The following is a 72089-nucleotide window of genomic DNA, read 5'->3' on the forward strand; positions in this document are numbered from 1 at the left end:
TTTGGAATATATCTTTGGAAAGACCAAATCAGAAAGAACCTGTCTTGGGAGCAGAAAGAAAGGAGATGAAAGGAGAATTGCTGAAGTCTAAACAGAATTGCATTTTCTTAAGGGTATGAAGATGAATAGCACAAAAGAAAAGGAAAATAGAAACATAATTAGAGTCCTGATGGTAAAGGTAGAATGAGGTCATAAAATCCTTTAGGTTGGAAAAGACCTTTAAGATCATCGAGTCCAACTGTAAACCTAACACTGCCAAGTCCACCACTAAACCGTGTCCCTAAATGCCACATCTACACATCTTTTAAATACCTCCAGGGATGGTGACTCAACCACTTCCCTGGGCAGCCTGTTCCAATGCCTGATAACCCTTTCAGTGAAGAAATTTTTCCTAATATCCAATCTAAACCTCCCCTGGCGCAACTTATTTATGGATTATCAATGTTAGATCATCATATCAAACTCATCCATAGATAACTTGATAAAACTGATTATCTAGTAAGATAACTAATAGAACTAGGAGTGTTGAACTAGTCTTTCTGGGATCAGTAAAGCTTTGAAACATAGGACAGCTGGAGGTAGCTCCAAGGAGAGTGCCTTTCAGCTCTTTCTTATTGAGTATTTGCTTTTGTGACACAATATTGTGCTGATGAAATACCAACACAAAAATTGGAAGCTATTATCGAAGCAGAAGATCGCAGACTTCATAAAATAAAGGAAAAAACCTAACCAAACCAAACAAAAACCCAAATAAATTTAAAAACCTGAAGTAATAAAAAAAAGAAGTTAAAAAGCACAAAATGCCAGGTCAGGAGCTTGATGATCCATAGTAAGAAGTTTTGTTTCAACCTCAGTGACCATTACCTCCATATGGCAAATGGGCTGTATTCAGGTGTTCTACCTGATCCACAGACTGAGTTAGAGCTGCCAAGGGGATTCAGTTCTAAAAATGCAAAATTTGATTCTGAATTGAATCAGAATGGCTAGCAAAAATGGGAAGTGGTAATGCTGCTGTATAAGACACTGGTAAGGCCCCTCCTGTGCAAAATCCTGATCAGACATATTCCAGAAAGATAAACTGAGACTGGAACAGGCCAGAAGGGCTGCTAAAGTGATTAGGAGAGCCTAACTTTTAATAGAAGAGCTTAGCTTGATTAGCCAAGCAAAGTTGAGAAGGGGTATGAGTATGTTTACAAATATCCAAAGAAAGAAGAAATGCTGTTTAAACTAAAGAATCATTTTGGCACAAGAACAGATTGGTATAAACTAGCTATGAATAAATCCAGGCTGAAAATTAGATTAATGTTGCTGACCAGTGGAGCACTCAGATTTTGGATCTGTTCTCTGAGAACACTAGAATGAAAAAAAATTAGCTGTTTTTAAACTGGAGATTATAAAATGTGGTATCCATGATAGCAGGGCTTGATGCCTGCTATCAACTAAGGCTTTTCGAGTTCTCTTTTCCTCAGTTTTTAGGAATTTAATACATACACCTCATATTCAACATGCAAAGAATCACCAACAACTTTAAACAGAGCAAATTTTCCTTCTGGAGCCCTTTTTTTAGTTTTAGTGTTACTAATTATACTTTATTTTAGAATGTCAGTAGTCATTAAGGTTCAGATCTGCAAAAAGACTTAAGTATAACAAAGGATAATTTTAAAGTATCCTGCTCTGAGTTTGTAACTTACAAACCTGATGTAATTATCTAACTAATTATACTTAAATACCAAGTCATCTCCTACACTGTAGTGCTTAAAGCACTACAGTTCCACTGGAGAGAGAACTGCAGCTGATTCCTGGGTGCACCTCTTAGAGCATTATCAGCTGACTTGCCTGTTCTTTTTAAAACCAGATACTAGAAATTGTGAAAGAAATTCATGAAAGAAGGATGCCCTGAGTTTTCTCTTTAATTTACACATAAAATTCTTTCTCTCTTCTCAGTGTGGCTGGAGGTCATCTCCTCCAACAACCCACTCAAATCAAGGTCAGCTTCCAGGTTGCAGCATGGCCTTGTCCTTGGCTCAGAGCTTTGTCCATTTGAGCTCTGAAACATCTCTAAAAGATGGGAATTCAAGAGCCTCTCTGGTGGCTCTGCATAACAGGGAACCTGCCATGATGTTTAACTACCTTCTTGAAGAATTTTTTCTTGTATCTAATTGCCAGGGTGCCTCAAGGGCCAGAATTTCCCTGTGGCAGGGGCAGCAGGGCCTCCCTAAGCAAAGGATAGTGGAGCCCTTGCTGAGGCTTTTAAGCAGAGCTGTTTCTGGAGATCCTGCACTTGGACTTGCTCTAGCTTTCTTCACAACAGCTCTTATCAGAGAGCTGGCTTTGAACAACCCTGAACTTTTGCATTCTGAAATACAAACCCATGCCTTCAAAACTTCTCCATTCTACACCAGAGTTAAAAACCCCTCTGTATTGAGTTAAAAACCTGTCGTGGTTTAAGCCCAGCTGGCAACAAAGCACCACGCAGCCGCTCGCTCACTCCTCCCCCTCCCGGCGGGACGGGGAGGAGAAAATACAACAAAAAAAACTCCTGGGTCGAGACAAGGACAGGGAGGGATCACTCACCAGTTATGGTCACAGGCAAAACAGACTCCATTTTGGGGAAAAAGAAATCGATTTAATTTGTTAACAACCAAATCAGAGCAGAACGATGAGAAATAGAACCATATCTTAAAAACACACCTTCCCCCCACCACCTCCCTTCTTCCCGGGCTCAGCTTTGCTCCCGATTCCTCTGCCTCCTCCCCCCCAGCGGCGCAGGGGGGCGGGCATGGGGGTTGGACTCTGCCGTTAACCCTCCATGGGCTGCAGGGGGACAGCCTGCCGCCTCAGCGCGGGCTGCAGGGGAATCTCTGCTCCGGCGCACCTCCTCCCTCTCCTCTGACCTCGGTGTGTGCATGGTTGTTTCTCTCACATCCCACTCCTCTCCTCACTGGAGAGCCTCTTCTTCTTCCTCTCCTGCTCTCTTTACTGTAGCTGCTGCTCTTCTTCTTCCTCGTCTTCTTCCTCCATCTTACTCTCACGCCCCCTTCAGGAGATGTGTGGGTTTTTTTCTTCCCCTTCTTAAACACGCTATCACAGAGGCGCAACCACCGTCGCTGATTGGCTCGGCCTTGGCCAGAGGCGGGCCCGGGTTGGAGCCAGAGAAGCTTCTAGCAGCTTCTCACAGGAGCCACCCCTGTAGCCCCTCCCTCACTACACAAACCCAGCACAAAACCCCTCTGTATTGAGTTAAAAACAAACAAACTTCGAAACAAGTAACATTGAGAACTTGTATGAACTGCTTACCATGACTATTTGTAAGGTTCTTAATTTTTATTAAACTCGATCACCTGTGGGTTTTTTATTAAAAAGGCATAATTACACTTCTCTCAATGAAAGAGAAAAATCAATACTTGCTTGACTTACATGATCAGTAATATTTGTCCAAGAAAATACATTGATTTCATAGAGAGGTTTGGATCTTGTGCATGTTATTCTATAAAAAAATAGGGACACATTTTTCTAGGGAAATTTCATTCAATTCTTTAGAGCAAAATAGAATTTTAATTTGACTGAATTTTGATAGCTGACTTCATTGGGTGATATGCAGTGGGAAAGAAAAAACAGATCACAATTATTGGGTTATAAGATGTTACTGTGATAAAGAGACTAGTAAATTTAAGAGAGTGTGAGACCCATGAGTACAACTCAAGAGACTGGTGATAGACATTTGTTTAGAAATTTGTTTATAAATGTATTACAGTTCATTAATTCCTGTACATCTTTTGACTTCTTTTTTCTCTGTCATTGAGTTTCTTTGGTTGGTTATGTTCTGTCAACCTGCCACTTTGTACCTTGTCATTTGTTTGTATGTCACTTAAAACATTGCCTTAGTGGTTAAACATTTTTTTCTGCTGTATATTTACCTTGTTTTCATTTCCACACTTCAGTATGTGGACCATCAACAACCGTTTGTGCCACCGCTAAACCGAGTCACTTGTGTTGTTATTTATGTTTGTTATAAACTGTTATTTACACAGCAAGCTGTAACTATGATTTACAGTGATCATTTTAATTGACTACATTTCACTGTGCACCTCAGCTGCCAGTAATTTGGCCATAAATTTTACAGAATTTATTCTTGTTTTACAATGTGGGAAGCCTGTTGGCCTTTTGTGAAACTACATGATCAATGGTGTTCCACTAATTGGCTGGCAGCAATGCTAAAATGGCATAGCCATCACTCTCTACTGTAAGGATAAAAAATGTGATTCCATCAATGTGCAAACTTTATATCAGGCACAGAAATCAAAGTTTCATCTGGTGAAGCTGTGACCCACGTATCCTTCAAGGAAGCATATGAGGCTGCAGCCTTCTACACCACCAGTCTCTGGTAAATACATTAAATAAAGTAAAGATTCAACACACAAGCATTAAGTAAGTCCACTGAGTTGTGCATTATTCTGAAAGTTGCTGAACAGCAGAAGGTAAAGTAATCACTCAGTAGACTCAAGATGAATAAAATAAAAGGCTATCTCATGTTACAATTGATTTCAATCTGCTGAAATATGCACTGCGCATTTTGATTAGCTGAGTAACGCAGTGTATGATTCTGCTAGGAAGGAGAAACCCAACACTTTATTGTACTTCTTTTGGCTGCCTATCCATTCATCAAAGCTTTCCTAATTTACATTCTATTTCCTTTGATGCAATCAATGTGAACAATAGAGGGTGTTACCTTGCATTTCTATACTTTGATCTGATTTGGCATTTGTGATCAACATAGTCTACCAACGTTGCAGGTTAGGAAACATTTTGCTACTGCCATCAATTACATTGTTCAGTGACCTTCCCTCTCCCTGCTGTACTTTGAAAATACACGTATATATTTCAAGATGTCTTTTTTGCCTACACTATTTGTTTTACAAAGCAACACTCTGTGTGAAAATGAGAGATGGTAAACAACATCCTTAATGCTTAAGATGAAGAAGCCAATGGCTACTTATCCACCATTATATTGATGCACAGTTATTATTACAGTGAATATAAATAATAATACCATTAATCCTCCATGACATAGAGAACTACATACATAGCCTGCAGCACTGTGGTATGCATTACCAGTTCCTGAACTTGAGCTTTTTACTCCCCCAGAAAGATGTGGTTTGTTGATGTGATCTCAGTTCTTGAAAATATAGATGAAGTGTAATAAACCTGATAGTGCATTATGAAATAACAGTAGTGCTTTTTTTTTTTTTTAGTTTTAGCAGGTGACAATGAGGAATTAATAGACCTGTATTATTGTTTTTATAATTATATCTAAGTACATTTATGCCTCAATGTTCTACTTTTCTACTGCATATCTTTGGATGCATCACTTCCATGCTGTATACCTGAGTTCTTTCACTGGTAGAATGGGATAATAAAAATTAATTTTTCATTACCTTAAGATTCCCCACTATAAAAGAAGTGTTGTGTGTATTATGTTAGCTCATAGGGCAAAACAAATACGGATGATAATTGAAGTCATAGGTGACTTCTGCTCCATAAAGAAGTGAGAGGGAAAAAAAAGTTAGTTCAATTAAGTCACTATTCTCTCTACAGCTGTTAGAACAATCTAAATCTAAATATGGTACTACTGTCTTTATCATTAAACAGCCCAAAATACCTGTTACAAATCTGGGATCAGAAGTAAGAGCGATGCTCCAGGCTTCCCAGTCAAATTCCATCTGTAAGGCATTTCATCTTGCAAATTGTGAGTTTGCATGTGTATTCTTGCCTGCTGACATAAAACAGCTCTATGATATTGTTCCCACTACCTTCATATTCCTATATGATTTTCTATCCAAGAAACACCTACCTCTGAGGAGCTGGGAAGATCAACCCGTTCTAAAAAACATCTTCTAAGCCTGGAACATCTGTTAATCCTGTTTCAGGTTGCCAACACAAAGAACCAAGGAGTGGATAACTGTCAGAGAGAAAGTCTTGTTCAAACAAAGGGTAGCAAGCAGAGCAGAAAGAAATGCAGGACTAGGAAAGAAGAATAAACAACAAAAAAAAAGAACTGTTGAAAATGTTTATGGAGAGTGGGAGTATCATGCCCGGAAGACGTTGTAATACAGTTTTCTATATAGTTTACACATTAGTTACCCGGAGAACACCCCCTAGAGATGCATTTGTCTTATTTGTAAGGAATACCTAGGTGGTTCATGAGCACATGGGCATACTAACATGAATGATACTAGCAAAGTACATTTACTTTCATCTTTAAAAGGGAATAAACAGGTGAAATTTAATAAAGTGCCTGGTTTTATGTGTAGGCTAAAAAGACTTGAAAATCTAAAGGGAACAGCTATCAACTGTGATGGAGAGCAGCAGGGAAAACATACATTTCTGTAATGGAGGTTATTTATTCTACTTATTATAGCAAGCACTTACTCATAGTTGCTCTATTTAAGAATGCAGACCAGTTTTCTTTGCCACCTCCTGCTTTCTCTAACATTCACATGTGGGGACGAAGTTTTCCATTGTCTTTTCTGAAAGGAGGTGGATGTGTCATTCTCCTTCCTTTACTGATTCACATTTTGGTCCAAATCCTGTCTACTCAGACCTTCACAAGCTCTCCATTAAATTATCTTTCTTCTTTTTACTTCTTTTACTTTCTTTTCTCCCTTGCCCTCTTTCTTTGACTCCTCTTCCTGCTTCCAGCCTGTATTTAATCTTCTGTTTAAAATCCAGCCCCCCCGCCCCCAAATCTCTAGACACTAATATTTCACTCATTGTCATTATGCTGTTCATATTTTTAGCCTGCCTCTGGTTCTTAGTGTATTGAATGTCTGTGCCAAGGTGCTGGCAGCGGGGCTCTGCAGGGGCAGCCTCTGTGAGGAGGGGCCGGGGCTGCCCTGTACCGGACACAGCCGGTTCCAGCCGGCTCCAATGGACCCACTGCAGGGCACAGCTGAGCCCAGCAGCCAAGATGGTGGCGCCTCTGGGAAAGTGTGTTTAAGAAAGGGCAAAACACTGCATGGCAGTGAGTAGTGTGGAAAAAAAGTGTGAGAAACAACCCTGTGAGCACCAAGGTGAGAGCAGAAGGAGGGGGAGGAGGTGCTTCAGGTGCCGGAGCAGAGATTCCCCTGCATCCCATGGAGGACCCCATGCCGAGCAGGTGGAGATGTCCTGAAGGAACTGCAGCCCATGGAGAGGACCTGTGCAGGATCAGGGGGAAAGTGTGAGGAGGAAGGAGCAGCAGAGAGGTGCTGTTACGGGCTGGCCTCTACCCCCCTTCCCCATCCTCCTGCTTCTCTTGGGGTGGGGAAAGGTAGAAGAGTCAGGAATGAAGGAGGGAAGTTGAACCTGGGAAAAAAAGGGGTTGGTGGAAGGAGTTGTTTTAATTTTTGTCTTTGTTTCTCTCCGTCCAAATCTATTTCACTTGGTAATCAATTAAATCAGTTTTCCCCAAGCTGAGTCTGTTTTGCCCATGACGGTAATACATAAGCATTCTCCCTGTCTTTATCTTGACCCGTGCTCTTTTTAATCTTATTTTCTCCCCTCATCCTGTTGAGGAGGGGGAGTGAGAGAGTGGCTGGATGGGCTTCTGGCAGCCCTCCAGGGTCAACCCACCACACTTAGCTTGACTCTTAACTCTTTTAGCCTATCTTATGTGTAGATTGCAGGTAACTGAGGTGGAAATTATTGACTACTTTGTACCACGTTTTCCATAATGGGCCTGGTTTTGGGGTGATACTTATGACATGCATGTGATATTTTGTGGGGTTAAGGGACAGTATGGAGTCACAGTACTTATACAAAAATAAGGAGAAATAAACATTATGAAAACCATAGTGAAGTTAGATGAAGAATATGGCTTTCTGGAAAATTCAGTCCCTTCATATATAAAAGAATTAATCTGAATCACAATATTCTATACAAAGGATAAACTTGAAAAGGACTAATAGTAAAAGAGACCTTGGGGTGATTGTGGCCAGTAAATTGTAGATGAATTTATTCAGTGCATCTCAGGGGAGAATGGCAAGTGGGATTTTTTTGCCTGCTTGCACTAAAGCATGAAGTCATGCAGAAATGAAGTGTTAATCTCTGCATAGCTCTTACGAGGTCGTGTCAGGAATTCTGTGCTCATTTCCAGGCATCTCAACACCTGAAATATATGGACAGCTCTGAGAGGTTTTCTAGGTAGATAGTTCAGAGAGAAGTACTAAAATGATTGCAAACCAGGCGGGATTGATTTCTGAGAAGAAAAGAAAAAGCAGTATAAGAGCTAAATACACTGCATACATAAAGCAGCCACAATAGGTATGACTTGATATGATATTTAAAGGGTGTAAATTCCATGGAAGAAAAATAATTATCAAGGAAATTAAAAAAGGACATAATTCCAAATATTTAGATGACAATGATGCTAAAGATCCAGGAACAGAGAGGCAAAGGCTGAGGCAGATACCTGAAGTAAATAGCATGCTAGCAGTTGTGTATAAATGAGAAGGTTATGCATTTGCAAGCGTGAAAACTAAGCAGCATGTATATTGTGAAGAGGTATCTGAAACCTTGACACATATACTCTAAATCAGTCAAGAGCAAATTTGTTACATTTTACATTTATGTATCATTATTACTGTTTATTACATTTATGTATTTGTTACATACATACAAGGGGTCACATTCCATGTTCATTGTTTTATTTTGCTTGTAAACAGGAAAGTTTGAGTTGCCTTGGGTTATTCATTTTGCTTTTACTTAAGCAAAGTATGATACATCTATCTGTGATATAAAAAAGAGAAAAGCTAAACCTACTGTCAGGACAAATGCTGGGCAGTGACTTGACATTTGGAACAACTCCAAATACAGCAGTGTACATTATATCTTTTGGAATTTGCACTGTAAGAAGTATTGCTAATCTCTGGATGAGGGCAGAATCCCTATGGTCAGTGGAGACTTTCCACCAATATGCAAGTGCTCCTTGGAACTTTTCCTCATCTACCTCATGTGCATAAAATCAGAGAACCAGGTAGCAGAAATTAATGTCTCAGAAGGAAGATCTGTGTCCTTAATGAACAAGGCTAAAAAGGGAAATGCATAGAAAACCTTTCCAATAGAAATACTAACACTGTTTCATCTCAGCATTGGTCTATAGCTTAAATTGAACTTCTTTTGTAGTTTGATATTCATATTGTAGACCTCACTCAAAGTAAGTAGCAGAGGACTTGAGTCCAAGAGCAGTACCAACTATCAATCCAGGAGGAAAAGATGAGCTTCACTGAGAAGACGGAATAATAGCTCCTTGATTCCTCACGCAAGCATGTCCCTACTGTAATTTTTCTGTAGGAGTTCAAAAAGGTGTCTTTCGTGAAGCAGCATTGCAAAAGTTGAATGACAGGCATCTATGGTTTCATTACACAGAAAGTAGGCCACCTTCAGTATATTCATCAGTGTGCATGCTATTCCTCTTGATGGCAGGTGAAACAATAATAAATAATGCACAAAGGAAGTTAATCTGTTTCCAGAGTATTTTAATAAATAAAATGTACAAAGCCATTCAGGCCTTGGGCTTCTTGCCAGAGCCTGATGTGAGAGAAATACCAAAAGCACACAAAACATCTCTGAAAGCTGTTAAGCTGCTTGTTCCAATTTCAAATTTGTATTTATTTTTTTTTCTCACACACTGTGATTGGATTTCATACAGTAATCACACTAATAATATAAGAAGTGAGAAAGAGGAAGATCTCTACCAAGGACAATTATTGTTGCATCAATTTCTAATTATTCCTCCTATACTGCTTTTATTTTATGTGACTGGTACTGTAGAGAAAAACACAGAAAAGCAGCTATCACTTGTGTCAAGTGCTCATGTTGGAATGAACCGAACACGGAGAGGAAACTGAAGCCACATGCATGAACAGCTGTAAAACCATGTTTTGCTGGCCAAAGAGGAGGTACTGAGAAGGGATGCACAATGTTTCCCTACACTTGCGTGAAGCTCCTTTGGGCCACTTGTTTCACCAGGCCTGTGTGTTTCCTAGTCAACCGGTCTCTTATGTCACTATGGGCATCTGGAGCCACCATTATTCCCTTTACTCATTTAGTATCACCAGGGAAGGACAGATGCTTGTGCAAGGACTATATGAAATACATTTCTTTCATCTTCTTTCCTCTAGTGAAGATTCATGCTCTCAACCTCAGTAGAAGAGGTCGAATATGCCGCTGCCCGCAGCTGAGAGAGATACTCTTTGTATAGGTACACACAAATAAAAGCATATGTTGCATTGTTCAGGAGCTGATTAGTTAAAAAAAAAAAACCAGTGTATTTTTCTGCTTTTAATAAAAAGCATTTCATAGAATCAAAACAAACAGTATTGTAGTCTGTAGACTAGTAATCAGTGCAAGCAAATAGTAAACACAAGTTAACTTGCAACTATTTTTAAACACCAAAATACAATATTGTATAGCATCATTGGTTCAGCCTCAGAACATTCTTATTCCATTTTCCATTTCCAACACGTAGTTTATCCATTCTCTTAAGTGATTTTTTTTTTTAAAAAGGACTACGGATAAATGAATATGTCTGTCACAATTTTAGTGTTTCAGTTCAGGCTATTAGAAACATAGTGGTTACATTTATTTAAATTTAGTGGCTTACTAGCCCAAAATTATCTTGGTTAGCTAATGAATACTATTAAGATAAAGAAATATTTATGAACAATTGGGAAAATGCAATCATAAAAGCTAATTCCAGTGATTAAGAAAAATAATAATCTTAAAAGTATGTCAGTAGTTGGAAAAAAACCCAAAAAACCTATATGATGTCATGGAATGTTCTAGAAGTTGTACCATTTCCCCAAAAATATAAAGTGGTAATGCTGTAGTCTCAGAATCATGACTAAATACTAATGATGCTGTAAACATCATTATGGGTACGTATGCTTTTGCATACATGGAAAAAGTCATTATTAAGAATTCTGAAAGAATGCACAGCAAAGGATTTAATATATCCCCTGTACCTTGTATTTTTAACTGAAAGAGGCAGCGTAGGGCTCTTTATGAAGCTGAGAGATCCGTTGCTGCTGAATATGAATTGTAGAAATATCATGGTATGTTTAAATCAAAAGGTGGTTAAATGTGTCCAACAGCATTGCATTCTTTACTTTATAAAAATGTTATGAAATGGGCACAGTCAATTACTGTTCAGTATCTTCAACAGTTGCTCCTGGAGATGCATTTATATATGCATACTTTATATAATTTTTGTGCCACACGCTAGGGATTTTAAGAAACAGAAAAACATTGTTATTACCATGCTGTTGGGGGGGGGGGGAGAGAAAAAAACTGAAAAAGAGTAGATGAAAATATTACAAAAAGGCATGATAGGAAAACCATATTTCCAGCGTGACAGCAACTCTCTGCCTTATTAATAGCAACCTTCTCATATTTCTAAAAGAAATAAATTTCTCATCTACCCATTAACTCTCTTAAACATTGTTCAACAGCTATTGGATCTACTGTGTGAAAACTCCTGGAATCAGGAACATAACCCTCTTCTCATAGGTGAGTGTATTATCTCCCTGGCTTTTTCATACAAAAAGGGAGAGAAAAACCTGTGTGGCATGTTTTTGTTTCTTTGTTATATTAGTCATTGTCACTATATTTGGTGAATGTTTTTCTCCTATTGGCATGTTTTAGGATTGCTCTGACAACAGCTATGGATTCTATGGAGACTGAAGAGAGTTACGCATTGTTTTGGGATAGCACTTCAATTTCCATTGGAAACAGAAGTGGAGCAGCTCATAAAAAGTGCTTCTACACGAGACAGCTCATGACTGGGTCCTGAGGCCAAGCAGTGAGGGGCAACGTGAATTCAAGCACTTCCACAGTTAGGCAACAGCTGCCTGAGAGCCAGCTTAAGCCTTCTTAAAATGCTTGCAAGTTTAAAAAAAAAAAAAAAAAAAAATCTGTCCCAAAATGATAAAATCATGTGAAATATATCAAAATAAAGTTGCTAGTGAAAAATACAGAAAACATCAGGAAAGGCCTATGTAGCTGTAGTTTCAATGAACATTGGAAGGATCCGAAATCATTCTCTGGTTCAGATAATGCCACAACTGTTGTTCTTGTGATTTTCAATAAAGATGTTGATTTTATATATCTTCTCCCTTTCTTCTTCAGTCACCTCTCTCACTGTGTTTAGCCTCCTTTTTTGCTTTAATCTTTCTTTTCATGTTGTCTACTGCTTTCCCACTAATCTCTCAAACTGAATGACTTACAAATGATGCGAAGTTCTCCAGGAGTCTTCTGTGTTCAGTTGAACTGGTTGCATATATCCCACTTCAGTTTTCTTTTAATTTCTGCAAGCCAGGAAATCAAAATACATTTTGTTTTCCTAGTGAATCGTACAGGTCCCTAACTCAGCAATATTCCTACTCAATTAATTCTGACCACTCCTTGCCTTCTGAAAAAGGGGCCAGCACTTGCACTTACGCTGATACCATGATTCCAGCTGCTTTGACCTTCCTTCAAGTTCAAACTTACATATTCTACAGGTTCCCATGAAAAGGACCCTTCAGAAAATCCTGTACCTAAGAGTTTGTCCAAGAGCATTTATAGGCATCAGATTAACTACATTTTGATACATATACTGAGATTTTAAAATGTTAATATTAGCAACAGTTGAGGTCAGACCTGCATTCTTTTCTGAGAGTTAGAAACGATTAAATCTTTGTTTCAGTAGTTCAGTCAGCTCTAATGGCAGTCAAATCTTGCCCTTAGAGCTTGGAAGATGAGTGACATGGGGAAAATCAGTATTTAGAAGTAGAAAAGTCAAAATTGGTAGTGAAAGAATATTTGTCTCCTGCCTTCTGCAGGGTGTTGTAAGCAATGGAGAGGAAACAAAACAAGACATGACACAGTAGTTGACCGCAATTTTAATGAGTTCCACTTCTGTAAGAGATTTTTTAGTTTGCTTGACTAATGCAATACTTTAAAAAGTATATCTAATTGAAGGGCAGTTTTCCAACCATCTTTGTCTTAGCAACCATGACACACTAGTGATGAGTGAGGAAATAGTTCTCTCTCTAACAAGTACTTTGAAAGATTAGTTGCAAACAGTTCTCATTACAAATATCATTCTTTCTTATTAAGTATGGTTTACGAATAGATCATAATTTACTTTTAATATATTAATAAATTTTCACTATATAATTTGGACAACTAATTTTTCAGCTGTGGACTACATAACAATTTGTTTTTCTTACTCAGTGGTAGATGGCTAGTCACCTACATCATATTGTATTATCTCTGCTTTCAATGATAAACATTTAAAGTGCAGCAGAGCAAGTATCAACTAATGAATATAGTTGATGAACAATTTATACAGAACTTTTTGGAAGCATTTTCATCAACATCTAGCACTGTTTAGATAACAAAACCAAGTAGTATGATCCTGTGGATAATGCAAATTGAGCCTAATCTTTTCCTTCACAAACAACAAAATTCATTCAGTAATGAAAAGAAACATACTCTAGTTCAAATACTCATCCAACTCCCTGTAATAATATTCTTCTAAAAATAGATGTGTCTTGAACCAAGGTTTCAAGGTTTAATGTTTTATTTTGACATTTCTAATACAAAAACATTTACTTTTTGTGAATAGTTATGTTTCTATGCATGTGTATATATTGTATGGCCACTAAGATATTGAATAGCTGTAGCTTTATTTCAGGATACAAGGTGGTGCTGTTTCTTTTTAAAACTGAAAATAATGTGTTGATATGATCCTGAAGAAAGCAGTAGTAGGGACACAATATCTCATCGAGTGTATTGCTTCTAAGAAGCCAACTTCTTTATCTCCAATTCTATTTAATTGCTGTGCAGTTAAATAAGATGTACATACATATGTACGTTCATATGTGCACATATATATACAACCCAATAAGCAGTTTTAAAGCAATAACAGACTTTGGCCTTGTGCATAACGCTGAATTTGAGTATTTGCCTGCAGGGTCAGTCTCTTACATTAAAATTAACCTACATTTTATTGTAGAACTAAGGTACTGGCAACTTCTTGAAGAGTGATTCTTTTCTCTGTACCGTACATGAATGAAGGATATTGGAGCGTTTGAAACTCTTGTAGTTTTACATAGATATTAAATTTCTGTGACCTATTTACTTATGCTTTTGGCCTTTATGTCAATTAGGTCACTGTAAAATAATGACAGAGCTTTTATTTTTAATTGAAAATTAGAAATGTGACACATCAAAAAGAAAACAAGCAAACTGCCAGGACAAATAATTATGTGATTTGCACCCTTGCAGCACTATGCTCTTGCCAAATCCTTCCCTTCTCCCCACTACTCACTGTTACCAACATAAATGTTATACCGTGGATTGCAAGACTTATTTTCTGAGCTCTCTGCTGACTGACATTGTCTTCTTTTAGACCTTTTTTTGCAAGGTTCACTAGGTAGCCAGGTGCTGATAGTCTTTCTGGGTAGCAGAAGACATTTGGTACCTTGCAGGGTCAGGCCCTGGCACGAGGTACACGAAATGACCATGGCCCTTCTAAAAGCTCACATTTTGTGAAAGAATTCAAGGAACCTTAGACTGTGGATTAATGAAATATCAGGCTAAACGAACAACAAGAAACTATTAAAATATACTAATGTCATAATATTGCTTCCATTAGCATAGATCTTTCAAAATACCTGTCATGTTAAGATTCATGATCCGAGAAGATCTTACATTATAGTCAAACTGTGTATATGTACAGTTCCACTGAAATTGATGGAATTACTTACATAAGAGACATTCATGGCTAAGTCTTTGCTGAACTGCAGACCTTAATTTCTATAGATGCCAAAATAGATTGCTCATCTTGCCAACAGATTCATCTTATATAATCGGGCAAAAAATAAGTCTTTTCAAACACCTCCACAACATGCCCAAGTTATTACATCCTGAGTATCCTAGACAGTATCTTCTGGGACTAAAATACTTTGTATTGAGCAGACTGTTAAAATATACTACTAAGATGAACAGATTTTTTTGCATTTGTGCTTTCTGTTGAAATGTAGCCCAGGTAAAAGTTTTGTTGGTCTGTCTCTACAGTTATATAAAATTATTTTGTACATAGTTGTGCATAGCCACAGAGTCATGATATTTGATTGCAGTCTACCTCTTTTGTTTTGTATGGTTTGATCCTTAGCACCTACCTCCAGCACCTACTTTTTATATATACATATATACATGTACAAAAAAGTTTTATTTTCAATCCTTTTACAAAATAGCCTTAGTGATACATAGTTTATCTAAGTAGGTAACTAAATCACTTCCACAATTATCAATAAACACAAAGAAATAAATAGATTTCATGATCAGTAGCTACTATCATAAGCTGTTTAATGGATGAATATTTAAATCATTAATCATCATAACTAACTGGGGTTTTATATCTAAATACAAAGCATGAGATTCTCATCTTACAGGATAATAATGAGGGAAACAGATCTTTAAGACACTCTCAGAATATGTTCTAATAAAATCTTGTGGCATGATATACATCCTTCTCCCTTCTGATAGCATGACAGATACTTCCCAATATTTATAGTTGATAACAAAATCATTGGCCTTGTTGAGCAATTTTCTATGTTGAGGTCATTCAGGGTAAAAAAAATAAAATGGAATAGCAGTATACCTAGGTAATCCTCTGTAAAGGTTTTCACTACACAGACCTAGAATCTGTCTGAAACTATAGACCTCTAAGATAGGAATAGCTCCTTCTGGGTTTTGATGTTGCCTGTTGTACGTTAGTCTCTCAGTTTGGCTACAAATTAGCAAACTGGACTTTTGTAAGCAAGTACTAATTTGAGAAAGTTAATGCAGACATGATAGAATTTGCCTTTTGTGACATCTCTCTCTTTTCTAATCCTCTCTTTTAGACTGACTTTTTCATTCCTTTTTATGCAGGTTATCTAAATGGGAATATCTATTTAAAGAGCAGTACAGAATGTCCAAAATTATGATAAAAGGTATAATTATCTAGCAAGTAAAGGTCAATAAATCTAAGTCATAAAACTAGATGACTAACTAGATGACTAAAGTCAGGTTAATTTAACAGGGACTAGTAAATCTCAATGAAAGGTGTAGAAATCTAAGGGATTTTGTCTTGATCAGGACAGAAGCACAATTGAAATCTCCACTGAGTATTGTACACATTTAGAGTGAAAAGGGGAAATAATAGATTTACCAATTCCAGAAGTCATTATTTGGAGCATGGGTATATATTTTAAGGTAAAATTAAGTATATATGGAATCACATACTAGCACATTAACTATGAAACATTGCTCCTTTCCCCGTATGAACTAAAGATCGATGAACAAAGGGGAAATTTGAGCTTTTGGACTATATACTAGAATGCATAATGCATTATATTTTCCAGTTATGCTTATCATTTAGTGGAAGGTCACCAGCAAGCATATCATTGAAATGATCTGATTGAGCATGCTGTTCAGGATTTTCCATTTGTGGGTTTTTTTTCCTACCTGCATTTTCACAGTATGCATGGTAGCTTTCACCCTGTATTGATGAGATGCAGGTTTATATTTGTTCTCTTACTGATTATTTATGATTATTCCTCATATCAGGAGGTCTGATCCAAATATCAATGAAGACAATGAAATTCATTCAGGGATTTCAATGGGCTTTGAATTAGATCTAAGTTTGCAGCTTTGTTCAATTTTATGATGATTACAGTAATCATTAGAACATCTTAGGCATTAAAAGTAACTTTCATCCAAATATGAGAGTGAAGCTAGGTATTGTTTGTTTTTTGACAGTTAGGAAAGGGTTAAAGAATTTTATTTTACTTTATGGCAATTTCCTTAATAAATTAATTTGAAAAACTGTTCGTAGTTCTATCATTAAGCATTAACTTGAAGTCATTAGAATTTATGCTGGCTACCCAGGAGAAAATTAATTGCATGATGTCAATAGATTTGGGGGATCTTCAAGTGTGTACAAAACAGGCATTCAATACTGACATAAATGACCACATGAAATAAGGTTCATTAGCCAGAAACTCCTTTCTTTGTTCCCCTGAGTCAGTAAAAAATATTAGTATAGACAGATGTCAGTTGTTTTCTGTTGAAGGTCACCAAGATCATGGAAGGGACAGTGGCCATTGTTAGCGTAATACGCAAGTAGAATATGCTTGGGAAGAGAGAGGCTTGAATTCAAGTTTACCACTAGCAGCTGAGGTTCCAAGTCTCCCGGCCCTGGAGTTCCAGGTAGGCTCCTGAGCCATGAAGAATGATGCTTAACATCAGAGAGTGGAAAGGGAAGAAAGTGGAAAGGGAAGTGCAAATAAGCACTGCTCTGTACTGCACTGACTACTGAATGCTGGGGTTTGGGTTGTTTGGTGGTTTGTTTTGTTTTTTTTTTTAAATAAAAATATAACTCTACTACATATATGAGCAGCCTTGGCTGATATAAATTCATTTTACTGACTTTTTGAAACAAAGAGGATTATTCTTGTGGCTGTAAGCTTATTTGTCTTCTTTGTTGAGTCTTATGGTTCAACTGTAAATAAGTACTGAGCCATGTAAGTACTAGCTCCACCTGCTGATCAGCTCAACTTGCCTTTCTTCATTCAATGGATTGTGATGGGCACTGTGTGATTTTTTTTTGGTAAAAGATAAAGTATTGTGCAACTAGAACTACGTACAAATTCACTTTGAGTTCTGCAAGTAATTTGCGTTCTCTTTAACTCCTGCTCTCTTCTATTCTTTTTTTCAGCATTCAAATACGCAAAATGGTGTGTTTTACAATTATAAGATATTTTGTTTAGAAGTTTAGTTGCTTTAATTTTCAGATAAGATAAAAATTTCATTCTAATGACAAAAAAATGTTTCATTTTGGGTTGAACAAGATGTTTATCTTAAGGTCATACAAAATCATTTTTGTTTACTTTGATGAGAGAAAAAGTGAAGGTTTTCCATCTTTAATATAATCAAATATTTTTTCTCATCACATCTTGCACCAATCGCCGAGTCTACACTCACTTACCTGTGTAATCCAAGTTATAAATATAGCATAAATTTCAATTCAGGGTAAAGGAAAACAAGGGGTTTTTGTAGAATAAAGATTATAGGGAAGATCTCATGCTGTAATGTGTGAACATCACACAGTAATTTAATAGAAATTAATATTTAATGTAAGTATTAGATCAAGTAAAAGACCCTGATGTCTGAAAACTGGGTCTTTGTATACTGGAATCCAAAATCTTGCCTTAAGTGCCTCAGAAAAGTGATCTGAAAACTTACGTTCTGAATAATCATAATCTGAAATGTCTCTACTTTAGAATGCTACGATTCCTGGGATAGGGTAACCTAATGCACCCTAAGCCTCAGCTATAACATAAATTCCAAAATCTTTTATTAAATGTGTCATCTTAAAAAGCCATGCTTCTTTTAAGAAGTAAAAAGTAAAGTAATCAATAAAAGGAAGAATTTATACTTTGGGAATCAGAAAAGCCAGATGCAGTATTCTCCTCAGCCTGAGGGGATTCAAATGCACATCTCCCAGGAGTGTACCCAGTAGAAGACAATCTGGGTAAATTATTCCTATACATCTCCTGCTGTGCTGTTGTTGCACAACTATGCAGGAGCATGATTTGGTGATAAATTCAAATAGAATGGAAGTGGGACACTTGAGTTCTCATACCTCCACTACTACACTTTTTCTTTCTCCTGACTTGTTTCAGTTACATTTTCTAAAAAGTATGGTTATTCTTGAGGGAGTTAGCGCTGCTCTGACGATGCTGACCACGTCACTGGGTTTACATATTGGTCTGCTTATTTTCTTAGTCTCAGTGGAGTTTGGATGTGACTTGAACACAGGTTAAAATGTTTCCAGGTACATGCATAGTGAAGAACTACAGATGTTTCAGGGACTGTTAGATGTTGCTCACTAGGTTATGCAATTAAATTTGTGGTGGTGCTAGCCTGAGGTACTCTGGACCACAGGAGATTCTTTGTTACTTAGTCTGAACAATCTTGTTTTGGTAGCTAAGATCCTTGTTTTGGCTTAGTCTCTAAATAACTTGTAGCAGCTCACCTTTTAAGTCTATGATGAAGCCAGGAATTTAACAAAAGTACCAGAAGTCTTTTGCTAATACTGTAACCTTTCTTGCCTCCTACAGAAGCTTGTGCAGATTCTTACAGGTAGCACTTATGCACACTGCAGTCATAGCCATGAACATTTAAATATGGTGGAATTAGCAGGAGATTACATATAGCCTAAGGCAGAATCCAGCCTGAAGTTTCTTCTTTATTGAAAGGGGACACTTCCCCTCCTTATTAAAAGGAATCACTTTGTTCTCCCCGTAAAACTGACTATTATAAATTATTTTTCTAGGTAGTAGATATAAATTAACTGAATCTTGAGATGCTGATAGTATGGAAGCAGCAATATAATCATTTGATGTTGAGAAGATGCTTCAAGAAACTAAACATTGAACTAATGGCTTTTGTTTATAAACAGGTGACATACATAACTTATTGTTATGCTTAATTATATCTGGCCTCTGTGTTACTCAATTATGCAGGCACTCATTTAACCAAGTAAATACTCATTAAAACAAATATCTATGCTACAAATAGGAATTTACCTTACTCTTGCTATTACAAAAAAATACAAGATGAAAAATCTCAAGGAAAAGCAGCATCAAGAGCCATCTTGTAGCTTAAGCACAATTTGAGAAAACAAACATATGTTGCAATGAGATGGTGAGAATATTTGCATGCAAATGTATAAAAACTCTCAGGGCTTATCAGTGAAGGACTGTGGAATTTGCAAAGAGAGAGGAATGATTTTAATCTAGCTAAAATAGTATCAGTCAAAGGTGAAAGGAACCGACTATCAGTTGAATAAGTAATAATAAGTAGCAAATATGTCCTCTGTGTAGCCGAAATCTAGAGCAAGTACAAGAGTTCATGCATCTAATTCAGGACTTCAAAGCCATCATCAGTTTTTTATGTTTAAACCAACAAGGCTTGCAAGAAAGCAGGCCAGGTTTCCTCTAAAATTTCAAATTCAAAGAATTCACTTTGAAATTTAATAGAGTACTATTTGCTAAAGTAAACATTTGGTTACGGTGGTGACAGATGTGCCCATACAATTGTGATTTTTTTTAAAGCGTCCCAGCACTCTCAGAGGCTAGCTGCTACAATATATCATGCTAGAATAACCACTTAGAGAGACACGTATTTCAACAGTAGATATAGATATACATTTTTATGTATACACAAAGTTCTTCAAATAAGACATCTATCTTCGGTATGTCATTACATTCTATATGATGTTGAAGTTTGTATGATGTTATACTTCTCCTTAGTTGAAAAGGGAATTGGCAGAAGTTACTGCTTCTTTCCTAGGGCTTGATCTCATGAAGAGTCAAAACCTTTACATTCATCCAGCAAAGCACTTTTAAACACATACTTCAGTTTAAACGGTAATTCACATCTAGCTGGGAGTAAGAACATATTTAGTATCACGCAGGTACATCTCTGGACATTTGGCACTTTGCAGCACCCAACCCTTATGTTCTACAAGTAGCAGACATGAATGCATTGTTTAGCCTTTATGTGAGGAATTAAAAAGATGCATGGGCCTGTTAGTGACTTTCAATGTATATTGTAAATATCTGCAGCTGCACTATTTTTAAAGCTTGGCTTATTTTTGCAGCTGAGTGAAAGGTACTGCTTGGTTTACAATGCATAGCAAATCCAATTAAGGGAATGGAGCTGCTGAAATTCTTTTCACATTGAGATCAAAACCAGCTTTGCTAAACCATGTAATTTTTTCCAGTAAGCATAGAACAGAGACACTTACATGCATTAAAAGGAGTTTCTCCATGCAATAAATGTTACACATTAGCCAGTATCTTCTTTTTGTAATATATTTGTCATTCATATGGAAGAGTTGAATAATTGTATAGTGAATGAAGCTCAAGAAGAACATCAATTACAGGTATTGAAGAAAACATAACATTGGAATTATGAATAACTTCTTGTTTATTTAATGGCGCTGTACACAGCATTTGTATTGTCTATGAATGTGTCTATAAACATTTCAGTTTATCCATACATAAATGACCTGGACTGTGAACACTGTAATGGCAACAGTTTCAATTAGTTTCTTTCACAGTAAATTTGGTACTGATATTTCCTCTCTCTTCAGTGAAAGGAAAAAAGAAAAACGTGAGGTGTACCTTGGTGCATGGAAAAGGAAGCATAGCAAATGGGACATGTTTCTTGTATGCCTGAGGATTTCGGCTTGGCATTTGGATCAGGTGACAAGGAAAGGTAGGCAGAATGAGAGATAACATATCTAAACCTGCTTGCACAATGTGAAATCCCCCCTTCGTTCCAACTGTCTCCAAGCAACAACAGCAAAATCTCTTGAGTTAATGTACCAAGTAATAAACCAAAGCAGAACTTTTCCTTTTTTTTAAAAAAATAACCTTTGCAAGAGAAATGTAGAAGACGAGGAAGGAAAGATAAAGAGATCTCCTTCTGTTAGTTTAATACATTTGTGATTCTCTTAGATATCACAGGGACAATCTTGATTTAGAAGTGTACATGATAAGAAGCAGATGCTAAACAAGGTATGCTTTCCTCAGATGAACCAAGGTGAATTTTCTGCTATGAAATCCAGCATAAATGAAAGATATTAGATTAAAAATAACTCATGCTCTGCACTCCGGGAACTCTTGGGAGAGTTAGCAAGTGTGCCAGTAGGGGCAAGAAGCTATTGGCGTCATGTTTCCTTGGGAATATTGCTGCTAGCAAAGAGGAAAGGGAGACTGATGTGTGTTTTTAATGAGCTTCAGATTATTTCTGAAACTTCTGAAAACTCTTTAAAGTGGAATGGAGATTAGGAGAGTGAAAATAGTTTTGAAATGCCTATTTAATTCTATCATTTTTCCCTAAGTCTTCTTATCTTCAAACCAAAAAAAAAATCCACTTTATTGTATGGAAACACAGCATCTGTTAGGTCCATACATACTGCTGTATTTATGGGTTAAGCTATTCGCTTAGATGAAAATCTATCAAAGTAGTTTAGGAAAAGATTAATATTGTTACCTTTCATAAAAGCAGAGAGGACTATACTAAAACATATTCACAAATCCTTCCTTCTCTAGTAGTTGTATTCTGATCCCTACATAATTTCAAGTCAGTAAATAACTTAATGTCATGTAGTACTTGTTAAGTGATAAGAAGCTCATCTGCACACACAAAGAAAGAACAGAGAAACAATGGCAGGAGGAGTAACTCAACAACCTGCCCCGGCTGCTCCCAGGCCACCAGCAACAAAAAAGCCACCATCTCGACAGGACCAGAGGAGCACAGGGGCACAATGACAGGCATGAACCCAAATCAGGGGCTCTGGAGGAATGTCCACCTTGCCCAGGCCCCTCCTGGGGCTGTCCCAGTAGAGCCCTCAGCCCCGTTGTCTGGGCGTGAGACTTGTCACAATGACCCATCGGGAGCAGCTCTCTGGATCACCTTTCAGACTAAGGGGGGCCACTGCCTAGGGGTGTGGGATACATTATATGATGCAGGGAAAGAGCATTTTTGGGATTGCATAGGGCTTATTATAGGATGTTTAGGGGAGGAACCAGAGGCAGAAAAAGGGAGGGATTTAGTTGATGTGGGTAGGAGCAAGTGTGGGAAATATAGAGGGATAAGGAAATAAATGGGTCCATTGTCATATAAATAGTTTGTTGGTCAAACAGACACTTGTCTGTCCACACCCTGTGTCTGATCACCTCAGTTTGTCCTATCTCCTTATTAAAATCCACCTTCAACTGTTTTCTGATAGGGGGGCCTTTAGTCTGTGTGTATATGGGGGCGAGTGCAGATGTGCCAGTGAGTGTGTGATCACTAGCAAAGATCAAGCTGGACTAGCCAGCGAGTAGGTGAAGTGGCCTGGGAGCCAGGAGGTGAGTGGGCCTCTAAGGGCCACCTCTGGGTGTGAAAGTACTTCTGCAACTCTAAGGGCAAGAGCACAGGCAGATCGGCTGTGGGACCAGGGGGAGAGTGTGTGTGTGTGTGTGTGTCAGCAACTGGGGAGACAGGGATCAAGCGGCAGCTACTGGGCAGACTGTGTCTGAGCCCAGCTGCTGGATGAACCCACCTTATACATATGCATATACATATTTTCGCACCATCGGAACTCCATTCTGCTCAGTCAGAGAGGGGAGGAGGATAAGACCATTGGTGCTGTTGGTGTTCATGTGAGTGCTCTGTGTGTCTGCCTGTGATCTGTGGCCAGACCTGTATATGTGTATATATACGTGTATATTGTAGATAGCGTAAAATATTTATCAGGTATACACACTCAGCCTCACTACTGGAGAGACTGGGTGACTGAGTCAGACTAGAAGGAAGCCAGACCCTGGAGACAGCTGTAGGAGGTCTGGGGAATGCTGAAGGAGGGATCCTCTAGGTTTCCAAGCTCATCTGATTGTGTAATCTCAACATCACTCAAGATAGAACACCACCTGCAATTCAGAGAATTGTATTTAATATTTTTTTATTTTCTGATCTTCTGTCACCCAGGGCACTTTTATTCATTTTAGCATTATTTGCAAAGTCAAATGTCAAGTTGGTTTGTCTTTTAATAATATTTTTATCCAGAAATTATTCTAAGTTTCCAAAGCTTAATAAAATTAAAATTCTTTTTAGCTGGCTGAAAACGTTATGATTTTTATTGGTTTGTCATTTTTCACAAAAACAGACAAAACCAATGTGCCAGGTTTGTGTAGTGAGGGAGGGGCTACAGGGGTGGCTCCTGTGAGAAGCTGCTAGAAGCTTCCCTGGCTCCAACCCGGACCCGCCTCTGGCCAAGGCCGAGCCAATCAGCAACGGTGGTTGCCCCTCTGTGATAGCATATTTGGGGGGGGCGGCTGAATCTCTTGAGGTGGTGTGAGAGTAAGATGGAGGAGGAAGAAGAGGAGCAGTGGCTGCTGCTACTGTAAAGAGAGCAGGAGAGGAAGAAGAAGATGGCAGAAGGGGAGCTCCAGTGAGGAGTGGGATGTGAGAGAAACAACCATGCACACACCGAGGTCAGTGAAGAAGGAGGAGAGGGAGGAGGTGCGCCGGAGCAGAGATTCCCCTGCAGCCCGCGGTGAGACGGCAGGCTGTCGCCCTGCAGCCCATGGAGGGTTAACGGCAGAGCAGAGATTCCCCTGCAACCCGTGGAGGACCCCACGGTGGAGCAGGTGGCTGGGCCCAGAAAAGGCCGCGACTCTGTGGTAAAGCCCACGCTGGAGCAGTTCGTGGAGGACTGCAGTGCGTGGAGAAGGACTTGAGTTGGAGAAACTCAGGGAGGGCTGACCCCCGTGAGAGGGACCCCGCGCTGGAGCAGGGGAAGAGTGTGAGGAGTCCTCCCCCTGTGGAAGGAGCGGCAGAGACAACGTGGGATGAACTGACCGCAACCCCCATTCCTGTCCCCCTGCGCCGCTGGGGGGGGAGGCAGAGGAATCGGGAGCAAAACTGAGCCCGGGAAGAAGGCAGGGGTGGGGGGAAGGTGTGTTTTTAAGATATGGTTCTATTTCTCATTGTTCTAGTCTGATTTGGTTGTTAACAAATTAAATTGGTTTGTTTTTCCCCAAAATGGAGTCTATTTTGCCTGTGACCGTAATTGGTGAGTGATCCGTCCCTGTCGTTGTCTCGACCCAGGAGCTTTTTTTGTTGTATTTTCTCCTCCCCGTCCCGCCGGGAGGGGGAGGAGTGAGCGAGCGGCTGCGTGGTGCTTTGTTGCCAGCTGGGCTTAAACCACGACAACCAATAATGATGAAAAAGATGCAGAAATATAGGATTTCTTGCTATTTTTGGTAGCCTTTCTGCTATAGGGTTTTTGCTTAAGGTATGTCTTCAAATCAAATCCTTTTGTCATGCTACTTTGCTGAAATAAGGTCATTATGCCCAACACAAATGCCCCAAAAATAAGAAAATACAATCACCTGCATTTTACAAACAGGCTAAAGTATACAAGGGAGTTCCAAAGCCTGAAATGAGGCTTTCTCCTTCGCAAGTTCTGTTTTACTTTTAATGGTTTATGACCTTTGCAGTGGGATATCGTGTGCTCCCTGCAAGCACACATACACCTCAGAATTTGCAACTTCATGCCAGGCAGCGCTAAGGTTAAGCTTAAAGGAGGCAGCACATCTGTATCAGCTTCCAAATCCTTCGATCATATCTTTGAGGCTGCTATATCTGTCTTTTTCTAGAGAGATGTTCAAAACTGAACCTACCATAGCCACCAAAGAACATGAAGGCTTGTGCTGTGTGAACAGCAGACACCTGAGCAGGCATTGGCGAGGGAGTTATCATAGAAAAATTGAATTGTATGGTGCTAAATTTAATCTTGTCTAGCTCCTCACTCAAAGTAGTATCAACTGTACCTATTCCATTCCTGACAGACCTTTACCTTCTCTGTTTGTAAAGCCCCCCGACAACAGTGATGGCCCTGCCTGCCCTGCCTTTCTGTCCTGGTGCCCATGGGTCTGACTTTCTGTTCCAAAGCACTGGTGCTTTTTCCCAAGAGTTTCCCTGCATCTTGCTGCAGTTTTCTTCTTCTCATATCCACCATGGAAAAAGGGAAAAGGTGATCTCTTAATCTGTAACAGCTTCTTTTGTACTTGAACAGTATTATCCTTCCTCCCTTTCCTTAGGCTGAACAACATTACATCTTTTATATAAATTATATATAATGGTTTCTTCTCTCCTGTATTAGTGCATCCTGCCTGTGGAGGATCTTTTACTTGTTCCAGTACTTTTTTTCCCTAGCTTGCTTACAATACTGTCATATTAATCAGTGTCAAAAGCCATCCTGAAGTCAGGATGCATATCCATACTACTTCTTTCCTACCCACAAGATCTATTAGTCAGTTGTAGAAAGAAATGTACTTTGCTTAACATGATTTGGTCTGACAAATATACATCAGCTGCTTGTTATCTTCCCCGTGTTTACAAATTGCCTATTTGATTATTTGTTTTGGACTTCTTTTGAAGGTAGAATCTATAATCCTTGAGGTATTCTCCTTTTGTTTGCTGAAGTTCAGCACTGCATTTTTCCTTTTTCTGGTCTTTTGATCCATCTGCCGTCCTCCACAAAGTCTCAAGAATAACTGCTGTCATTTCAGAGATTACTTCAGCTATCTTTTCATTACCCTAACGTGAAATTCATCAGACCCAGCCAATCTGAAAAAACTAAATATGCCCTTAGCTGCCATTTTCATTTTCTGTCCGAAGATCTTGGCATTTGTTGTTTGTATTAATTGAAGTTGTTCTTTTCAGTTGGGCAAAGGTGTCCTAAATTATACTTAGGTCACCTGCTTGTTATCAAGTGTTCCTTCTTGTTGAGTGTCCTGGTTTCGGCTGGGACAGAGTTAACTCTCTTCTTAGCAGCTGGTACAGTGCTGGGTTTTGGATTTAGTGTGAGAATGATGTTGATAACACTCTGATGTTTTAGTTGTTGCTAAGTAGTGCTTATCTTAAGCCAAGGCCTTTTCAGTTTCCCCTGCTCTGCCAGCAAGCAGGTGTGCAAGAAGCTGGGAGGGAGCATAGCCAGGGCAGCTGACCTGAACTAGCCAAAGCGGTATTCCATACCATGGAAAGTCATGCCCAGTATATAAATGGGGGAGTTGGCTGGGAGGGGCGGATTGCGGCTCTGGCATCGGTCAGTGGGTGGTGAGCAATTGCATTGTGCATCACTTCCCCCCCCTCCCCCTTTTTTTGTTATATTCCTTTTCATTACTACTATTATTATTATATTTCATTATTATTATTGTTAGTATTATATTTTACTCTAGTTATTAAACTGTTCTTATCTCAACCCATGAGTTTTACCTTTTGTTCCCGATTCTCCTCCCCATCCCACTGGGAGGGGGGAGGGGGAAGCAGCTGTGTGGTGCTTAGTTGCTGACTGGGGTTAAACCACAACATTGAGTAGTGACCAGTTACTGCCTTGTTTTTGTTTTTGGTGTCATTACTGTGGAGTTGATTCTTGATACTTTGGATGTCTCTTGCTATTTGGATCTCACTTCATGTCTGTCAAATCAACTTCCAGTTCGTTCCGAGGAGCTTGATTGCTTTGGTTTTCCATTCACTCTTTGCATGCTTTCCCCTTGCTTTTGAATCAATGAAGAGCACCAGATCTATCCAAGTAGGTCACTTGCTACCTCTTTTAGCTGTCATAGTTTACGTGACTGCCCTAAATGTAATTTCTTTGAGGAAATGTCAGTTCCTCATGAAACTTTTTCTCCCTTTGACTTCCTTCACATGCACATCTTACGAATTGGATGAATTTATTGAGAATAATTTTCTTGAAATTTTGTTCAAGAATCATAACAGATTTTGAAGATCACTCCCAAATTGTCTTTCAGGTCTTCAAACTACCCTTCCCTACTGATTGGGAGTAAATCTACAGAAAAATTCCCCCTATTTGTTCTATTTCTTTTTTCACCTTCTCTGTCACTTTCTGTAGTATTGGACACCAGCCTTAATTGAGCTAGAGTATGTATTTGGATATATATATATAGGTATGGACATACTGTTGAATTAAACAGTACCTTGAAATGTTCAATTGCACTGCAATGCGATTGTTGATATTAATAAGCTGTTAGAATGGATCCTCTCAAATTTTTTCTAAAATGTTCCTCAAAAATCAGAACATTCCAGGAACCATTTCCATTAAGCAGTTTTCATGCAGTCACCCTGTTCTGGAGAAAAGGAGAGTTACTCGCAGAGATACTGGCAGTTTCATGCCAGCTGGTCTTAGTAAATGAAACTGTTTACTATTACAAATGCAGTCACTGAGTCACCATGCTGAATGATAGCTACATTTGGAATTGTACTTGATTAATTCTCAGAAGTTGCTTACTTGGACATTCTTGCCACCCCTTTCATGAATACTGGAAATGTCTTCCTTTCATAATGTAGAAAGATGCCTCAATGTCCAGGAATGGATCAGACTGCGGCATGTGGCAAAACAACTCTGGTCCCATTGTTTAATAGTACTTTGTTCCATAATGCAGAATTTGCACAGAAGCTTACTGAGATTCATGCTTGCTGCACTAGATAAACTAGTCATTTGCCCCCAAATTTTGGTCTCTTCTATAAACACAATATGGTGAAAAAGGTCACAATAAACTTTATATTACAGATTTTCTGTTGCTTTTACTGTTTTATTGCTAATTTTTTGACATATTACTGTTCTCCAGCTAACAACCTTGTCTCTTTATCTTTGTATATAATTAATCGAACATCAGAAAACATCATCAATCAGAAATTCTTCCTCACTTCTAGTAAGGAAATAAAATAGCACAACAACTTTATGGCCATAAAAATCGATCTGCCTCAGGGTTCTGAGTGCAGCTTTCTTTATAGACTCTATTTGCTGAGAGAAAAAAGTAAAGCTTTGGAGTAAGTTTGTAATATATACTGTATAATACATTTCCGCAGTATTAAACATGTTTTGGTATTTGTTCAAACCACTTGTGCTGACTGGAGAATTCCAGTACTGATTATTTTTTGTGTAGAACACCAGAAGAATAAAAAATATCCTAACAGACCTGCTGAGCCAAGAGTCCTGATTCAGCAAAGTATGTAAGTCAAAAATAGTAACTGGGCTAGTATCATTAAGGAATGCTATGTTCTCTAGCCAATGTGTGGAATAAAATGAGATAATTAGTAATGTATCTAGTAGTTTTGACTCTCCAGACAAAAGGGCTGAAATGTATTTATAGCTGTTTTAACTGGAGGCAGCTCTCAGCATGGTTCCAGAGGGAAACTCAGCCTCAAGTCTTTGGAAATATAGTGAGATACCAGAGTCTTTCCACTATTATACCATTCCTAGAGAAGTCTTTGATAACTACACTCATACTTACATTAAGCCTATTTTTAAATACCTTAGTGATAAAGGGCCCAAGTAGTTAAAAATCAGAATTATCAACAGCCCTGTTGCTCTCAGACTGTAAATTAGTCAAATGTGATTGAGAGGATAAACTAGGGGAATTATTTCAACTACATATGGTACTTGTGACAAGTTAGGGTAGTAGTGCTGTACTGAATATTAGGGTTGGATTTCAAACATGAGAGTTGTTTCAGGTTTCTGAAAAATGTTATTGACTTTTTATTATGAAGCAATTATGTTTCTTAAAGCAAAAAATGTTGAATCTTAGGAGTCTTTTTTAATTCTGGTATGATTTAGACAAAGAGTGTTGAGGCCTAAGAACCTCCTCAACAATATGTATTTGTTAAACTCAGTGAATATCTGAATCTTGATCTTTGAACAATGTTACTAGATGACCTTGATAGAAGAAGTTGTAATGAGCTAGTGAAATCTTGTGCTGATGTAATGGTATTTCAACACAGGGGATGATGAAAATGTTATACAGGAAAAGTTGACTACTTTCAAGATTTAAGAAACAGAAATTGAATGTAATATAATAATAAAGCAAAGTTCAAGGTCACTTGCTCAGGAGTTAATAGGAAAATCCACAATAAACTTGGGCAGAGTAGATGAAAATGACAGAGGAAGAAAAAGAAATGTCCATTTTGATTAGTCAAAAGACATCCCTGAGCTTCAGTATGATGAAAACTGAAGTTTAATAATTATGCATGTAGTATGGCCATAGAGAAAGTAATGGTTATCCCTGAGCATAACATATTAGGTGTTTCTAAAAGATTAGAGAAAAACAGGATGTGTGTGCTGGCCATGAGTAAATTTAGGCTAGAAGTTAGAAGAAATTCCTAGGTTATAAAGCAATCAAGATCGTCCTTCCAAACGACAGTGGTGGTAGAAAATTAAATGTGTTTCTGGATGGAATTGGAAAAGCTAATGGCAATGATAGGAAGCAACGTCTGATGATGCAAGAGGTTATTTCCAGTCCTATGTTATGTCAGTGCTCTGGTTTCCAAAGAATAAAATGATTTGAGATAAAAACATGTTATAATGTTCCTCTTGTTGTGGTTGCTATATCATAATTTTATATTTTCTATTATTCCACCCAAAATATCTTGGCAAGACTGTTATATACAGCAGTTAAGCAAGTGACTATACTTTGTATCCCTGCTGTCCTTTACAAAGGAAAAATCTGTCTTTTTATCAGTTGTGAACCTATTCTAGTATGAATCCACTATTTTTAGAGTAACCAATAGGTGGCTGGTAGGTTGATGGCCATGATGTTACTAGATGTCTTCTGCACCTGATTACAGTGTCCTCCTTGCCACTTCGGAAATCCTGCTAGCCTACAATCACTGTGCTCTTTGTAGACTTCAAGGGTATTCAGTTATATGTCTGGTGGATGTCAAAGCTGGCTGGATACCTCCATGTAGTGAAGTCATGTCTGACATATTTAAGTAGGATTCAATGACATCATTGTTTCTAGTATTTTTAACTTTGATTCACTCTTTACCTGAGCTGCTAAATTTGAATGGTACAGCACTGTGCTGTGTGAAATTATTGGCCTGGATGTCCTTTAAGATTTTTCCACAGTGTTTTATTTGCAGACACCTCTCAATATACTGTTTTCCAAGAATACTTTCCTTCTGTCACAGGCTATCAAAGTAAAAGTTTCTTTATGAAACCAGGTTATCTATCTGCATTCTGAAATGCTTATGAGGACGTAGGTTCTTTCCGAGTTGAAAGAAATGTTAAACTATTAGCACGGAAACTGGGAGATGGGAAGTGATGATAAGGCTGAATTAGTGATGTTTGCAAACCAGCTGCAAGATGGCAGAAAAAGAGCTGGATTGGAAAGAAGGAATAAAAGAAGGCATAGTAAAGACACCAAAAAGGTTTTCCTTCTGCTTTAATTTGAAGTGTTTTGGAATGGGAAATTCTAGCCTGCCTCTGAAAGGGAAACAGGATAAAAGAAATGTTTTTTTTTTTATTTCTCCAGCAGTCATCATTATTTTGTAACAAGATAATTATTTTTAGTCTAGACCAGTATTCTAGCTTTTCACTTAAAAATATCATGAATCTATAGAGAGTACTTTGAGGCCTGAAATAAGGTTTTTGTTTTGTTTTATAAAAGTTCTACTCATTTTGAAATTTGAATGAACAGGGGAGGTCTTCTCGGCATATCCCAGAGAATGTGAAAATACAAAGTGAAAGAGCAGAGGGGAAAGAAGGGGTCAAGGACATTTTCAGATTTTCACGAATCTAAGGACTGTTCCTGCTTATATAAATGTTGAATTTCGGCAGAGTAATTTATGTATACCCTCGTTTAGCTGTCAGAGCAATGATTTCTGTGGATGTGTATTTAATCCTAAAGAATGGCTGTTTCTGATATTGCATGCAAAAATTCATAAATGATGACTGATTGTAATAATTTATTTTTGAATATTAACATTTACAATTCCTTGTGCTTCCTGATTTTTAAGCCTATTTTCAATATGCAGAATGTTCAGTACGTTTGTACGTTCCATGACCTTGTTTCCTGATGATTTGAGGAATGTAATTGCCTTTCTTACCATGCATCTAAATCCTAAAGAAACATCTTTGGCTATTTAAAACGTGAGTAAATAGTAATAAAAATGATACAAAGGAAATGTCCTTGCTGTGGGACAGCGGGGCAGAAAGTGAGAAATGTAGTCAGTCCTAAACAAAAATATTTAGACTCATGAATACCCACAGATTAAACTTACATTTTGAAGATTTAAAGTAATTACTAATTGGAAAAAAACCCACTGAATGCAGCTCATGAGACTAAAATCTATATTTTTACTTTCCCTACAAAACACTAAGTTCTTTTTTCTGACAGTGTAAAATCCTTTTAATATCAGTGATTCTTATTTGGTAGCTAAGCCTATCCATTTCCTTTGAAATTTCTTGCCATTACAAGAAAAACCACACAAATTGTTAAACATATGCAGGGAACTGCAAACAAACTGCATGTGATTCTTGTAGGTTCTGCTAACAGATCTCCCAAATTTTCATCTTTTAACTCCGTTCTTGAATACCTACGCCTTCACTATGTCATTACATTTACTCTAGAAATAAGAACGCGACAGCTATCTGTCACGGATGAAAGTGCTATGTCTATATACTATACAACTTGGAAATGCTTTGAGGATCTTGAGGAAACACACCATATAATAATGATGTTTTTATATCTTTTATGGCTAAAATGAGAGTCTAGATAGTTTGCAGGAGAGCATTTTTTAGGCACAAGGAGAGTCAGGTGGTAGATAGAGGCCCCTCTAAGTTTCTTGGGTATGGATCCCGACTAGCAGTCAGTCAGCAACTGGTAGTACCGGCGTACGTTTCTGTCTCTCCTCGTTGGGAATTTTAGGGATATACTTTCACATTTCAAGAGAGGCCAGAGTACAGCCTGTCCCTCAAAGTTGCATTGGGTGTAGGTGTCAAGGATTTGGTAGCAGGGGGGCTGCAGGGGCGGCCTCTGTGAGGAAAGGCCGGGGCTGCCTTGTGCTGGACACAGCCGGTTCCAGCTGGCTCCAACGGACCCACGGCAGGGCACAGCTGAGCCCAGCAGCCAAGATGGTGGCGTGTCTGGGAAAGCGTGTTTAAGAAAGGGCAGTAAACACCAGGCGGACAGAGGAGGAGGGGAAAAAAGTGAGACACACAAGTATGAACACCGAAGTGAGAGAAGTAGGGGAGGAGGTGCTCCAGGCACCGGAGCAGAGTTTCCCTTGTACCCGTGGGAAGGACCATGGTGAAAGAGATGATAACCACATTGCAGCTCAGGGAGGACCACACTGGAGCAGCTGGAGTATTTCCTGAAGGAAGTACAGCCCACAGAGAGCACATGCAGGAGCAGGGGAAAAGTGTGAGGGGGAAGGAGCGGCAGAGAGGGGCTGCTATGGACTGACTGACCACCATTCCCTCTGCGCTGCTCAGAGGTTGGGTGTGGGCAGAGGCAGGAGCGAAGGAGTGAAGTTGGACTTGAGAGGAGGAAACGTTTTGTTCTAATGTTCGCCTTTATTTCTCTCCACCCAAATCTATTTTACTTGGCAATAAATTAACTTTCCCCAAGCTGAGTCTGTTTTGCCTGTGATAGTGATTGGTAGGTGATCTCCCTGTCTTTACCTCCACCCATAAGCTTTCTCATGCTGTTTTCTCCCCCTGTCCTGTTGAGGAGCAGGAGTGAGAGAGTGGCTGGATGAGCTTTTGGCCCTTAGCCAAGGTTAACCCAGCATGTGGAGTTTTTAATTTTTATTCAAAAAAGTGTGCTTTTCCTGATTTTATAAGCCTCCAAATCATCTTTGAAGGCCTCACATTAAGAAAAAGTCTGGGTAGACTCACCTCAAATATTTGGATGCCTTGGTTCCTATTAAACCTTCATATACATTGAAGGAGTGACAACTGGAAAAGTAAAGGGGGAGGAAGACATAACCAGCAATTAGTAAATCTTATTACTTGCACAAGAAATGATGTCTCAGCTGTCAGTATACAAAAAAAATGTAGTTTTCTAATGTTTTACATTAAATGTTTTCTATCTGAAGTATCATTGCTACTGATGGTCCATCAGTACATCATTTAAGTATGTGCTTAAATAACACAGAAATAAATGGTGATTTTTCCCAAGTGCTTAGCTAAGCTGGAACATGGTATTGCAGTAACATGTTATACATTACCAGAACATCAAATCTTAAAATCTTTATTAATTTTTTTTCATTTTTTATTCCTGTCAAATCACCACTAAATTCAATAGGAGTTGCAGTTCTTTGTACACTCCAGTATTTATTCCAAAGTGAATTGAACCAGTGCTCTGAATATACACAGCTACACAGGCTGCTGCAATGGATTTCAGTGTGACATTTCACCACTGTATTTGATATACACAGTCTAATTTTTATAGGTCTCTCTTAAGTTAACTCAATTTTACGACCATGAAAATTGCTACCTACATAACATTAAATTTGAAAAATAACTTGCATGAAATATGATCCTTATGGATGGTACTTACCATAGTAAATATAATCTTTTTGTTACAGGCTGCTTGTCACAGTGAAATGGAATGGGAAGTTTATAGGTAAGGATGGTACAAATATGAAGCACAAAGTGTTCTTACATTATTATTATTTATTACAAAAAGCAAAAGTGAGTCAACATCATTTCTTGTTTAGTGTGAATATTCCTTACGCAATCCCATGTCGTTTCTTTGTTCATATAAATTTTGGTAGTTAAGAAGAGGTTTTTTTCACATAGGAAGTCTTCAAAAATAAATTGGTATATATTGTCAGACCTGAGGGCCATGTGGTCCTGTGCCTGACTTGCACAGTTACCAGTACCAGAGCCTTCAAAAAAAGTGGAAGTTCTTCAGCATAAGCAAAATTGGGTAAAGTCTTTGCCACATTGTGCTCTAACTGTTAAAGATTTCCAAACCTGGTGGACTTCTGGACGTGCACGTTCCTCCTGTCCCAGTCTGATAGAAGTGGCTGCTGCTACTCACATTTGCAGGTCTGAGCACTAACAAGGAGCTCCAAACATGCAGATGCACACACAACAACATAACCAACACACAGCTCAGCACAGCCGCAAGAGCAGTGCCTCATTGGCACCCACAAAAACACCAACAGCGCTTACATAAACGGACAACATAGGCACCAGCTCTGCAGATCACGATGGGGCTTTGCTAGTGTCTCACACACACACATACTCGGAGATTCACCCAGTAGCTGGCCCTGGTCACTTTGTTCATCTAAGGCTGGCCCTCAGATCCCAGCCACTACAGTTGCTTGTCCCCCTATGAACAGGCCTCTGTGGCCTGTAGCCCCTTCTCCAGTTGTTGCCACCCAGGGCTCTTGTCCTACTTGCCACCTAGTCTGGCTTGAAGTTTGCTGGTGACTGCATGCATACACCACACACAAACGCACTGGAGAGCACACTCACACAGCAAACAGGAATAAAGCTTACTGACATTTCATTTCTATGAATGTTCTTTGTAAAAAAAAATCTGTCTTTTCGAACTCTTTTCAAATGAGTGTCTTCCTTGATTTTGGTCATTCTTTACAGACCTCTCTTCTCCAAGGAGTTTTTTGAGGTAGGTAACCAATAGAAAACATGGACCCTCTTGGAACAGGAAATAGGAGATTTAGGTAGCATTCACCTTTGTCTCCAGTTGTCTTATTTTGATGTTGGCAACTCATTCCCTTCAGCTGTGCACAGATTCTTTCTTGATCTTGCAAAGCCTGGTAGAAGCTGGAATAATACATAAAGGCTGGGATCTTGCGCGTAATCTATCTCCTAGCACCATGCCGTAGTGCATACAGTGTTCCAGATGATGCCAAAATACTGATTTATACAAAAGAACTTTGAAACTCTGTGCTATTTATCATCTTACTTCTTATGCAGCTTAATGTTTTGTTTGCCTTCTGACTGCAGTTGTAAATTCAGCAAATATCTCTCAATTACTGCAATGACTAATGGTTCCTTTCTTGAGACAGAGGTAAGCAAGCAGCTTAAGATTTTCTTAATGTATAAATTGCTTTGCACTTATTTATTCTGAATATCATTTCTCTCCTCACTTCGTTTGTTTAGTTCTCTCCAACATAGTACTTAATCCTCTGGTTTGGATTAACTCAAATAATTTTGTAAACTTCAGATTTTGCTGTTACCTTGCTTGTCACTTATTAAATGTACTAAGCACTGTGGGATTTAAAATGAAAATGAATGACTTGATAGCAGCCAACACATTAATACTCTGTTTAGCTGTGCATATCAAATTTTAGGGAACAAGTTTGCCTAATAGTACAAATTTGTAACTGCATGAAATAGGTGTAAAAGAATTGCAAAGCCTAATTATCATTATTGTAATGTTGTTTGAATTCCTGAGTTGTCCTGTGTAGAAAGTACACAGTTTTTCAGGGTTTTGTTACTAAACAAAGTTATTAAATTTTGGTGAACTGCTTTGGCCAAACGCTTTGCAATTTTGCAGACATCACTCGATTTTGTTTCAAAGAAATCTGGATTTACAGAGTGGTTTAGGATATTTCCAAATGTCATGACATGTCAGCCAACTGTAAATTAATAATCCCTGATTTAGCATAGGTCACCTGTCCTCATTCTCCTAACTATCCTTCTGTACTAAAATCTTCCATGGTTATGGAACTGACTTTGATAAAATAACTTTGGAAGCTGCTCCTGATATAAGAAGTCTTGACACTGAACTTTTAGAGAATTACAATCAATAGTCAAAGATATATAAATCAAATCCATACTTTCAGTTGACTTCATTAGGGACAAAACTTGGCTTCTCTTGTTGGAAACAACCAATGCTATCTAATAGGTTTCTATAATCAAATTCCATCCTACAATAGATATTTAGTATAGGTGCCTGACATATTCTGAATGCATTTGTTCTTATCCTTTAATGGGGGGGGGGGGAGAGAGAGAGAGGGCCTCTTGTTTGGACTAACTTTCACTGACAGTAGATGTGATGAATTCTACTTTTTATCACCCATATACATACAGAAGGAAGCCATAATTATCTAACTATTAAATATGGTATTAAAATGTCCGATTTTAATTTAGAAAACAGCTCACAATATTTTTGCAACAAAACAGAAACAAACATGTTTGTGAAAAAAGTATGAACATTACTGAAATTAAAAGCAGCTTAGCAATAAGTGACTAACTGCATTTTTCTGTTTATACTAAAGAGCAGTGACAGATGCTCTGCCATATATTCAATTTGTTTCAGTAAACTCTATCACAGGAAACAGATGAGATTTTTTTTTTCAAATTAAAAAAAATCCCTCTTTCTCAGAACTTCAAATCCTTCAAGCCATATTTTCACTTAAAAACTTATTTTTTCTTCTAATGCCTTGTTTTAATGCTGAACTGTTCTATCATAGTGAGTCTGTTACAGCAGAGGGTATCCATCTGCACAAATTTTGGAAAGCAGCATCTTTTAACCAGCACAACAGGAAAGACCTCTAATACTGTTTCTTGAGAAACAGCTTTTAAACTATATGTAACAGATTTTTTCTGCTATGTCCTCTACTGGCACAGATAATAATCAAGTCTCTCAAAGAAAATTCAAGGACATAGTCCTTCACAGGGCACTAACGTTCAGAGACTACATAGCAGAGCTGTCTGGTAAACTACAAGCAGGGTAATGCACAGCTGTTCCTAAACCTGTCATTACTACCTTTTTCTTTTGTTATAATGGCAACTATTGATAAATTTTGCCAGCAAATCTCTCCAACCAAGGATCTGAGAGCAAAGTAAGAGTCTTGAAAATCTCTTGAATTCAGTTTGGTATATGTAAAGCTAATACTAAAAAATGTTGATGGTGTTTTCTTATTCTAAAATACTTTCTCGACTTTCAGAAGGCAGCACGCTGCACAGACAGGAGGATAATGGCGGAGTACTCTCAGGCTGTTAATAGACGTAGTTCTGTTGCGGGACAGCTCTTGTTCTTTCTCTTCCTGCTCGGTAACATACGGAACGGGGGGCTGTTTTCCTCATCCTGCAGATCTGTCTCTTTAGCCTGGCTGTTGGCTTTTGTTTGGACTCCAGAGCAGATCTGCCCTTCTCTGAAGCACTAGTCATTTGACACATCCATAGAGTGGATACTAGATTTGATGCATTACTTAATTTGATATTCTGAAGTTTATAAACTTGATTTGCATACAGTTTTACAACAGGATAGTGCTGCACATTTTATTGGGTCTACCTCTGACATACACCAGCGTAAATGAGTTTCAAAATCATATTAATCGGCCATATTGAGTATAGTGTAAATGAGTTTCAAAATCATATTAATCGGCCATGTTGAGTAAAGTGTGTATAGGGAAATCATGAACAGTTCTTTTTTAAGGGAAAAATAGTTCTAAATTTGAGAGTATCGTCATTTCAGTGTGAGAGAGAGACTTTGTACATCTGGCTAACAGATATGGGAATTTAAAAATATTCCTTTTATTACCATAAAATTCCCTACATTTGTTGGAGTTTTACAGAAAAGAAGCTTAGTGAAAACAGTGAAAATACAATTAAATATAAGACTATGCTGTCCAGGAAAAAAAAATATCAGTATTTACATGTATTTAGTTGGACAAATAAAATGATTGTTATGGAATGAATGATATATAAACACACACACTTAGGTATGCTTATCAAATGGTATATAATGTACCCAGAATAAGATATCAGTGCCTTTCATTGTCAGGGCAATAATGCAGATTTCAAATTAAGTTAGATTCTGTAACAAGAATAATAAAATAAACAATAATGATCTTAAGTTGCCTTCAGCTCACTAGTCTGATTCAATTTGCCATAAAATTACATGGTCTAAAGTGAATATAATGAACATGTTTAGACAATGAAGGGTTTCAAAGTTATTCTTTCATATAGAAGTACTTAGTGAGATGCTCATTAGTCAGTGTATTGCCTTGCTCTGTTTAGAGACATGTCTTCTTTTAAGGATTTTATGTTCTACATTTTTACTAAGGTAAACCAAGGGAAAGAAACCAGAAAGAAGAAATCAAAACAAACAACCATAAAAACCCCAAAACCTCATCTCTGCAGAAGCTAATAACTCCAGATTTCTCTGCAATCAACACTTAATATGATTTCTAATCTTTTGATTAGAAAAAGAGCATATGCTTCTTTTGTACCTATGGTTTGTTTCTTTTATAGTTCATGCATATAGAAAAAATAAAAATAAAAAATCAGCACCAGCACACTTTTCCTTGCTGATACTATGTTTGTTTAGAGAAGCAGTGGCAAAAGAGCAGAAGGATTTCATATTCTACTGACTGAGCAAAGCTGTGTGGCTTATTAGACAAATTAGGAACATGTGGGTACTGGTGACATCACAAAAAAATGGGTCAGGCTCCAATTGATATAATTTGATACAGGTTTGTTGAAGAAAAGGCTGTCGATCAGTCTACCTTAGGTGAATATCTGGTCTACACCTTTAAAAGAAACTAGATCATTAGTCAGTTACTGTATATCACAGATTGAGCTTAACTGTGAAAAGACACTATTGTATTATTGTCCTTTTCCCTGCTGGCAGTAGATTTCACAGAGGAACCTATTCCATCGTTAATTAGGACATTCCATTTTTTAATAAGCTTACTAGAGAGTTACTGAATTTTGCTGGCTTGTCTGTTGACCTATTATCATACACTTGAGAGGCAGAAAAAAATCCACACTGTTTTCAGTGGGATTTTAATTTGAGTAAGCACTGCATGATTAGACCTCAGAGTATGGTAAAGATGAGTAAGCTCTGGTTCCACTTGGCTGCTGTAAAAGCAAGAAGACAGTATCAAAAAGCAACTTGCTTTTGGAGGTCTGATTCACTGAGGCCAAATGAAAGATTCTTAATGACTTTAATATGTTTTGGTTGAAGCCTTACATCAGAGAGTAGAGTAGACATACAATATTGAGATCGAAATGCCACACTTACATCTGGTGATTTTACATCCCACATTTTATAACTGGCAATATGTTGCAGCACTTTGTCAGCTGTGACAGGGTTCCCTGGGATGGGGGCTACCTCAGCATATGTCTGTTCACAGTCTGGCAGAATGCAGCATATCAAGAGAGAGGCCCTCAATATTGCAAAAGAGAAATTTTATGGGGGAAATGGAAGAGTGGATTCTGTTAATTTTTTGTATTTGAAAATAAAACTACTTTTAGCACAGTCTCTGGTTGTCAGACTGCACCTTCTTTAACAGTGCCTTCAAACAGCCATGTTTATGAAAGAAAGAAGACTAAGTAAACTTTCAGGTTATAATTCCTGCTCCTTGTAAAGAGGTTTACATCGTGAAACATTTTTCCACTGCTTGGACTTCTGAGATGTGAGGTGGATAACATTGCCACATGCAAAACCACCTCGGCATTTGTATGACCTCCAGAACTGTGTGAATGAAAGGTGCATACCTGTGTTAATGTCAAACTACACATGACTAAGGGGATATAGTTCAAAACAGGCCATTCTGATGCGGTGTTATTGTTACGTGAGCTTAACAAGAGCTTAGACATTTGCCAGAAATTCTATTAATACAGGAATAAGAATTATTGCATGACAGGAAATAGTCCTCAAAACCCCTCTTAGGGAGAAATGCTATTCCTGCACAGGGCAAAGGTAATTGCAGGCCTGGCCTGAATGGCACAGACTGGACAGGGATTAACTGCACTTTGCAGGAACTGCTGTGTTTTGTATTACCTGAATAAAAAAAAATTACACTTTCAAAATATTGCTTTCATGCAAAAAATCCAGAAGATACAAGCAAGTTGTGTTACCCTTTTAATAAACATATTAGGTCTGAATGTATGTTCCTACTATGGATTTTACAGACCTTGAAAAACAAGTACAAATCTGTCATTTTGAATTTGTATAAATGAGTGAGAATGTTTCCTGGAAACATTTCCACTTTCCTCTCACTAACGTGATTTTGTTAGATAGTATAAATATAGCCTTTCCATCACTCTCTATTGCTCAGCAGTAATGGCATAAGAAGTTTCAACAGCCAGCCTTTCTGACTGTCATTATTTGTTGGTTACATACTGTCGTCTTTATTGCAGTATATGTTTATAAAAATATCCCTTCACATTTTTTCTGAGGGGCAAGATTTTTAATTGTTTTGGTAAATATTCTCCTTTCAGTTTCATTGTGGATTTCATTTAAAGTTTTGGTGTGGATTCGCAGCGTTTGTTTTACTAGAAGGGTCTCAGATACTAAGTCTGCTGAACAGTATTTTGTGTACAGATTAAGACTAAATATTTGAAAATAAAATATTCCTTGCGCAAAAGTTTTTTGACTTTGTTTGGGATTAACTGACATTAATATTAGCTATTTAAAAGGCAGAAGTGTAGTTTCACAGGGCTGTCCAGGCTCCCTCCGTATGCAATTGGAAAGAAAGATAAACTTCATCTGGGTAGTTCACCCCAGTATAATAATACAAGGTGATCAGACCTCTGAGTAGCCCACCTTTTCAGTGAGCAGTAGCAGGAGCCCCAATAATTAGCTTAGTAAAGCAGCCTAGATTTTAGATGACTAAGTCAACTGAGATGAATCCCACCATTAGGATGTCACAGTCTCATTCTTTCTTTTGATCTCCTGCTTTTCAAGGCCTGGGAATTGCATAGCCCTGGTGACATAGTATTCTTTACAGAGAGACAGTTTTTCATTCTCTGCTTCTCCTGCTGCTTCCTATGTTAATCAGTGATTTGAAAATCTCCATCATCTTCCAGACTCCTGTATTAATTTCTAGTTTGTTACTTTAATTATAGTTCAAATCACTCCCTAGATGTAAGACTATGCGTTTTGCCTACATCCTCGTTTTCCCCTGTAACTCAATTTCTGCTGCAGTTTTAGTTAACATAGTACATGTCATTGCTCTAATTCTGTTTACGCTAATAGATGAATTCTACTCTCTTAACCTGCTATTTAGAATAGAATACAGTAGAGTTAATTATATTCTGTGTGTAATGTAATTCTGAACTCCATGGGATGGAAATAGCATTTGAATTTTCTATATCTTTGCTATCTTATTACTTCTGAGGTTTAAACAGATTTAGTTCAGGTGACCTAATGTTCAGAGATTTTATAAATGAACTGTAGACATCATCTTCATATGGGCTTAGTTATGACTTAGTTTTAAGTCACAAAATGGCAATGAGATCTTATGTCACTGGAGGTGTAAAAAACCATAAAATCGCAATCCCTCCAAAAATCCACAAATATCTGAGACCCAGTTTGTTACCCCTACAGTCATATAGTAGCTTTAAATTTGCTTTCTTCATTTACTTCTTTTTTTTTACATGATCAAGCAAACATTGTCAGCTCTGAGGAAAGGTATGGATTCAGTGCTACATTTTTATTGCTGCTGGTTTTGATACGTTGTATTTTAGGAAGCTAATGGCAGAAAATGCCATAATTTTCAATGATACATTCTATTTCATTACTCTGGGTAGTACCTTATGACCCAGCCAAGATTATTCAAGGTCAAGGTTTTAGATGCTGCTGCAGCATTTTTAAAGAAAATTTTCAAACTACGTTTTTGCCACTTTTGCCATCTTTTTAAATATGATCGTGACTATGAAAACTATTCGAAGACAGACTCTCCCATTGGACCTGTAATTCTTTCTAAATGTACTAGCAAATTTGTTCTAAACACAGAGGCCACAATTTGGCCATAGGTTTTTAAGAAAAGTGTTTAATTTTTTCTCAGACAGGCATTCTTTTGTTTTTATTGTGTTCTTGGCCTATAGGCTATATAGTCTTCTGCAGAGTAGCTGTGCAATAAAAATGTTGGATCACACTGTCCTTGTTACAATTTTTAAATGTTTCTGAAAACAATATTAAACTGTTTGGAAGAAGAAACAATAAAGGAACAGGGATTCCACTGCAATAACAATAATAACAACAACAAAACTGAGCATTTTTGTCCCCGTAGTATGGGATAGGTAGGGGTGACTGAGATGGAATTGTTAGATTGAAATATATATGCTTCCTCATACTCACCTGATGGACTATTAAATAAACCTTACTTTGGGTTATTGGAAATGTGATTTTCCTTATTGTCATGTGCTGCGTCTTTTCTTGCAATAAAATAAGAACTATGATAAATCATATTGTTTTCTTCTCTAAGAAATGCAGTATGTTATTGTATCTCTGGCTGTCCCACAGAGCTGTAAATTGCTTCCATTAGTTTCCCTGCTTTTTACTTTTGTTGTCTTGGCAACAAAACATAATTTGTTCTTACATGTGTATTATAGTCAAACTCTGTAAGTTAAGGTTGCAAAATTTCTTTCAGTAATAAACTCCTATTTCCACCTGGACATAACTTCCTGGAGAAGTCTGACTTTAAACTAAAACTTTTTTGGCTGAAGTTTATGAGATATGCCCTTTATCTTTAAAAGTTAATAGAAAATAATTTGCTTCATTTGAATGACGCACAATGGCAAAAAATATTTCCCATGGGAAAAGGAAAGATTAATAAAGATGGGATTCTTCTCCCCTAATTTAGGCATCTAAAAGTTAGCCATATAGGTCTAATAACTTAAGGATCTCTCTCAGTGGAGAGAAACAGACACCTCCAGAGATCTATTCATTTCATTCCAAAACAGGATTTTAAAGTAAGGGAAAGTGGGAAGCTGAATTGCCCTCTGGAGATGCCTATTTCTCTCCTTTATTTATAAGAAAAACCTTGTGAGATTACCTGAAATTCAGCTGGCTAAGTTTTAAATGCCTAGACTTGGGCAGATGAATCCCATTCAAGAATTCTGTTCTTAGTAAGGGTAACTCAAAAGCATGTGATCTTAAAAACTTCCTCTTTTGCGTATGGCTGGTCCTAAGCAAGGCTTTTTTTGCTCCATGAACTTGATTTCAAACAGTTAAGAAACTATTCATTAATGGACAGATTCTTTGAAGCAAGAGGAGTCACATGTCCCTGGCTATACACATTATAGGGCTTCATACAAGTGTTTTGCTCACAGACGATTGAATGTCAACCATTCCATTTCAGCCCTTCCACCAAAATCATCTAATGATTTTATGGTGCTTGCTGGATACTTTTCACATTTGATCATGAAAAATACAGAAAATGATCCAGGAGATGGAAAATGCTCAGTTAAATTCCAGACCACAGAGTAGTCAGTGATCTTTGAGCAGTCATTGAGTCTATCCTTCTCTGTCAAATGGATCATAGTACTGAAGACATTGTACTGATTACTTTTCAAACTGTTTCCTCTTTCTTCTTCTAATTAATATCCATTTAGGATATAAATTGTCTGCTGTCTGTTTCTGTACGTAACTCTGAATATTCTTGTCTTCTCCAAAACATTTAATAACAATTTCAACATTTTATTAATTATTAAGAGGCATTATCTTCCTAAATTTCTACTCTTTGCACATTAACAACAGCGTATAAATTGGATTGTAGACTAATAATGCATAAACTCTAGTGACAGGCATCCTACGTCTTACTCCGGGCAAGTTATATATTTCCTGGCTAGACATGTTAGAAATTTTTTATTCTTAGCTTTGGCCAAATGCCAGCCCTGGTCCTGGAGAAAAAAGTTCTGTTTGATTGCTTGTTTTTGTCTCTTTCTTTGTAGAAAAAATCTGTGATCATGAGCCTGTAAAGGTAGCTTTGTGTCCTTTATATATTTTTCAATAAAAAGGTACATTTGCTTTTATATCCAATACTCTTTGGACAGTCAAACATGAAGCCTATCCTTCTCTTGATGATTTTGTCTACCCTTTTCTTTTTTAGGCATTTCAAGGGCTACCCCTTTTGAGATTTCCATACAGACTTCAAACCTCTCTAGAGGTTTACACAGCCACACGATGATATTTTCTATTTTGTTCCTTCATCCTTTTCTAATAATTTTCAAAATGCAATACGTCTTCAGTGCAATTGGTCATCGAGCACTGAGCTGATAACTTTATAAATCTATCCACAGTGACTCCAAGCTTTCCTTTCAGAGAGGTAACAACCACCTGTTATTTGCAAACAGAGAAGGATTTGTGGGTGATGTGGTAGTTGGAGGCCGTCTTGGGCATAGCGATCACAAAATGATAGTTTTCGATTCTTGGAGAAGTAAGGAGGGGGGTCAGCAGAATTGCTGCCTTGGACTTCCGGAGGGCAGACTTTGGCCTGTTTAGGAGACTGGTTGACAGAGTCCCTTGGGAGGCAGTTCTGAAGGGCAGAGGACTCCAGGAAGGCTGGACATTCTTCAAGAAAGAACTCTTAGAGGTGCAGGAGCAGACCATCCCCATGTGCCGAAAGATGAGCCAGGGGAGAAGACCACCAGCCTAGCTGAACAGAGTGTGTCCAAAAAAGGGCAGCGAAGCTGCTGAAGGGTCTAGAGCACAAGTCTTACAAGGAGTGGCTGAGGGAACTGGAGTTGTTTAGCCCAGAGAAAAGGAGGCTCAGGGGAGACCTTATTGCTGTCTACAACTACCTGAAAGGAGGCTGTAGCGAGGTGGGTGTCGGTCTCTTCTCCCAAGTAACAAGTGATAGGACAAGAGGAAGTGGCTTCAAGTTGCACCAGGGGAGGTTTAGATTGGATATTAGAAGAAATTTCTTCACGGAAAGGGTTATCAAGCATTGGAACAGGCTGCCCAGGGAAGTGGTTGAGTCACCATCCCTGGAGGTATTTAAAAGACATGTAGATGTGGTGCTTAGGGACATGGTTTAGTGGTGGACTTGGCAGTGTTAGGTTTACAGTTGGACTAGATCATCTTAAAGGTCTTTTCCAACCTAAATGATTCTATGATTCTATATCAGCTAATTTAGAGCCCATGACTGTGCATCAATAGCTAATATTGTTTTACCCATGGGCTTTTACATTATAATAATTTGTCATTTTATTACCCAGATTCCCCATACTGTGAGATCTCTCTGCATCTTTCTGCAATCAAATTTCATTTTTACCATGCTGTATAATTATGCATAATCAGCAAACTTTTTTGCTGATGATACTTTCTTATCAAAAGCTTTTGGAAGTCTAATGTGTTTAACAAATTGATCATCACCCTGCGAGCCTGCAGACTAATTCAGAGAACTCTAATAGGTTTGCGAAACATAGTTTCCCTCTACAAAAGCTGGGATGATTCTTTCTCCATGTTAGCTTATTTAACTGAATATTTACTTATTCTGTTCTTTATTAGAATTTTAAACAATTAACCTATTTCTGAAATCAAACCTATTAGTCTGTAATAGTTTGACTGTCCCTGAAGCACTTTTCCAAAGTTGCTATAATTTTAGCCTTTCATTCCTCCAATTCTCCAGCTAATTTAAATGTTAGTCTATGTAACACAGTTACTAGTTAAAGAATTTTTAATTCTGAGTTCCTTTAATGCTTAGAGTTAAATACTACCTAGCCTAGCAAGGAGTCACTATTAATTTTATTTATTTATTCTTACATTCAGCTGACACTGTAATTTGAGACAGTTCCTCCAAATCATTTCCTGTGAGGAAAGGCTCCCGCATGAGACTCTTCCTAAGTTTTTCTGTAGTGAAAAGTGATGCAAATCACTGCTTCAGATTTTCTACCATGGTCTTATTCCTTTCCTGCATTAAGTATCCTTTCTTTCCTATATTAAGTATCTGTTGACCCTACAAACTTTGTGGCAAGTATTTTGCTTCTAACCTGTTTGAAAACATCTTATTAATAACTTCATGCCTTTAGCAAATTGTTCTTCAAAGTCCTTTTTTGGCTTATTAAAGTTTCAGATTTAATTTGCCAGAGCTTATGTTCTTTTCCATTCACCTTATCTGGACACAATACTCATTTTCTGAAAGATAACTCCTTACTCCTGTTACCCATTTTATTTTTACTGTTTAACTATTGTTGTTCTCTACTCTTTCTATTCTTTAACCAGATTGATTTTATAGTTACTTTATCCCTCTAATAAGGTGTCTTGAAGGAAGCTCCATACTATCTACAGAAGTATTATTCTTTGGCTGGTTCTTTTAGTTTACTTTTAGCAAGTTTTCTGGTTTTACATAATTTCCCTTTTTGAAAGTGAACATCCCTGTAGTAGTTTATTTTGTGTGTGTGTTTCACTCCTGCTGTAGTTTTGAACTGGAGTGTATCACACTTAGAAAGGCTCTTTGAGAGATACTTTTTGAAACAAGTCCAATGTACATCTCGCAAGAACTGTTTATTCACAAGAGCAGGCTTTCTGAATAGCTGTTTGAAGAAGAAGCTGAAGTCTAACAAAGTAGCTTCCGTCATCTGAAGTTTGATCTGATACTACTTGTTCAGATGTTTATCTAAGTCTTCCTGGAAATAACTACAATTTCCCATCATTACTGTGTTTATTGCTCTTGCAGCTTTTCTGGTCTCTCTTAGTCACAGTTAGTATCCAAAAATTGATATGAGTTGAAATATCATCCTCTTCCCGTTTATGTACATCTTTTAATTTTTTTATTTTTAGCCATGTGGCTTATTACTTTATTTGCTATAATCAAAACCTCTGTCTGGCCTCTGACATGTTTGAAAGATTAGCTTCCTTCCCCCAAGTTCATAAGTCTGTTAAGTTACTGTCCTCATTAAAGATCAGGCAACCTAATTCACCCATTTTATGCTTTACACTTCAAACATTTAAATGGGTAAATGTGTCCATTTCCTCTTGGAGTGGTTGTCTCCTTATATATGCCTTCCTTAAAAGGAGTTTAATTTGCTGAAAATGAGCTTGGCTTTTTAATTCCTCATTGTTTTATAAGATGCTCATTCCTCTTTGTCGTGGTTTAACCCCAGCCAGCAGCTAAGCACCACGCAGCCGCTCGCTCACTGCCCCCCCACCCCTGGGATGGGGGAGAGAATCAGGAAAAAAAACTCGTGAGTTGAGATAAAGACAGTTTAATAGGACAGAAAGGAATGAAAAACAATGATAATGATAATAATAATATGACAATAGCAATACTAAAAGAATTAAACTATACAAAGCAAGTGGTGCACAATGCAATTGCTCACCACTCGTTGACCGATGCCCAGTTAGTTCCCGAGCCGCGATCCCTCCTCCCAGTTAACTCCCCCCAGTTTATATACTGGGCATGATGTCATATGGTATGGAATAGCTCTTTGGCCAGTTTGGGTCAGCTGTCCTGATGGTGTCCCCTCCCAGCTTCTTGTGCCCCTCCAGCCTTCTTGCTGGCTGGGCATGAGAAGCTGAAAAATCCTTGACTTAGTATAAACACTACTTAGCAACAACTAAAAACATCAGTGTGTTATCAACATTATTTTCCTACTAAATCCAAAACACAGCACTATACCAGCTATGAGGAAGAAAATTAACTCTGTCCTAGCCGAAACCAGGACACTCTTTAAGTAAAGAGTTTATTTCAATGTGATCTGTGTGCTCTTCTGCAGCTCTGGACTTTCCCATAGTGTTTAGTGTAAAAGTTCCCCATAAACTTTTAAGTTTCAACATCATAGTTCTATTTTCACTTAGATGAAGCTCATCTAAAATAATAGGCAGTTTCATAAAATAGACATTCCACCTATTCAATGAGATTTTTCCAGTTTCTAATGAGTTTGGTTACATTTTCCCCATACAACTGTCTAATATATGAACAGAAACTTAATCTGTCCAGACTGGTGCATGACTTTCGTCAGTCTCGGTCTTTTACTTCTCACCCATTCATTTAATTTTGGCTCCAGAATTTCTATTCTCCTGTCCCATGTCATGCTACAAATATGGGCCATGAGCATTGTTGCTATCTTAGCACCGTCTAGACCAAGAGGTTCTTTACTGTATTAAGTCAGCATACTCTCATTATTGTCATCACAGACACAGCTATCTATCTGCCTGATCTATCTCCTATTATTGTTCACTTCGCCAGATTGTTCTGGAGGAGGTTCAGGATATTCCTCTCTATCTAGTCAGATCTTGTCTGCTGAATATTTTCAGCCTTTTATAGAATTGCAGAATCCTAGAACAGTTGAGGTGAGAAGAGACCTCTGGAGATCCTCTGGAGATCTGGACTACACCCCTCTGCTCAGAGCAGAGTCAACTAGGAAGTTGCCCAGTACCATGTCCAGTCAGGTTTTGAATATCTCCAAGGATCGAGACTCCACAACGTCTCTGGGCAACCTGTTCCAGTGCTCAGTTACCCTCACAGTAAAAAAGCTGTTATGTTCAAATAGAAATTCCTGTGTTTCAGCTTGTGCCCACTGCCTCTTGTCCTCTTGTTGGGCACCAACAAGAGTAGTCTGGCTCTGTCTTCTTTACCTCACACCCATCAGGTATTTATATACATTGATCAGATCCCCTTGAGCCCTCTCTTCTCCAGGCTGAACAACACAAGCTCTCTCAGCCTCTCCTTGCAAGTCAGTTGCATCAGTCCCTTCATCAGCTTCATGGCCCTCTGCTGGACTCGCTCGAGTTTGTCCACGTCTCTCATGTACTGGGAAGCAAAGACCTGAACCCAGCACTCCAGATGTGTCTCACCAGTGCCGAGTAGAGCGAAAAGGTCACCTCCCTCCACCTGCTGGCAATGCTTTTCCCCTAATGGAACTACAGATGCTTTTGGCCTACTTTGCTGCAGGGACACATCACTGGCTCACGTTCAACTTGTTGTCCAGCCAGACCCCTAGGTCCTTTTCTGCAAAACCGCCTTTCAGCTGCTTGGCCCCTCGTCATGTACTGGTGCATGGGCTTACTCCTCTCCAGGGTCACGGCTTGGCATTTCCCTTTGTTGAACTCGATATCCTCCTGCTAGGAAATGGTTTCCCCCAATGGCAGTATTTGCTAATTGCCTGGAAGTGGGCCTACTTAGGATGTCTGTGTACTTTCTCTGTGGTTAATAATGTCACATTTAATTTATGTCACTTACAGAAATAAAAAATAAAAGGAAGAAAAAAGACAACAACATGCTTTTGACCTATTGGTCTGTGGTAGGTATATTCTACATCACTATTCCTGTCTTTTTATTTCTAAATTTGTCTTTCTGTACCTACGCTGCTCCGATATGTGCTGCGTTGGCCATGATATTATAGAATAATAGTTTCAGTAATCTAAATGATTCTCATTCAGGTATTCTTAACATTTCTGATCATCATAATCGAACCTATACCATGTGTTAGCATATGTTGACAGCTGGTGCTGTCCAGTGTTTTATGATTCCTTCTAGTCACTTTTGCTTAAAGTAAAGAAGTGAGTAACACTGAATTCTTCCATAAATTCCACCATGACAAACTCCAACATTTTTTCTCTGATAGGCAAAATCTATAGATTTCCTTAAGTTTTTTTTCACCCCCTGCTGAGGCTGTTCCTAAACACTGAGTGATAGTCTTGCCACCACAGTCCTGCTCAACAGAGCTTGAAATTAGCAAGAGGAGCTCAGACTGTCTGACAGCTAGTCCTACCACGGCTGCCAAGTCTGAACAAACAGCAGCAGCTATTTTGCTCACAGGGGAAATAAGGTTAGTGAAAATATTAAAGAAAAGTGAATGTCACTGCTGGCATGGCAACACTTTGCAGTAATTGGCTCCTTGTGATTCATGCTGGCCTGACTCTGAGTGCTACAGATGGGAAGCTTAGAAGCTTTAGTTTGGAAGCTCCAGTTTGGAGCTTATAAGCTCTTCTTAAGAAATGGCAAACAGATCAAAAGTTCACTGAAGTAAGTGGAATTCTGTAAATTCCAAGAACATTGCTTGCTGATTTACTTTTGTTTGAGAGAATTCATCTCTTTGAACATGTAGGATAATAACTATTGTAACCATTAAGTTGCAGGTGTTATTTTTCATGAAAAACTGCCATCTTTGATCTTTTCTAGAACTAAACTCTAATTCATTCATCAACAGCTAGCATTGTCCATTCCTTCTTATTATTGAAAGTAGATTTGTATAACTAGATAATATGATTAATTTTGAAAGATGTTCCAAGTATCTTCCTGACAATTTGGTGTAAATATTATTAAAGTGACTAATAAAGAAAACTTTTGTTGTTCACAGGTTAAATACAAAACCAAAAAATCATTAACTGACCCAAACAAATGGTGAATACAACTTGGAAAAATTGAATTTTCCACTCAGATATATATTTCAGTTATTAAATGCAAATATGAACCAAATCTGAGCTGTCCAGCTTAGCAAATCAAATTGGAATTCTCAAATTAATTGATTAGATTCCCAGTAATGTTGAGGAGATTATTTGCTTTTGGTACTCTGTTGCTTGGCCAGGAGGGTGGCGGTTGATGGAGTTTATATTTCTGTTCCTGGTTGTGCCTTAAACTGTGAAAAGGATGAGAAAGATTAAAAAAAAAAAGTGAATTTTCCAGACCTTTTCCAACCTTTAAGTTTAAATGTGGAGATACTGCAGATGTGTTTGAATGAATTCACTTCTGTCATTTACAGAGGATAAATCCTGCTTTCTTGATCTGATAAAACTTTTACTGATTGACAAACATAATAATAATAATACAGGTTGATAATGATAATTACTAGGTTGTCCAGAGAACAAGTTGTGGAGTCTCCATCCTTGGAGATATTCAAAACCCAATTGGACACATTGCTGAGCAACCTGCTCTAGTTGACCCTGGGCTGAGCAGAAGAGACGGACTAGGTGATCTCCAGAAGTCCCTTCTAAACTCAGACATTCTGTGATAATATAAGTATAATCCCCCAGAAGAAGAGCTTGATGAATTTAACAGCTGTGATATTTTTCCTAATATGCTTGTTTCTTGCCACGTTACATCAGAGCCCTGATCCTCAGCCTTCTGAGTCTGCATGGGGTCTTATGAGGCAGGTAGCCATTTATATTGAGCATTTTAATTCCCTCCCAGTTTGTTTACATGCAAAAATACATAATTAATCTGAAGTTGAGTATACAACAATATGTCAAGAGAAAGAGTACTTTAAAGAATATTATTGTCTTCTCAAAACCACAAATGTTAATCTGGAAATGCAAATGTAATGTTGCATTTAAAGAAAAGCACACATTGTGAATTTTGCAGCATGAAACAGCCACCTTTATAACCCTGACAATTCAAAAGGAATAGAGGGGAACAACAGAGTGAAGCGGTGTGTTTCAGTCACTGTATCAGGTAGGTGCAACACCACCCATGTGGCTGGCAGCTACTGAGCCAGAAAATCAAGCTTTACCATGAGTGAAACATTAGATCCCACATGAGTCTATTTTCCAGTCTAAACGGTTAGTAGCTTTAGTGGCATTTCATTAGGACTACTCACATCATCACATCCCAGTGATCCTGTTCCAGATCTGCTCTGCCATCAGTTACCAACAAAATTCTGCTATACTCTGTTCTGATTACCTGCAATATGAAAATACATTCAAAGATGAACTTCTAGTGAGTCATTTTATACATGCTGAGGGGAGTTCTATTTTGACAGCTGAATTAAACAAAATATAGAGAATATACCTAGTCGAGGCTTCAAGCATACTGTTTTTAGCATAGTCACTACAAACAAAACTGCTTTAATCCTCCACAACTCATTTAACCTTGGAATTAAATATGCATGTAAATGTGATGGTCCTACATCTCAGTTCGTGTAGACTTATAACTATCCACTGGATTATTTGTGTTTCCAGATGCCTTAGAAATTCAGGTTGCCAGCTCAATTCCTTAAAGAATTGTCATGCCTACCCAGCAAAGTAGTATTATGGATGTTTGATTAATATCCTGATATTCCACTCAAATTAGCAGTGCCATTTCAAAGTATTTCATCTCCTGAAGGGAAATTGTAGCCTGATATTCAAGGGATTAAGCTGCAGATAAAACAATTATCTTTTAATGACATCTCTCCTCCTCCTTTTTATATTTTTTTCATTATAAGGCAATAATATAATTTATAAACAGGAAAAGGCTATGAGGCCTAACATATTTAGAGATGTTGCATTTAAAAGACTGCGTTGTTTGTCTTAGCAATCAAATAAAAGAAAATGTGTCAACTCATTCAATTATTCTACACTTCTGAAAAACCAGCTTTTATTAGGACTGTAGAAATTCAGCAGAGGTCTACATCTTCCTAGAGATCCTTTGTCTTATCTTACAACTATTTTTAAATTTTAAAATAAAATCTTGAAAAACAGACATATTCATGATATATTCTGGCTAATAAGAAGCAAATATCTTATCTAGAGTGGACAGTCTGACTGAGCTCTCTTAAATAGGCCAGGACTGTAAATAACACAGCTTTTATTATGCTCAAAAGGGACGATAACAGAGACAAGGATAAATGTAATAGGGGAAAAAAGAAAAGCCTGAAGAGCTTACTCAAAGGAAGAACATTACTGGAAACTCAATAATGTATTTTAGTAGTCAAGAACCATTGATACAACAAACCCACCAAATTTATTCAGGGTTATATTCATCAGAATAAATAAATAAATTGTATTTTTTTCTTCATTCAATTAATATGGGACACATCAGATGACTGTATATGAAACTACTGTTCATACTCTTATTTGAACCTGTTCTGTGCATCAACCCAAAGAGGGGTGGGTGCAGTTTTGATCTGAACAAACAAGTTTTTTGGCCTTGTGGCAGTGATGATATTGTACAATAAAAGCATTTCAGATCCCGGAGTGAATAGGGACCAATGGGGCTACTGAACTATGTCAGGACACACAACGCTTTTGACATGGTAACAGTGCTTTGGACATTGGTCTCCTTCTGGTCCTTTCAGAAGAGAAGCATGTGATGCCAGGATTTGCCAGCGGTTATTTCCCTGTCCCTTCCTTAGCCAATACTGGGGGGGGGGAAGGAAAAAGAAAAATTTTCAGTCAAATATCTGTAAATGGAGAAGATGGCTTTGTCATTTCTTCTTTAGTTGCTAATCTCTTCTCAGTATGTTTAATGAAAACATGATAGGGACAGCTTCTGTCAAATACAGGCCAGCCTTACCACTGAATACAAGGCCTTTTCTGAACTTCCCTGTTAATCGATCTCTGTTGCAATGAATTAAAGAGTGTCTCTAGAGGGTGTTTCTACATTTAAATAATTCTTGTTCCTTTCCTTCTATTTGCTCTCCCTGAAATAGGTTCAGGACTGGCTTGTGACTTGTGCTACAGTTTCTGGCCAAGGAAGAATAAAGATGCCACATCGAGAGGTGTATTTATGCTAAAATTTCACAATTCTTTACTATGAAACAGACAGTTCTAAAATCCTTTCACAACCCACTTGTTTTGAAATGGGTTTGCATGCAATATGCTGAGTTTTTTTCTGTGCACTTCTTGCACTCTTCAAACACCATTTTCTAAACTCACAAGACAGAATATTAAGTGCTTTAAATAGTGTACCAAGACCATTGGTGGGGCTTTCACTTCCTGTTAATGTATGTGTGCACAAAGGAAAAAGGCACTCCCATCAATATTTGCAGTAAATAGACAAACTTAGGAGTACACTCTGAGTAAAGAAATTGGTGCGTGGTTAATTTCAATAAAAAATAACAGATACCTTTTTGGAAGATACTGCTGCTTCTGGATATATTTTAGTTTTGCATCAATAACACCTCAGGTGCCTGATTCTGTACATATAAAAAAGAAAGCTTGATTTATTTCCCAAACAACTAAATAAATATCAGTGTCAAATACACAGCATAAACACACACATACGTGTATATATGCACACAATCACACATACAAAGACAAGGCACTACAGAACATATGGCAAAATCAAACACTGCAGAGTGTGGAAATGTCAAGTAGTTTCCTTCACTTTCATGCTCTCAGTCTTTGTAGAAAAGAGTACCTATGAAACTTTCACAAGCTTTGCTTTCCTTTTCCCCAAACCCACAGCAGTCTGGCTTCACACAGATGGATTTTCAGCAGCAGCAAAGACACATCCCAGACACAAAGATCATCTCCATCAGTCAGTAATGCGTACATTGTCACCCTAAAATAAGAATTGTTAAATGTTCTCAAGAAAAGTCTGCCAGAGTGTTTTTAACATAGACAAAGAAAATATTTTTAATTCACTTGTTCTTAGAAAAGTTTGAATCATTTTGGCTGAAATCTTCTGGTTGTTTCTTCAGTGACAGATGGATTACAGATCTGACATAAGCTAAACTTTCTACTAGAGAAGAGAATTCTTCTGTGTGTACCTTTTGGGTATTCAATCTGTCTACTTAAAAAGTTAGAATATGTATTTCTATGTCTTTAAATATGTATTTCTCAACCAAGCCACCTTTAGATGTGGCTTTTTTTTGTTGTTTAATTATTCCTTTATTTTTCCCCTTATTTTTGTCTGTAAGTCATTAGACAGTTCACTTCCTCTGGTGCTAGGACTATCCTTTTCACTCTTGTTTTTAAGAATTGTCTCCTTTTCTTAGATTCTAACACAGGCAACTACACAAGGAACCTTTTTTCATATGAAGAAAGATATTTTGTAAAAATAGGGTAATCATGCAAAAGAAAGAGAGAAAAGAGGAATTGAGGAATGAGTTTTGTATTTTGTTGATCTAGTGCATGGAGCATGTCAGTGGCACTCAAGAGTATTGTACTGAATCCTGCTCAGGTGCGGATTTTGTGTGCGACCTTGGTTTTTCTGCTGCTCAATTAATGTGTGTAAGTTGGGAACACTGTTTCTCCAGTATAACTAGGTAATTAGAGAGAGAGGCATCTCTGGAGGCCATTTCATCCTATTCTAAAACAGGTGTTTCAAACGGAGGAGATAAATCAGCAGAGGAAGAGACTGCCTCTCTCCATTGCCTTGGAGGGAACTGGGAGAAGTAGCTTAAATTCAATACTGAATTTATGGATAGCTAAAAGTAAATGAGACATATCACAATATTGAGGAACAAAGTAATTTTGCTACTTAAAGAATTGGTTGAATTTTGATGTAAATAATTAGAAGTAAAAATATTTGAGAAGCTTCTATGTTTCCAGGTAATAAAGGAAAAGTAGTTTGCTTTTCTCTCTGTGCTTCCCTTGGATACCCACCATATTACTTTCATTATCATTGGTTTAGGGGTTTTTTTTTTGATACATTGTAGCTCCTGAGTTTTAGCCAGTAGCCTTAAATCTTTGCAGCCCTTTAAAATGAGTTTCTGGTACCACCACTGAAAAGCAAGTAATTTTTGCACACGCTCTTTAAGTTAAACATACACTGTTTTCTGTATGCAAGTCAAAACAGATCTTCTTTCCTCAGACTTCTTGTGTCTTCCCTCATTTCCCTGATTGTTATTTCTTTCTTTCTTCCTTTCTTATTCTTCTTTTTACAAACTACTTTTTTTCCTAAACTGCTTTTGGCAATCTAAGAAATGTCTCTTAAATCAAGCAAGAAATTAGCATCTAACAAGAAATAAGCTGTTTTAAAATAGGCACTTTTCATATACACCATTAGGTAGGAAAACAATGCCCAAATACACAGCAGATGAGGTCCTAAAGATTCAGTTATTTCCTCTAGAAATTGTAACTTAAAGCCATATGATCTTTCAAAAAATGCATTGTTTATTTTAGAGACTACCATGCTCACTTAGCTCCCAGAATCATTTTATAACATTCATGGGTTTACAATCCTCCATTATAAGGGGAGATGAGGGAAGAACTGCCTTGCTGAACTCTATTTGTCGAGGAAGACATCCCTTTTTCACTTTAATACATTTAGAAATCTCAGAAAAATATCTGTCCAAACAGCTATTAAAAACTGATTGCAAAGATTTTGCTGCCAGAATGCAAAATACAAAACATATGTGGTAAACATAAGCAAAGTCTTCTATCATATTTAGATAGTTGTCCTTCATAAACCTAATGGATTCTGAAAACAGATTTTTAAAGCCAGACAAGATCTTAGACACACTGATTTGGGGTTTTGCATATGACAGGCCATAGAATATCATCAGAATTAGGCCAAATAACTTACAGTTCCCTAAAGCAGATATCCTAGACATTTATTTTATCTTCCTCTGAAAATTTCAGGAAATGGGAAGTCTGATGGAAAACAGAACTCTATCTAGTTTCACATGATGAACTGACTTTTGACCAAATGGAAACCTTTGTAAAAGTAATACAAACTATCTGCTGGGCTTGATCAGAAATTGTGGCACATCCACATTATATCATTGGTCCAGGGCAAGATTATGACTGATTAATTTCTTGATCTGCCACCTTTGTGTTCCAGTAAGTACTTGTGAGTTTCCACATGCACATCTGAAAGGTTCAAGAAATAAAGTTCAGGAAATAGCTGAAAGTTAGCTCTGCTAACAGCAAATCTTAACAAATCTGTATCCTAGAACTTTCTGCGTAACATAATTTGGGAAGTGCAGTTACATTGGAATTACCCCACTGAGTTTACTGTCTCCCAGCTGATGCATGATCTCAGCGTGATTGTTATTATTTTGTTTCTTCAATTAGAAATCTAACAGTAGTTGAAACCACTAGTGAAGTTGGTTTTAGCAAACAAATAACTACATTGAAAAGGGCAAGTAAAGTTCATGTAATCAATATGAAAACAGGTATCTTCTTCTGGATCATTCTATGGCAGTAGAAAAGGTTACTTTCTTTAGCTACTTGTCATGCCTTCCTAAAAAGTTCTGGCCTTCATTGATCTGTCAGTGGCATAATTTCTATGAATATTCCCTATTTTGCTGCAACAATTTAACACCAAATTTTTGGTCAAAAATAACGGAGCTGGTTTTCAATATGCTGCAATGATGGTAGATGTGCAAAATACTCACATGCTTTATGAAAGTGTTGAGGAGGAATGTCAGGTACTGAGCCAGCTGAATCAAAGGAAGACATCTGTCCTACAGCCTTATTTGCAGCTTAGAGACAGTTTAAGAAGCAGCTGACTACTTTCTTCAAAATGAGATACTGATGGTAACTGCTGGTCACTAACCATGTAAGCATACCTTGTCCATTTCACTGCAAAATCAAAACAGGTGAGTATGAACTACCTTTGGAGATGACAAACTAATCAGTTTGACTTGCACAGAAATGGGCTGAGGTTGTTCACACTGTTAGTTAAAATCTCGAGGTGGTGTAAGAAGCTGTGACTCACCCACCTCTAACCCACTGTCTTCAGGACCCTGGCTCCAGACATGGCAAGGGAAGGTGCAACATCTAGGATCCAGAGGTATAAGAGAGTGGATAGCTAGCAAGAAAGACTCAGGTGCAAGTTGGGCACACCTAAGTGGGCACATGTCCAACTGGACTTCAAAAAGTAGAATCTCATACAGGCTTTGCCTGTTTTAGCAAACTCAGTAAGGACACTGATTCAAGTACCAGCTCTTGATTAACTGTGTTAATGATTTATTAGCACTTGCATACAGAACAAGGGCTTTCCCTATTAGCAATTAGGAAGGACAGGGAAGAGAATTTACTTGTATGAATGTAAGCTGTACTATGCAGTTCTCCTTCTGTGCCAGAGATGAGCCCTTGGCCTGGTGGTTTGGTTTTTTTTTTTTGGTATTAGCAGAGAAGTAATGGTACAGTTCTGTGTTTGTCTTTTTGATTGCAGCCTGTTATGGCAAAACATTGTAGCTCCTTAAGCTTAGGTAAACTGGATCTTCTTCTAGAACCCTATAAAGAAATTCTTGTTACCAAATGCATGTACTAATTGAGGAGCAGATCTGAGGCATGCAAAACATGCCTGCAAGACAGGCAGATTGTTACTCTGAGTGTTCTTATCTACTGTCTTATAACTAAAGTAGTTTGTGGAGTTATTATCATACTGATTTTACTGTTACTTCTAGTTAGCCAGAAAATGTCCTTGCAAAGAAATTTTACCTTTTGTCTGCAGCTTTCCAGGAGCGTTTGCCCTTACCCCTCAGGCAAAGTCCTATCAACCCTGAGATGTATTTGGCTCTTCCAAACTATCATGCTGTAATTTGTATAACTGGGTGTAGACTAAAAATTCAAAACCAAAATAAATCCAGAAGGTCACAGCCTGCTCCCTAGGTGGGTTGCCACAGCAAGATCACACTTAGTTGATGGATGATATATAGATGCTGTCTACTACATATAATAAGTATTAAATTTTCTGGGTAGATCACAGTCTCAAATGATAGCTTAAAATATCTTACTAGCACAAAATTTTAAGATGTTAAACTGGGTGATAAGCATGCACATAGATGAGATGGGAAGAGGATAGTGAAATATTTAAAAAATTTTGCCTGTCATCAGTATCAGTATTCTTCCTTATCTGTGGTTTTAAGGAAAAAAAATATTTTCCACATTAATGGTTACCTACTTTGTTCTGTTTATCCCCTCCCCCTCCAGTAAAAAAGTATATTTGCTTGAACAAATCTTGATGCTTGAATCTTCTCATGGTATTATGTTCACCATGATGTGACCTGACTGACTCCAATTGAGTGTGAAGCACATTCTGTTATACACATGTTTTTGAACAGTGAGTTCAACTACAGTTGCTTGATACATATATTTTTAGCTTTGGGTTCACTACTGTCTGCTGCTGACTACTTGTCATACTTTTCCCCATGTATTTGATTTTATACATTTGAAAAAATGATGATACATCTGACATATTTAAGACATTTGCGAATTCTTATGTTTCACAGCTATTGTGTAGAGGATTGTGGTTTTTACATTAGAAGAAAATGCCCTTACTAGAGCATGAATACTGGGTTCCATCCAGCACAGTTTAAGCCATACGTATTTTGCGTTTTTCAGGGAGTCACTAAGTGTTATAAATCTTCATTTTGTTAGGCTCCTCTTCTGCTTCAAAGAGCAAAAGAGAAATGAACATTAGTTTTAATGCATTTCATTATTACTCTGATGATGTGTGAAATGTTTGCTGGGATCTTTTTCTAGAAAACTTCAAAGCAGGATTTAAAAAAATGACATTGCCTCCCTTTTCCATCTGAATTTCACATGGTATGGGATGAGAATGAAGTTAGGTGCCTTAGTTGGCCACACTTGAGTTGATGGGACTGATTATTAGAGGTGTGTAAAATTCATTGCTCATTCTTAAGTAGGAATCCTATACTATGTCATACTGCAATTAAAAAGAAAAACTGCAGATGTAGCCAATAAATTACTTCATTATCACAAAAGAACAACAAAAAAGATTTATTACCACCTTAAAATTTAATTAGTTTATAATTTTTCCACACAACCCACATTTTCCTTACGTTTCTCACAAAATTCTATAATTCTGATTAAGCATCTTGATATCTGACTTGTTATTTATTTTTTTAGTGATTGAAGAGAAATCAGAATATGTAAGATGAATGTTAGAAAAAGGAAGCCTTGCCATTTCACTGATTTGTGGATACATACGTATGAGATCTATAAGGTGGGGCTGTAACACCTGACTTGATTAAGTCTGAAGAAGAGACAGCTAATAGGGATCCTAGTGTCCATCTTTAACTCTTTAATGGCAGAGTATAGTGAAGATGGAGTCAGACTGTTCTTGGAGGTGTGCAGCAAAAGAAAAGAGAAAATAGACAGAATTGGAATCAAGGAAAAGTGTGATTGGATATTAGGAAAAAAGAAATTTCACAAAGAGCTGTTAAGCTCTGGAATGGGTTGAACAGACAGTCTGTGGCCCTGAGCAGCCTGACCAGGAGCAGCTGATCTCCAGAGGTCCCCTCCAACCTAAATTACTATCTGATTCTATACAGGAAGTTTTCAATAGAATTGTAAACTGAGCCCTAATTTCCTATGCATAACATAATGTTAACATAATCCTGTGAGCAGCAAAAGCCTGTTCCCTATAGCTTTCTGCATTATGTTTGGATTCTCTTGAGCATAATAAGGCTAAGCTGACCTTATAGTCTTTCCCCAAGTAAGGTCACTAACAGTACTATTCTTAAACAAGACAGATGGTTTTCATAAAACTTGTAGGAACTTTATGGTTTGAAGACCTTTATCCCTCTTTGAGAACCTGTTGAAGTTGGCCAGTGGTTCAAAAGCCATAGACACACATACCCAGTGTGATCATATAAATGTAGTTTCCTTAGGGATCCAGGCTATAATTGGTATGGTTATGTGCCCATCAGTCAGCTGGGACATCCTCAATTTCATGCAAATTGGTGCTTCTTCCTACCTAGCTTGCTGGATGTAAGCGCTCATGTGCCTGGATACAGACAGGACTTTGTGGACCCCCAATCCTTCTCAAACCCTGAGTTTCCATTCTCTGCAAATGGGAAAATGGGTGATTAGGCTTCTGTGTTAGTGCAGTTTGGTTTATGTCAACGATTTTTCTGATAAAGAGAAATGAGATCTGAGAATAATAGGATCTTGTCTATTACAACTCTTTCTGCACCAAAATAAAAGGTAAAACAGATTCCGCCCCCCCCCCCAAAATAAAGAGCAATGACATGTGTGCATATATGTATATGCACAGTCATGTCATTGTGCAGGATTGCAGCCAGCAAGATTTGCAAGTCATTAGTGAAAGGATTATTACCAGTTCTTTTAATCCTTCTTTAATAATGTTGTGAAGTTTACAGAGACAAAGCTAATACTTCAACATTTTGATGCTTGGAAATTTTAAAATACAAAGTGGTGGATATAAGAATGAGAATGTTCCTGGACAGGCTTGAACTCCTGTTCATTGAGTGGAGCTTAATTATTGCAGATTATTAATGTTGTAGAGCATAGGTAGCCAAGATACTTGTGTCTGAAGACAGTAAATCCTCTGGACAAACTCTCAGAGTACTAGTTACTAAGAAGAAAAAAAAAAAAAAAAGCAGCATCCCGAAGAGCTTCAAAGATGAAAGGTGCACATGTGAAATGATCTTTCCCGAATTCATGGCCATATGCTACAAAATAATGATTACTTGTAACATGAGATCATAAAATACTCTGTTGGATTGGAATGTAGAGGGTGAATTCTTAAAACCTTACATGTTAAGAGCCCCAGTTAATATGCATAGAAAGAAACCATGCTGGAATGGCTGAGCGGAATATTGTGAAATTACAGTTGTAACTGTATGTTGTTTTTTTTAAAATCTTCTCTTAAGAGGAATAAAGCTGTTTAAGTAAGTCCCCTGTTAAACAGAAAAAGCTCCAGTTCTTGCTGTTATATAACTATTCATAACAGTTCACCCTTGTAATCTTCAGAGACAAAGGAATAGGATGATATTAGAATTTTATGGTGCTGATTGAAATAAACAAACATCTATGTTCTGTCAGAAGCACTACTAGTAAAATGTGGCAAAAAAAAAAAAATTGTTTTGACAGATACTGTGTTTTCAGACCAACTAACAAGTATTAATGAAGCCCAATGAATTCTACTAATTTCTGTTCTATTTCCCTCTTCATCCTGGCACCATAAAAGCATATGGTTTCAACATCTTCTACAAAAAGAATATCCAGTCACTTTTGTAATTTATGCTAGTCTCAAACCACTCCATAAGCTACCATAAAGTTCATAAAGTGCAAGCATGTTATTAAATTTTGTGCATAGTATACTCTGTGGAATGAAAGACGGAACATCAACCCAGGTCTTCAAAACAACCGATTTTCATTCCCAGTGCTGACATCAGCTTTAGGTAATTTTTCTCTTGTCTTTAAGTCCACCATATCTAAAAAACATTCACCTTTTTCTATGCCAAAATATCTATTGTTATTGCTTTTAAACAATTCACAGTACTATGTAAGTATTGATTATTATTTCTACTGTGGGTATGATGATGATGATGAATCAGCTCAGTCAGATGAAAGAAGGTGGAACATCATTTTAGCAGACATAGTGGCTGACAGACTAACCTGGTAACTTTCTTTAATAAACTTATTTTCTGAATGAAAGAAACAGAGTAGATACCGTGCTTCTGGACAGAAAATCACTAATTAAACCAGAGAAATGCATAAGAAAGAACTAGCTAAAAGGAAAATTACAATAGGTAGTGATGTCAGGATCATTATATTACTGTCAGAATTCCCTAAGAATCAAAATAGGATAAATGTTAAAATCAGTGAAGCAATGTGTTGTTTAAATTTGCTGATATCCTAAAGTTCAGACATACTGCTACAATGAAAGCTTGCTGGCGTATCAAGAGAAATTGTACTATCTTGAGAACTTGTCTGATGAATATGAATGAAATTTAATAGTAAGGTTTTCAGAAGACTCTTAGGAACCAATAACAACAATCTAAGTGTTACTCTGGAAATGTCAGCAGTTGGAATTTACTGAGGAAGAAAAAGAACTTTTCACATTAATTGATTACAAGTTGACTATGAGCAACATGTATCATATGGCTGTGAAAATGGAAATGTGATCCTAGATAATGTCAGTCTAAATATTTCCAGTCAGGTTTGGAAAATATTAACAAAATGTAGAGCCTACAATTTAACAGATACTGTGAGCAGTTCTGTCACACAAGTCACCCATGTTGAAGAAGGATAAATGCAAACAAGAACTGCTATGATGATCTGGAGTGCCTGAAAGTCAAGTATATAAGTGTGGTGTACAAAATGTAAATCTGTTTAGCAAAGGTCTAGAAAAAGGAAGGAAGGGGGGACATGGTAGGTCAGTGTGTATGGGCAGGGGCGTGGGGAATGAATGATAATGAGGGAAACAGAAGCATAGCTGCTTTCATTAGTGGACGATGATGGTACTAAATTAGTTAAGTTATCTTGTACCATACAAGAGTCCCACAACCTTCCAGTGGGAATATGGAGGACAAAAAGTAATTCATAAATGGTATTTGATTCATTAACGAATAATCCGTGATGTAATTGCCTTCAGGGGACTGGATTCAGTAGTCCAGATTGTCCCTTCCTATAAAAAGGTCCCTTCTCTATGAGAAGTACTCATGAAGTCAGTTGCTGCAAAATGATCTGCTTTTGGCTCTTTCTTAACAAGGTTACCAGGGCAGCGGAGGGGAGCTATAGAGTTGCAACTTTACCTGCATGTAAATGGGAGAGAGGCCTCTGCTGAGAGTCAGAGTAGCCTTAGGCTGAGTCTATATTAGCGTTTCAGTTTGGATCAGGAACATCTCCCAGTTGTATCTGGTACTATGCTTTGATTTGTGACACAACAAGGTCTTGGGCACATAAGTTAGACTTCTTTCCACTGAAACTAAAATAGATGATTCACTTTGGGAGCCACCTAATACACTTCATGCCCAGTTGACTGCTCAGTCCACAAAGCATCAAGTCAGAAGCAGAATTTCCTGAAATGTGTTGTGCACACTGGATCCTTAGCACCAGCTGCTCCTCTATATGGATCTGCTTCCATTGGGTAGCTGCTTGTTAATGCAGATACAGCCCATGCATCTCCCAGGGCTAAGCTTGAAGAAGAAGTAGCAAGTCCCACACTGACTCTGGAAATCTACCAATGGATGGCAAAGGACTTGACTACCGCTCATGCGTACAGATGACTATCAGTCTTGTCACAGAGCTGCCAATATCTTTAGGAGTTTGATGTCCTTACATTTTACTGCAGAACATGCAAGAATGTTAGCTGTAAGAAGAATTGTTTATAGCACAGGGGAGTGAATCATGTTAATGTTTCATTCGGTCCTTGGTAGCGGGTTCCTATTATAGTAACCATTTGCTCAAACTGTTGTGAATGAAATGAGCTAAATTCCATTCTACTGTAAGATGGCTCAGCAATAGAGACTTGAATTAGGCTTGGATGTGTCTGTTAGAGAAGCACTGGTAATCTTAGGATGGATATTCTCCATGAGCACTTTTTTGTTGTTGTTAAAGTGCCTTTCTTATATCTTTAAAAATAATAACATTAAAATAATAACATTACATTAGATTTGGATTTTATTTACTGTCCTTTTCTCTTAATGGTACTCTATGTCTTTTTCTAAAGATGAAAACAGCTGCAAGCTCTGCTTAATTTGCTTTCTGCATAGTGCAAGACTGTATGAAGAGTATGCATGTTAGTTCATTACCAAGATGCAATAAGGGAGAATTTATTGTGGTACCAGCATGCTTTCCTACTAAAGACGAGCTATTAAACACTGTCTTACTTACACACGGATTGCCTGTGATGAGTGATACCAGGCGTAGATAAAAGTAAAGTAGCTGATGTAGATAATCTACTTTCATAACTGTAAACAATATCATGTGTTTGCATTTACTTTAGAGTCTATCGAAGTAACAGAAGATAATGGTGACAGGTGGTAGAAAACGTGTTTACCTTTTCTTTCATCTTTGTGCACTTGTGACTAACTCAAAGCTACAGGCTTCACAAATAATTGTATCATAGAAGGTAAGTGGACAAAAAAAACCCAACTCATTATTAATGAGTTGCCTAAACCTTGGTTTATATACAATTATATTTGAAAAGGTATATTTAGTACCCACATCTTCACCCAAAGAACAGCAATTGATAAATAGGGGTAATTAATGTTTGCTATATGAGAATTCCTATTGGAACATGTAATCTCCATTACTCTGCAGTGGGCGATAAGCATTCAAAGCAGGTGAGATCTTCTTGGGCAAAAGGTAATCCCAGAAAAGGATTATGCTGGGACCCTATTTTCTCCCAATTTCTTTTTACTAAGCATCTCACTTTCAGCTTGGTACTCCCTGAGGGAACCTGTTTTCAAATTAGGAAAAGGACTTGTACTCAGCTTTAACTCATTCCAGGGCTAGACTACTGGTAGCATAAAGAAAGACTGAATAGATACCTGGTCAATCTCTAAATTTTCTCTTTATTTGGCCCAGTGAATATTTACTTAATTCACACAAATATGGTGGAGCTTCCATAGCAGAAATAGAAAGAGCCTTTTTAGCTCCAGGCTTATTTCTTGGTGGAAGGGCTATTTTCTGTGGAACATGTTGGTGTGTGTCTTCCCCAGACAGCAAAAGATATTGGGAGCTGACATTCTTAAAATTTTAATTGTCCAGCCAAAGGCTGCCAGATAAAAGAGGGCTGGTGAAAACATACTGTCCTGGTGTTTGCTTTCTGATATGGTTGATGTATTTTTCTCAGACTAGTGAGGACAGACTGAGTTGCCTAAACATAGGCTATTTTACACACTCTGGGGTATTCAAGACATCTGCTTGGAATTTACAGCTCTCTCAGGCCATGTGAGAGGCCCACATCCTTCTGGGTTTGCAGCTGGAGGATATTTATTTAGACAATACTATTGCTCCGACATTTTCTAATTCTTGGTAGGGTTCTGCTCACTTGCTGTGATTATGGAATCTACAAGAGTTGGGGTAATATCAGTGCATGCTCAGTGACAGAAGTAAAGGACCATGTGCAATTTATTGATATAATTTGTGGAAATGTGGGCAACCATAATACTTCAAAGGCTCTAGGATTTGAATTCTGGAATTGGGATTGTGAAGCTGCTGTTTCACCTGATTCTGTATCTGAATGTGAGTTCAAGGGGCAGAAGAGCAAGCCTCTTGGACAACCACACAAAGGATAGTGACTAAATATAGCCAGGTTATCGCAATGTTTTCCTTAGGCTAGTGTTTCCTCATCTGTACAGATCAACTCAACAGAGAGTCAGACTAGAACAGCTTGAAAATCATCAACTATTTTTCACATGCTAAAGCAATAAAAACCCCAAAACACCAGAAGATATAAACAAAAATAGTTGGGTTTTTTTTTCTGGTTTTGGCAAAACAAAAAACCCCCAAAAACCTAACTTTAAGATTCCATACCCCCGTTTTGATTTTTTTTCCTCCATTTACTTTCTCTAGAATAATCCTTCCTGCTTCTCCAACAGAAATATTTTTGGTGTTTTAATTCTTTTTGGTAAAGCAGGAATTATAAAATAAAGTAAAATTTCAAACAAAAATGTATTTTAAGAAATTTAGACAAAAATAATTTCTCTTCCATGTATATGTTCATGGGAAAATTTTGTCTTCTCTAGGTAAAACCCTGTGACGTGACTGCAATTATTTGTACAATTATTGTGTTCTTTAACACTTATATTTTATACATATATGTATTTCATAAACTCCTTTTATACTAGTTATTTGAAAATTGAGGGAACAGCTGAAAAATAACTATTGTCTTTTCTATAGTACTTTCATAGAATTATTAGGCAATGCGATATTTTCTAGAAGTTATGCAAAAAAAATTTAAAACTTCAAACTTAAAAAAAGCTTAACTTAAACAGTAGTGTTACTGAACTACCTGTAAAGACATACAAACCTTATTTCCCATATTTCTGTAAAATGATCATTCCGATACAAAATAGAACTTTTTGCCACTAATATGAATGTTTTATTTTCTATCAAGATCTTGATGAATGTCACTCTTGGTATTTATATTCCTTTAAAACAGTTTTAAATGGACATATAATGAATGTCTTGTTTTCTTATTAACCTAAAAAAGGGCAATAAGAGAGCACTCTCTTTCTCTAATGAAAACCAGTGCTATTTTTATTTCAGTGATTTTGTTCAACATAAAGAAGGAGGCTTATAGTTCACTGTTGACAATTTCAAAATCCTGAACACCGCTTCAAAGGAAATGACAATGCTCTTTCTGTCACAATTCTGATTTATAGGGAATCTGTAAGTTCCCTTGGGATCCACAATGTAAGAACAATTGCTCATATTATAAGAATGAAAAGTAAGAATCATTATTATGAGTTCAAAAATAAGCAAATAAATTGAATGAAACAACTCTGTGAATTTGTATATAGCTGAACGTTGTCAGCCAGAGCAAGAATTTCAAAGTTCTATATTTCACCTGTGGCTTCAAAGCAATTATTTTCTCAAGGGACTAAGGAAGGCAGGAAAGGAGATGGGGGAGTATGTTGGGAAAAGTGCTGCATCACCCTTCAAGAAAGAAGGGTACTGTCACCCAACACTAAGGGGACAGGTACTCATAACATACAGCTATATCCCAAACTCTTACATGTGGTAGAAGTGTAATTGTGGGCTCAAATGTGTCATTGTAGGCTTTAAAAGTTTTCTTCATCAACTATCTTCCTCCCTTTACCATCCAAGAAGTTTTATGCACACAGATAAAGGAACACTTTGGACATATGGATGTCTTATTGAAGTCCTGTTGCTTTGCTCTGTGTTTTGTGCTTGTGTGGGATTGGAACTAATGCAAATGGGACTCAAGCATTATTTTCACAACTCACAGATGAACAGTCAGATCGTTATATTATTTATAACAGTTATATAGTATTGTGAAATGAGAAAAGCAGCTGCCTCACAGTTGCAGCAGTATAGCACAGATTGTTAATATGTTATCAAATGAGTAATATAAAAATTCATTTTTAAATAGTTTTGGTAACAGGTTAAATTCATTTACTGCCAGATTCAATAACACTTAATTTTATCCCATCCTTAGAGCCTTTAACTTTTCTTCCTTTTTAAAAATTTATTTCTAGTGTGTATTTAATCAAAATCAATATTCACATTTAGGCTTGTGTTTTGAACACCCTTAAGTGAAACTTACTTTATGGGCATAAAGTTTGAGTAGCAGGTTTTGCGTCTTTTAGATTGTGTGGGAATGAATCAAAACCTTTATGTTTAACCTCACAGCTTTAGGCAATCTGACCTCTCTTTACCAAAGTGGTTTGGAAAAGTGGCTACCAGTCTTAAGGGTGCCCGATTTTTCCCATACAAATGTCTTGTCCTATTTTTAAAGTTTACCAAAGCCCACTCTTACCACTTTAGTAAAAAGATCCTATCCAGGAGAGGACAGGTGTGCCTGGAAGAATTAAGATGTGAAAAAGGACCAGACTAACTCCTGATTTTTGTGAGGAGATAACTTATTTTTCCTGATGATCACCTTTTGTTTTATTAATTCCCACCTGATAAGTCTGTATCGGAAAACCTTGTTGACCCTTAAGACTTACAATTAATGAATTGAATGTAGACAGATAGCTTATACTGTAACACTGTACTGATGGGACCAGGCACTGAATAGGTGTCCTGAGATCCAAATTCTATTTCTATTGATTCCTAAAAGATCTCAAACGAGTCCTTTTGGTCATTTCTCCTTCTACCTTTGTAGGCTTCTACCTGCTATGTCTGTCATGTATGTTCAGATAATTTAATTCATTGAGGCATGGGCAACTTATAAAGTGCTTGGGACATTGGATACCTTATTTCCTTGAGACCCTCCAGGTACTGGTGCATTAATAAAAACAGCTGAGTGGTGGGCGGGTAGATAAGGTCACCTACACAACCAGTAAGGTGTAGACCCATTGGAAGCACAAAAGGCTTATGGATCAGCATGTCACTACTTCACTAAAGAAATAGTAGAACCAAGACAAGGTGGACTCAGGGAAGGCAAAGACTAATGCTCAAGAGCTGTCAAAAAGTTGATTGTACACGAGTACAGTAGCATGTCACCAGAGGTATTGTTCATGAAAAGGCTTCGGTTTGTGAATGAGGCATCGTTCTTTGAATTGGATAAGGTAAAGAAACTGTGTCGTAGATTTGTTTGGTTTTTCCTTTCCTTTTTAAAGGAACAGAAAAAAGAGAGGAGGAATTCATTCAGTGTGGGTTTTTTTTCCTTATCAAAATAATAGAGATCTGCTGGCTTGTTATAATTAAATTGTCATTAAGACATTTAGAATGTCAGTGTGTGTTTTGGATCAGTTTGGAGGAAGGAAATTGGTATTGCACAACTTGAACATTGAAAGGATGGTTACTTTGAAGGCTGCAATACAATGAGAGGAAAAAGAGGTTCTGAAAAGGTGTGAAGTCTATTGTTATAGGTTTATTATTGTTCAAGAATGTCCATGCTAAGAAAGAGATCCAAACTACACAGAGGTTACACAAACTTACTGTATATGCTATTTATAAAGGTCCCATCACTTCTCAGTGTAGCTGATTAGAATCACTTGTAGCTATGAGAACGATCGTGTAATCAGACACATAAATGTGTTTTTTAATTATTCACACCTGCACACATTCAAAACAACACACCCTGCTGTATCTTTTAGATGCTGTAAAAAACAAACATACTGTTCAGATTCAGTGTGCTATTTTTAAACGCCCACAAGTTGTTATTTAAAGCTCAGTTGTGGCATGGGTTTTTTTTCCATAAACATAGCAAAAAGCACTGTTTATCATGCAGAGAGATGTACAATTTTGTTTCATTTGGTATTGAATGCACTGTTCCATCTGAACTGAAAATAAAATGTATAGTGTTGGGCTCTTGTAAGAAATCTAAAGGTAAAGAAAAGTGGATTCATTGAATATATATTTTATCCAGCAGTTTGGGAATTGCAGCATTCCCCAAGACTGTGAGACATGGATTCAGTTCCCTACTTTGTTTGAAGAGATCTGAAGCCATACCAACACCTGTAATGCTACCTCTAATTCTGTGTTAAGGCTGAAGAATGGTGGCGTGGAGGAAGGAAACTGGTTTGTGTCATATAAATAATTGGACAGCCACTGAAAAAAACCTCCTAACTGATATCACCACCTTTTCTAGTAAATATATCGGATAAAACCCGAAAGATCGTTCTAGTGCATGAGTCTGACTCACAGAATATTTAAACAGTTGTTACAGAGTGAGCCCACTCTAACAGGAAAGATAGCCATTGCAGTGCTCAATAAGCAGGTGCTTAGCTTTCATGCTGATATCTAGACCAACTCTGACACTACATCTGTCTTTGTCTGATTCAGAAAAGGGGTCTAAATTTGGGTCTTCCACCCTCCAGTTGAATATGTTAACTGCACTGGGATACCGGCCCACTGCTATCTCGTAAGAGTAATATATCTAGAGAAGAGATGCTGATATGTTGTTTTGACAGTGACTGTGGTTTTATATGAGCTGTCCATTGCTTCTGTTTTTCCTCTATGTCTTATATATTCAAGGAACCCCTGGGAGTCTGCTTGGCCTGTCCAGGCACAGCAAGGTTTACTATTTGAACTTACTGAGCCCCAAGGAGGCTGCTGGACACGCTCCAAGAAAGTTGTCATAGCCACAGAATCTTGATTCTCTTTATTTGTATATGCTCCCCTATGTCATTCCCCCCATGGTGGTAATTCACATTAGACCTCCAGGATGTTGCTGTTTCTGTGCCTTAAACTCTGTCTACATCACCTGTCATTATTTTCACGTCAAGCTACAGCCAGGCTTTTTTCTTTTATGGTTAGTTGGTGCTGCTGCTTTTCACATTACCTCATCTGGCTCCCTTTCTGTGAGAAAAAGCAGAGAAGAAACTCATAGCCTAAGACTTTACTTGCTCTTTGCTTTCTCTTCTCCATCTTCCCTCTGGGTGGGCGTGCAGGGAGTCTCCATCTTTTCTCACTTGTTTGTTCTTTTCCATTCCTTTCCAAATAAGGACAAAAAAGAAGAGAATAAAATTTGCCCAACAACAGCATAAATCTGCCCCTACATTCCTCCCCCCTCCTTTAACATTTATAATAACATTTATAATGAAACATTCTCTCCACCCAAACAAATGCATATATTTACTTTAAAATCAATCTAGTCAGTAAACCCTGTGTGACCAGTGACACCAGTTTGGCCCTGAGCAGGCAGCGCCCCCAAGCACAGCGGCACTGCGTTACCAGGTCAGAAAAATTACCCTCTGTTGTGGAAGAGAAAGAAGAGAGAGGTGGACAGTCTGAGTCACATGGAGGGGCTACGGGATGGTTGAGGAGGTGCATGGTCACCCATGTTGTCCTACACTGGGTTACTTACCTCAGTTCACCAGTCAGAGCCCAAAGGCTTCAAGTGCCAGCGGTTTGTGGTCTTGCCCGCGGAGGTATCCTTAATGAGGGCAGTTCACAAGCACTGGTGTAAGGCTTTTGTTGATGTATCCATCTATAAACAGCCGGATTTAGCCCAAGGACAAGTAGCCTTTCAGAAGCTTTCCACAAGCACCAAGATCTGTCCAAATTTTAACTCTCTTATACCTAATGCCAAAGGAGAAAAACCAAAAAGGGTATTATTGAGCTTTTTACAATATTTTAACAACTTCACAATTCCTTCTGGGAAGAAAGATTGTGTGAATGCATTTTCTCATAAAACCCACTCTGGTGGAAACCTGAATTCAGCTCACATGTGAGGAGACCCACAGCATGTTTCAGTTCCTACCTGCTCATGCTCCTCTGCTTCTCTCTCTTCTGAAATGCATAGCCTGCAATTTCACACACTGAACGATTACTGCAGATAAAGCTACTAATTGTGAGGGCCCTCGAGTCCACCACCGGCCCTTGCTGTCACTGCCCACACCCCGGGGCTCCCCCCACCCTCCCCATGGCCCAAGACCCCATTTCAGCCCCCTGGGGCCATAAGCCGCTGCCTCACTGATGCTACAGCAGGGCCCGTCTCCGGCTCCCCACAGCCCTGCCTGGCCATGGGCCCCCTGAGCCAGGCCCACCCGTGGGCCCATGTCCTGGCCTGACCTTGGCCTGTCCCCATCCCCAGTAAGGTGCCCGGTGCCCCCCGGCTGCCCTGCTTCTGGCTGGGGCAGTGGGATGGGCACTGGCTGGTGGCCCCCCAGGAGACCCTGGCCTTGACAGTGAGCAGAAAACTGAAGGAAACTTCATGAAAAGAGAAACGTTGGCCATTTTGCAAGACAGACAAAAGTAGTAAATTTCAAACCATGAAATATTTCTCCTAAGACTTTCTTTCTTATCTTTAACTTCATATAGCTTTACATAAAGACCTGTAACAACCTCTTTGAGCTACCATAATCCTGCTCTGGAGTGGGGCTGGAAGTGTCCACTCAACTGTTCCCCAGTCCGTATCTTGTACCCTGACTGCGTGTTTTTGCTGCTTTCCTCATGCTGACAACTTTTTCATTTTTTATTTTTTTT

Source organism: Gymnogyps californianus, chromosome 3 (assembly GCF_018139145.2).
Source record: "Gymnogyps californianus isolate 813 chromosome 3, ASM1813914v2, whole genome shotgun sequence".
Lineage (NCBI taxonomy): Eukaryota > Metazoa > Chordata > Aves > Accipitriformes > Cathartidae > Gymnogyps > Gymnogyps californianus.